The sequence below is a fragment of the Alosa pseudoharengus genome, unplaced genomic scaffold, assembly GCF_046254945.1.
Source record: "Alosa pseudoharengus isolate Yale_2024_CS ecotype anadromous, Long Island Sound unplaced genomic scaffold, YU_APseudo_1.1 YU_APseudo_1.1_scf_2, whole genome shotgun sequence".
Lineage (NCBI taxonomy): Eukaryota > Metazoa > Chordata > Actinopteri > Clupeiformes > Clupeidae > Alosa > Alosa pseudoharengus.
In genome coordinates, this window is record NW_027468663.1 from 12,172,362 (window position 1) to 12,244,450 (window position 72,089).

At 42.1% G+C, this 72,089-nt stretch overlaps 3 protein-coding genes across 7 annotated transcripts; 2 read left to right on the forward strand and 1 right to left on the reverse strand.

Moving 5' to 3' along the window:
* Window positions 1-11,156: 11,156 nt before the first annotated feature.
* Window positions 11,157-12,130, forward strand: LOC143133372 (RING finger protein 228-like). Its single transcript, XM_076293136.1, has one exon. The coding sequence runs from the start codon at window positions 11,157-11,159 to the stop codon at window positions 11,907-11,909; it is 753 nt and encodes a 250-aa protein (XP_076149251.1). The 3' UTR covers window positions 11,910-12,130.
* A 6,066-nt stretch (window positions 12,131-18,196) lies between these two features.
* On the forward strand, window positions 18,197-41,956 carry pax3a (paired box 3a). Of its 2 annotated transcripts, none has more exons than XM_076295782.1 (9): window positions 18,197-18,281; window positions 18,750-18,985; window positions 19,381-19,510; window positions 19,798-19,941; window positions 32,695-32,894; window positions 34,160-34,325; window positions 34,678-34,901; window positions 40,270-40,533; window positions 41,939-41,956. In XM_076295782.1, the coding sequence occupies exons 1-9, from the start codon at window positions 18,197-18,199 to the stop codon at window positions 41,954-41,956; spliced, it is 1,467 nt and encodes a 488-aa protein (XP_076151897.1). The 2 variants fall into 2 exon arrangements, with proteins under 2 accessions (XP_076151897.1, XP_076151898.1); XM_076295783.1 differs by having other exon boundaries at window positions 34,681-34,901.
* Window positions 41,957-55,558: 13,602 nt separating this feature from the next.
* Window positions 55,559-69,293, reverse strand: LOC143133856 (uncharacterized). 4 transcript variants are annotated; one of them, XR_012988561.1, is made up of 10 exons: window positions 69,103-69,280; window positions 61,630-61,684; window positions 58,774-58,824; window positions 58,441-58,619; window positions 58,287-58,351; window positions 58,022-58,196; window positions 57,431-57,613; window positions 56,606-56,743; window positions 56,262-56,332; window positions 55,559-56,012 (listed from the first exon to the last, which is right to left on the reverse strand). XR_012988561.1 is itself a non-coding variant. In XM_076293763.1 (10 exons), exons 2-10 carry the CDS (start codon window positions 61,667-61,669, stop codon window positions 55,923-55,925), a joined length of 987 nt encoding a protein of 328 aa, XP_076149878.1. In that variant the 5' UTR covers window positions 61,670-61,684; window positions 69,103-69,293; the 3' UTR covers window positions 55,559-55,922. The 4 variants fall into 4 exon arrangements, 3 of the variants coding, with proteins under 3 accessions (XP_076149878.1, XP_076149881.1, XP_076149880.1); XM_076293763.1 differs by having other exon boundaries at window positions 57,431-57,625; window positions 58,022-58,179; window positions 69,103-69,293; XM_076293766.1 differs by having other exon boundaries at window positions 58,022-58,179; window positions 69,103-69,273.
* Window positions 69,294-72,089: the final 2,796 nt, after the last annotated feature.

Sequence of the window (72,089 nt, forward strand, 5' to 3'; positions counted from 1 at the left end):
TGTAAACACACTTCACAACTGGTTTTATGAATGTATTTCTTGTTTTCATGTTCAGTTGTAATGGTTTTTAACTACTGTTGATGTTCTTGTTAAGCTCGCTCCACATACTTGTCCTATCCTTAGTCTCCCATACCAGGACTGAATAAGAATGCGATCAGTAATTAGTCTCAAATTTAGCTGAAAATAGATTTTGTTATAATGTAGAGATTTGTGATAAACTAGATGTACCACATAGCAGTATGTATCATATGACCACCACATGACCTTGCTTCCCAAACCTTCTCATCCCCTGCACTCCTTGTAAACCACATGTCTTACTATACACCCTCTATTCTGGGTTAGTCAATGATTGTTCAACAGTGCAATACAGCAATAACATGCACACACAGTCTGAACTACAGAACAAAAAAATGTAATTATGTGGTATTATAAATGTACCAAACTGTTATACCACAATGTGTCTGACTGTCTGTCTGCCTCTCTCTCTGTGTGTGTGTGTGTGTGTGTGTTCTGTGCATTAACTCAGAGGGGGAAAAAAGCAACGTATACTTCGGTGACACCAGAGATACCAGAGAGAGAGAGAGAGAGAGAGAGAGAAAGAAAGAGAGCAGTTAAGGACAGAACTGTAGGTCAATTGCAGTACACCCTATAAAAATAATTTCAAGAAATGAGTCATGCTGCTATAATATGTGGTAGGAATGAATCATGCTGCTATATTATGTAGTTGGAATGAGTCATGCTGCTATATTATGTGGTAGGAATGCGCATCAACTTTTGTTAACTTTTTTAACTATTACATCAAAATGGCTTTGGGTGTTGAATTTTTTATTGGCTATTGGTTATCATTTTGTTGAGTGAGCTGAAGAAATGTTTGGGAAAATGTGGCCAAGTGAAAGCATACCAAATTTCAAAATTGTTGCTAAAACGGTTCTTGAGATATAGAAATGCGTAAATTGCAGTGCACCATATGGATGGAATTTGACACAGTTTGGTGTGCATCCAGAGAGTGTCAAAAATAATAATTTTGTGCACTTTCCATCCAATCCAGAGCAATTTCAATTTGCTCAGCGAGTCACTCTGGCATTCAGTAATGATGCTCATTAACTATGCTTTTGAGCCGAGCTGCACCAATCACATCAGTGTATCTGATATAGACGGGCCTGAGGCGAGCTAAACAGATGACCACAGTGTTGCAATGTTGAAGTCTGGAATCAGTCAGTAAACATTGGTCATAGTGTTATCCAATTACGTCGAAGTCCAGAATCAGTCAGTAAACATTGGTCGTAGTGTTATCCAATTGCGTGCAGTGAGATTTTCAAATGTATGCTTGGTGCTGCCTCTCAATTTTCATTACTCAATGCCAGACAATCTTTTGGATTTGGGTCTGGATTTCCAGACTACCTTCTTGTCACAAGATATAGGCGACTGAAGTGCCACATTTTGCATTTACTTAATTCACTAGGTGGCGCTATATCACAAATGAGTTGTAATGGGCTAGGTTGACAACCATATCACAAAAATTTCGTAATCTTGGGCACAATGGTGGTTGAATTGTTCTGCAAAAACTGCTTTTGGTCTACCCAGTGGGTCTGCGTGCACGCCACATTTTATGTGCACTACAGCAGTGGTCATAATAATGTATCTATTTGAAGGACAGATGAAGTTGGAAAGGGGAAGAAGGGGAGTTAAAACTTTCCCTCCCTTCCTTCTCCCATCCCTGTGTTCTGTCCTGGTCATAAGCATCCCAATACCCCTATTGATTTCCATTAATATTTTAGAGGAAACTCTATCACAGTTTTGGGGCAAGCTCAACTTGAGCTTTTGAGCACCTCTAGCCAAGCTCATCTCTCTCTCTCTCTCTCTCCTTCTCCCTCTCTTTCTGTCTCGCTCTCTCTCTCTCCTTCTCCCTCTCTTTCTGTCTCGCTCTCTCTCTCTACTGCAGCTGAATATCCATCCAGGTTTCCTAAACACGTCCTTGTGGAAGCACAAGCTTCACACTCAAACAAAAGACAAGAGGCACAGAGGCCCAGTATCTACACTATCTGAATAACAAAGAGACAAGTGCTCATTAGTAAACAGCAACAATTACAACAACAAATAGGGAGATAAAAGTCTTCTCAATGAGGTTATGATAGTGCTAAAAACAACCAACATGCTTGAGTGAGTGCTTGCTGATGTGCACTACAAAGGGATGGAAACATTTCATGCAGCCAGTTAGCTCAACTGTAGTGATGATTAGAACACTGAAGCCTCGAGTTCCGCATCAGACAGCCTTACCTCCTTACTGATGATGACATATTCCTAATCCTTACCAGCACCGTAAGGCACCATGAATAAAAATATCTACTAAGTGAGCAGATGTAAAGCACATGGGAACACAGAGAGCCGATAGGCAGTGTGATGATTCGCACAAGTGTAAACCCATCGGTCTCCCTCTATGTTTCCTCAGGTTCAGAGCACATGAGGTAAATCGATGCAGTTCGCCATGCATCATCATCATCATCATACTCTCATGAGTCAGGATATTGACAGGAAGCTACTTAGAGTCATTAGCTCAGCACTCCAATTCTGACAGCTTCCACACATACCTGAGAAAGGAAGATGGAGCAGCAGAGCACTTTAGGCTCACTGCCACATGCAGGAAATGTTGCATTCATACACACAGATTTGTTAATGAATGAAATGTAGCAGCTTAATGCATGCACTTATCTTTCAATAACAAATCCTAATGCAATACACCATTACAACAGTTCCTGCTGTTGAATGTGGATGTAGAAAAGAAATGTTAAAGGTTGCCATTATCTTGGAAGGATTTGATTGCCAACTTGTTAACAAATCAGTTAAGGTACCAAGCCAATAATTTCCAGGTAAGCCCCCCCCCCCCCCCCCCCCCACACACACACACACACACACACCACCCACCCACCCACACACACAAACACACACACATATTCTGCCCACCTACTGTATGTCCCTATTTCATAGAGGGAACAAGTTTAATTAGATCTCATTGCTAGGACTCTCCTCCCCTATTGTGGTGCAAATAAAAGTGCCTCATCCCTTGAGTGGCTCTCCTGGAGAAGCTCTTTGGTCCACGGTGTGAGGGCCTTGCTCCAGGCAGACTGCAGTCTCCTGCTGCCCGGGGGCCTGGGGATCCGGGCCCTTGATGAGGGTGTATGTGAAGCTCTGCGGGGATGTTTAATGAATGCCCCCTGAGGAGAGTAAAGGTATCCCCTCATTGGCACCAGTCTGGCTGAGTCAGTCTCTGAGTATGCTGCACCCTCAGAGCCTGGTGGCAGGCTTAGCGGAGTGTGTGTGTGTGTGTGTGTGTGTAAAGAAGGGAGGGAGGGAGAGAGAGAGCCTCAGAGAAGGAGTTAAGGATTTTCACACAGCATGCACTAGATTAAGGGTTTTGCCATTTTGTAAAGGTTGCAAACTTTGTTTATAGTGAAATTTCAGGTTTCATTGCTTGATTTTGTGTAGAATCCTGAATAACTTGAAAGTTGAATAACCCCCAATGATGTTTGCATAGTATGGGAAAATACTTTATATGCAGGCATTAACACATGAATACACTTTTGCTCACGTACAACAAATGTTTTACAATATCAGTTAGTAAAACAATGTCGGCCCTACTTCATCTCATCTACATGGAACTTTAACCTCCAAAAATAAATCTGACATTCCAACTCAGGCCAATAATTCTGTCCTGAACACTGCAGCCATCTACATCCACATCACTGTGAGGTCGACAGACTGTGAGCCTGCATTCTCTCATTTACCCGATCACAGAGGCCTGCACTGAAGACTTGTTTGCCTTGCGGCCCAAGGCACGGCGCTCCATAGAGGCCTGTGATGGGCAGAGGTAGGTCCAGGACAAATTAGAGGGGTCAAACAGAGACCTCATCCCATTATCTGAGGAAGCTCTCACAAGTGGCCTGGCCTGCCAAAGTTGAAAGCTGTGAAGTAATCCTGCCCCCAGGCTACTACAGCCCTGGACACTGGGACACTCTCAGAGGCCTGTCCATTCACCCCTTTTCCCCAAGTGAGATCTGAAAGGGTTTATGGGTCAAGTTTTAGCCTATATACCTGTCATATGACTGAGCATATGACTGTCTCTCTGATAATTGACGAGATATGGTTTCTGTGACAGTAATGGCTATTAACTCACAAAGTGACTTGCCAAAATCATGTTACACAGATTTCAGATATCTTTGGCTGATATGCTGGGGTCTGTTCAGCTTACGTGTGAATGTAGATATGGAGATGTTGCATTGGAGGTCCATTCAAAGTGACCTCTCATGAAGATCACCTCTTCATGCAACATTGTAACTTTTGTAACACTGTAATTAGGTCTGGTCTAATTTCATAGGTCTAAAATGTTCATATGACAACATAGACAATATCAAATATACAACAAATGTAGGACACATAATAGACAAGTGCTATTTCAAGAAAAAGTCCTTGTATATGGGTCTAGAGGCATTTCTTAGTAAAAGTTGGGAACAGGACTTTTTATCATAATTAACATGTGCTGAATCCAACTACCCCTGTTCCCAAGCAGAATTTTCAGTTTTTGACCATCTAATTAGCATAAACAAAATGGCTGCCAAAATGGCGATTTTGGGCACTTTCTTCGGACAGGCATCATTATATCATGTAAATAAATTAATATTGTTCACATCTGTGCATCTCAGAAATCTCCCGTGGGCAATAAATAAAAAGTTAAGGCTATGAAAAATATAAAAATGCAAAAAAAACTATTATTATGCTAATTAACCTTATTATCACCTTATTATACTCTAGACTATGTTTACGGTCCTCTTTGGCAAAGAGTGTGGCCTGACTTCATTGGTAAACATCTTCTTCGTGGTGGGGAGACACATGTTTGGAGTTTAAAGTCATTGGAGTTCCTTTGAACTAATCACGAACAACCGTTAACTAACAAGCTAGCATCATATCCTTGATTCCAAATGGGAAAGATGGCCAGCAGTCACATGTTTCATTTGATTAGATTATCTTAGATTCAACTTCGTTGTCATTGTGCAGAGTACTGAAAATATATAAGTGTATGTGCAGTATGAACAGTATAAATATCAGTAGAATATCGCTATGTTTAAGTGTAATAAAGTGTGTAATAAAGTGCGTTGGGGCGTTGATGGAGGGGTGTGAGGAACCAGTTGGGGCATTGATGGAGGGGTGTGAGGAACCAGTTGGGGCATTGATGGAGGGGTGTGAGGAACCAGTGATGCGTTGAGCAGTTTTCACCATCCTCTGCCGTGCTTTCCAGTCGGAGGCAGAGCAGTTGCCACCATACTGTGACACAGTTGGTGAGGATGCTCTCAATGGTGCAGCGGTAGAGGTTTAGAAGTTCACCAGGATCTGAGAACAGAGGTTGTGTTCTTTAGTCTCTTCAGGAAGAAGAGATGCTGGTGAGCCTTCTTGATCAAGGTAGAGGTGTTGAGGGTCCAAGAGAGGTCCACAGAGATGTGGACACCCAGAAACATGAACTGGTGACATGCTCCACCTCAGTCCTGTTGATTAGGTTGGGGCTTTGTGTGCTAGCTTTTGACTTCCTGAAGTCCACAATGAGGTCTTTGGTCCTCTTGGTGTTGAGAGCCAGGTTGTTGTCTGTGCTCCGCGATGTTAGGTGCTGGACCTCCTCCCTGCAGGCTGTCTCATTATTGTTGCTGATGAGAGCAATCACCGTAGTGTTGTCTGCAAACTTGACAATGGTGTTAGAGCCATAGTATGCAGTTGTAGGTGAAGAGGGAGTAAAGGAGGGCTCAGCATACACCGGTGTTCAGGGTGAGGGTTGAGTGGGTGCGGTTATCTAATCTAACAGACTGCGGTCTGTTGGTTAGGAAGTCCAGAATCTAGTTTGAGGGAGGTATTGATGTCCAGTTCACTGAGTTTGGTGATCAGTTTGGAGGGGATAATGGTGTTGAATGCTGAACTGAAGTCAATGAACAGCATTCTCACATAGGTGTTGCTATTGTCAAGGAGGGACAGGGCAGAGTGAATTGCCGTAAAGATGGCATCCTCTGTGCTCCTGTTCTGGCAAATTCTCTTGAAGCACTCTATACTGCAAACAAAATCTACCTCTGGGTACAAATAAAGTAACTTGAACTTGAACTTGCACTAGTTATGAAGTTATTAATCTAGCTATTAATTCAATCATTTTACTAACACAAAGGTTATGAAGAAATATGGGTAACACTTTATGGTAAAGGTACATGAATTATCATGAATTCATGCATGAATTAATTCATGATTTATGCATTACTTCCTTTATCCTTTATATCCTATTAATCATCAGGAATTGACATGAATTCATATACTCTCATTCATGATGACCTCACATATGAACAACACATCAACTAAAGCATTAGGTGTGATGGGTATATCATTGTGATTTATGATTTCTTAAGCATGATCATCATGATTACATGAATTTTAGGATAATTGCTCATGCATTCATCATGTCTGTGGCCCCTCAATTAAAGTAGTGAATAATGACATGTGTTTAGAGAACTCCAAAGTTATGAGAATTTGAGCAGTGATGACCACATTTTTGGCAGAAAAATAAAGTCATGATCATGGTTAATACATCATAATCCATAATGATGTGCCCATCATACCTAATACTTTAGTAATGTGTTCATGTATGAGGTCACAAATGGCAAACTATGGACTCAGTAAATTCCTGATGATTAATTAGATATTAATGAATGAAGTAATACATAAATCATGAATTACTTCATGTACCCTTACCGTAAAGTACCGAAATGGGTAAAGGCCTGTGTAACTTAATCCGAGACTATGTATACATTACCAACCTAATTCGCTTCAATTATGTAAAATGTAATGTAAATCAGGTTTTATGGCCAAGTATACTTCGGTATACAAGGAATTTGTCTCTGCATGTATCCCATCCGTGAATTAGTGAACACACAGGTCACACATTGAAGCACACATTAACCTGGAGCAGTGAGCTGCCTTGCTACAGTGATGCCCGGGGAGCAGTGAGGGGTTAGGTGCCTTGCTCAAGGGCACTTCAGCCGTGGATGTGGGCATGGGATACTAGTGCTCAACCTTTCCACCACCCACATATGTCCTACTGGTCGGGGATCAAACCGGCAACCCTTTGGTTTCAAGCCCGAAGACCTAACCAGTAGGCCACAATTTTAAACTTTACATTTCATCACTACACATCTTTAGCCTAGAAATCTAGACGCGCCCCTAGCGGCAGCAAATTACATTTGCTGCCAGGGCTAGTCTAGCAACTCTCCGTTGACTTGTGAGCTCTACACTGCAAAAAATGAATTCTAACCAAGTGTTATTGACCTTATATTAAGATTAAAAAATCTAATTTTAAATCTAAAATCTAGTTTTTAGTATGAAAAGACTTACCTAGCGCCCTCTCAAAAGATCATTTTGACTTAATTAAAGAAGACTTTAACTTATTTTAAGGAGTCTTATCAAGACAAATTTGCTCAACGCACTGGCAGACAAATTTGCTTGTTTTCAAGATAAGGGGCTCTATTTTGCGTCCCAGCGCAATTGACTTTGTATACTCGCGCTTTTGTCTTTCCTATTTTGCAGTCAGCGCATATTGGAATTTTCCCTCCACAAGTACATGCCTGTAAATTAGGGAATTAGATTGCGCCCACGGAGGCGGTTCAGCGAAAAGACGGGGCGTGTTCCGGCGCAAACGTTCACTGTTGATATTTTGCAGTTTCAGAAAACAATTCCGCCACAGACCAGGAACTCCCTGGTCTAAAGTCTGTGGCGCAAATGCAGATGCTATTTTAAGGGCGCATGCATGACCACAGGCCTGCATGAATGAATGCGTTGCACACCAATCTACAGACACCCCTGTGCACAGACGGAAACATTCAAAGCCTTGATAATATTTGTCCATTTCCTGGTTTTAGCCTATTCGTGCATTGGTGACCTAAACATTTAGTAGCCTATATAGTACAACATCTACATGCAATATCTTTACAACAACAACGCCTAATTATGAACTATTAATTTGGACAACTTTATACAGCCCTATAAAGGCTAAAGTTACCTTCAGTTTTGTTCCAATTTACCGTTGTGTAGGCTATGGCTTTAAACATCGCGTGCGCTTTAACATCAGCCTAAGCATTATTCCAGCTGCGCTAAGGTTTTAAGCACCATAATTTTGCCTACCTTGTTGTAGCCCATCTGAAATAACTCCAAGCTTTGTTATGTTCCCTCCATCCTTTCGTTATTTTCAAAAAACGTTTTATATCCATGATGGCCTTGAAGTCTTGAGTTAGTGAATTAGCTTAAATCAGCTTTTATGTGCTGTTAACCAGCAACCATAGATAGTACAAGAAAGCAGCAAGTATGGCTACAACTTCTGTAGTTGCTGCATCCATTCATTGTTATTCTCTCCTGCTCAAACAAATGTTGTGCGTGCATTAAGTTGATGATAACGTGTTTACAAACTCTACTTAACAGAAAATATTGTAAATAGCCTACTGTCATGCAGTTAATAGGATACTGTGCAGAGTTGAAAGTTAGGTCAACTAACAAGGGGAAAGGAGCCCCTTGATTGCCCGCCTGTGCTGCGCAACGCACACTTCGCTCCTCTCATCTATACATCGTAGTTCCCATTTCTGTAAACCATACAATTTCAAAGAAAAATATTACCACTCAAGGGAAATCAGTGTGGTGTCCATTAAGATGTGAAAAAAAATAGGCATACATCTAGCGTACACATTTCACGAATCACGGATGTGTTGATGACATAAATTAGGAAATATTAGAGGACTTAAGGAGACGTGATGTTGAATTGCCCCAGCTGCAGCATGGGAGAGCATGTTAGATTACATTGTACATTGCAAAAATATCACCATGTATTCATAACCTCGTGATTCAGTGAGAGTGATCCCATCATCCCAAAACATCGGAAAGTATGTCTTTGTGACAATTCTGCATTACATTTTGTCAAGAGGAAAAATCAATAGCTAACTGTTCCCAACTGAACAGTGATTATAGCGCTGTGAACGCTCCTGGCTGCGCCTGGCAAATACGCCACCATAATAGCGATCAGCTATGGAACAAGCGTGCCTGTTGTTAAAGGGAATGTGAGATGACGCTCTGATTGGTTTATTGCACGTTACGCCCAAACCACACCCATGATTAATGTAGCTACTTCAGACCACCCCATTTTAGATTTGCGTCAGGCGCAACAGTCAATTATCCCGCCGGTAAAATAGCATCAGCGCCCAAGATCCGCCCACAAAGTCACTTGCGTTTTGCGCAAAGACACTTCCGTTTCAGACCATTAAAATAGGGCCCTACATGTCTTAAAATAAGTGAATTATTTTTTAAATTAAGTCAAATGATTTCACAAGAAAGCACTATAAGTCTCTTTATACTGAAAACAATACCAACTAGTTTTGGTTAGATTTTGTTAGATAAGCAGTTTTTGCAGTGTAGAAATCGAAACTAAATCTGGCATTGAAATCGTGTATAGAGTCGTTTGTTGGGCTTAACATAATGATTGATGGCAGAGTTGCAACGGTTTGGCTTGAATTCCCTGCTACTTGAAAACAAATATCCTATTGCGTCCTATTGCAGAGGGAATTTGAAAGACAACTGATTATCCCGACCCTCGGAATGAGCACTGCGAACGGTGAGTGCCCAGACCCTACATTATAATGTGGGTCTGGCTCGCCAGGCTAACACATCTTTCTTGACCCTCAAAAAACATAAGTCTCATTCGTCAAATACTGTGTGCCTGCTCAGTTATAACATTTTAACAATTACATTTTTCAAAGGTTTTTTCAGGTAATTAACATAGGCATAATACTAGATTTTTTTTCTTTTTTTTTTCACAGCCTGTATCCTTGATCTATTGGCCAAGGGAGATTTCTGTAAACAATATGAATTAATTTACATGGTATAATGACATCCGCCCAATGAAAGTGCCCAAAATCGCCATTTTGGCAACCATTTTGTTTATGCTAATTAGATGGTCATAAACTCAAAATTCAACTGGGGAACAGGGCTAGTTGGATTCAGCACACCTTAATTAGGTTAAAAAGTCCTGTTCCCAACTTTTACAAAAAAATGCCTCTAGGAAGCACATATCTCAAAAATATCACCTGTCTATAAGGAGTATCAACGTGATTTAAATGTAATATTAGCTTTTCTACCAAGTCACATTATTTATATTAAATGTATATCACTAATTAACATTCGTTTTTTGCATTGTTTTAACGTTGCCCATTCTAACCAACAACTCTCCGTTTTACAAAGTTATTGCTGCACAACAGGTTTCCACATGACACAAACAACAGGCTCTTTTCCGGTCAAATAGGCTATCAGGATGATGTGAAATGGGAGTATTATGCGCAGGGAGGGCGTGTTCCGCCAGTAGAGGTGTCAAGTCAGACTGTTGATTGGAATTGCAGGCGCTGTCCACCAGATGAGGTGCTGAAATTGTAGAGACTGACAGTTCTACATGTCAAATAAGCGTGTTTAGGTGAGCTAGTATAATATGACTATGGTTGAACTGATACATGGTAGTTAAGGTAGATAAGTTTCCATAACTTATTGTATTATTGGCGACATGTTTTATGAGTAAGTAGACGTTAACGTTTCGCTAAAAGTGGAGCAAGAATTCATACGTTTGACAAAATACCATGATGGACATGCTGCGGATGACATGATCACCCAGACATTTTCAGCTAATGTCACAAAATCGCACTGTGCTTCCAAATGAGCCACGCACCTCGTGATGCAGCAGTGTTTATTCTTCTTCTATCATTACAGCCTCGTCTACAACTCTGATACTACCAAGAGACCATAGAAACTCGACCGGTCTATTCTAGGTGTCTGTTTCCAGTTTTATTTGCCGGCTAATACATCGCTGCTGCTTAATCGGTGTGACATCATCAATTTTCCGTCACAACCATTACATATCTAACAAGGCTGAGTAACCGAGGAAGACAAGGACAAAGCTACGTAAGTGGGACAGCGCGACGAGGACTTAACAGCTCCGACACAGTATGGCGTCCAGGGAGCCGCCGCTTGCTCTAGCCAAACAGCAGGGTGATGGCAGGGAGTGTTTCACTAAGTTATTTTGAGTAGGCATGTGAACAACAGAGGATGACATGGCAGAAGCGGCAAGTCCACCGGGAAGCGCGTCCAGGGTGCAGTTTGACTCGGCTTTTCCATATGAGGAGTACGAGTGCAAAATATGCTACAACTACTATGATTTGGACCGCAGAACACCGAAAATTTTGGAATGCTTGCATACATTTTGCGAGGAATGTTTAAACACTTTGCATCTCCGCGAAGACCGACCTTGGCGCATAGGATGTCCGCTTTGTCGCCACAGAACGCCTGTGCCAGAATACAGGATACAAAACCTTCCGAACAATACTAAAGTGACCGACGCTTTCCCCCTCTACTTTGACTCTGATCCCCTTCCCCAGGATAGTTTGCCGCCTTATCCCCCGCCACTACACCCAGCACTCATTGCACTTCGTCGCGAAGAATCGGGCCGAGAAGCAACAGGAGCCCCGGCTGAGGACAGTGCGTCGGTCTCTGTGGCTGCTGCCGCCGCATACGAAGCTGCTGGTTATGAGTCCTGTCAGACTTGTAAGCGAGTTGCCTTCACCACGGGTTGTGTGTGCGCTATCTTTGCTTTTCTGTCCATGTTGGTGTTGTTATTTTTAGGTCTCTTATTCATTCACAACTACAACAATCCGCCGTCGCCAGTGGGGCCCATCTGTCTGTCTGTAGCCAGCATATTGGCGATGTTTTCAGTCGTTGTCACGTGGTTGATGTGTTGGCTGAAATACCGACCCGAACCAGACAGCGCGCGGTCCACCATTGGTGGCAATCGACGAAATACCCGATAGAACGTCTTGTGCAAACCTAATGTAGGCCTTTATGTAAACACGTGTATCAGAAACACTTCGCAAACAGACTTATAAACAAATGCAATTTATGTACAGAGAGAAAACCAATGAATAGTTGTGCCACGTAAGACTACTAGTCAGAGACTTTTCAGACAATCACTTACAAATGGTAACATGTAATCCTGCTGTGACTTGTGCTGACCTACATATGAAGAAGGTAATCTGTGCCCTGTGGATTAAATGCAAACGTAGAGGTTTAACTGAGAAGAACACTGTAAAGTTTAATATCATCGAGAGTTTGATGATAAATAAAATGTTTGTCAAATCAGACATACAAAACCTCGCTCACTATTAGCCAGTTTCACCGAATAAATGCGCATGCGTTTACGTGGGAGAGAGGAGTGCCATACGTTGAGTGTCTTCTGTGCCAACTTCAACCCCCATCTGCCCTCTAGCGGCAGCTGGAAGTGGTTTTCCCAGACATGTTTTAATAAAAAAAATACTTCAAGTAAACGGATGGCAAAATTCATGCCAAGTCAGACATGCCCTGATATTCCAGTTTTTGGTTGAGGTATAATAGACTTTTATATACCCAAATTGTCAAATTTACAATAATTGGTATTGCTGAATGGCTTGGATCTTTATGTAACTGCTGTTACTGAATTACAAGCCAGATGATATCTCCTGTTCTCTAATGGTTGCAAAATACCATATCCACTCCTGAAATAGTAAGTTTTCTTTTAGAAAAATATCTATAAATCGAGGAAAACATTAAGATATGTAATAGTTATGGTTATGGTATTTGCAGAACAATATAATATAATGCAGGTCAAGTCACCACTGCAATGTTTTCTTTTCAGTTCAGTTCAGTTCAGTGTTCAGTGCAGTGGGAAATGAAAGCTTGCCTCTATTTGGAGAGACAGTTTTGATGCTCACAGTTTGACTAAAACAGAATCTCTCACTGGTGGTATGGCTGTTGGTAAATAAGAGCTATGTCTCTTTCTGGTGGTATTGCTATTGGTAAATATAACAATATTCCAATATTATATAAAAATTCCAATAACTATATTTCCCTATACTATGTGAAGTGTCGTGTTTTCCTCCAGGCTTGGAGAATGCCTGGAGTTCTGCAAACCTCATGCATACCACTTCCTTCTACTTGATATTATGTAAATTATTAACCATTCGAAATGGTGACTTTCCAAATACAACATTTGCAGTCATATCTCCGTTGTACAATGGATTAGGCTACTTTTCTATGGCATGAGCATGGTGCAGTAACACAGTAGAAAAAAAGAGGCGCACTCAAGGGCTTGATACTAATACAATTTGTATTGAGAACCGAGGTTTTAACAATGAGTCTAAGGACAAAAACTGGGAAACAAACGTTTCGGGCTTAGCCCATTATCAATGTCTCCATTATGACGATACAAATTGTATTAGTATGAAGCCCTTGAGTGCGCCTCTGTTTTTTCTACTGTAATACTCAACTTTTGGAGTTCACGCACCAGGCAACACATCACAAACTTACGTAAGGCGCAGTAACAACAACAACAACAACAGTGGTTAAAGATTCTGAAAAGTAGGTTTGAAAATGTGTTGTGGTAGCCTTAGCTTTTTCACCAACTTACTTAGAATGATAATTCTATGTACAATTTTCAAGGCGGTTAATTCAAAATGAATCTGATCTGCCACCTGTTTAAGAATGCTCCAACATTGTATGTCATTGTTTATTAGCCAGATGAGATCAAGGCCCATGTTTATACTTGCCCTCAATGTTATTGTAAATAGTAGGCCTACAAAATTGCAAGCTGAAGAGTGTGGTAACATATGATTCATGATAAAAAATGTTACAGGCCAAGTTGTTGAAATCTTAGACCATGAAGGAAACTGTTCACTGTTACTTCTAGCGGTTCTGTGGGTCCATATTCTGTAGGCAGATTTGCAGATAAATATGCGAGAACCATGGTATTTAATATTTGGTAGGCTATTATATAATGCCTATTTAATTTATCTACTAATACTCTATGAAAAAACACATGATGAGCATCAGCAAGTGGAACGACCTTCTATTTAACAGGAGGTGGTTTTCAGATGCACCCGACCCAAAAAGAGGGCATCACGATCTTTCATCTGGTGTAGGTGGTTAAGAATGTAGCTGTAGAAAGTGTTAAAGAGTGAGATAGGACTTTGTAGATCTCAAAAACAGATGTGCAATGTCTGTGCATTGGTCGGTATGGGTTATCACTTTATCGCAGGGTATGGTGCGTGACTGTGAATATTTACCATTATCTGTCGTATTAAGGACATATTCCACCAATGTAAACATCAAACAGGTTAAATCGCCGCACAATCCCGTCCCCCTCCTTCTAAAGTTGCCCTCCCGCGGAGAAGACCGCTACCTGGGCCTGTGTTACAGGGGAGCGGAGCTGAGGACGAGAGGGGGCTTGGGGTTCACCATGGGGGCAATAAACTCACTGTTCCTGGTCATCATGTAAAGTCATCAGCATGCCCCGAAGGACCTGGAAAACAAATGCTTTTTCGCCTCTCAGCGTTATCCTTTCTTTCTCCTTCTCAACAAGTTACACTATCCCGTGTGATGCAAAGCACCTAATATTCTTAGGACTATGCAAGATGCCCCTACCTCGGAGTAAGCATTATAAAAACGTCCATAATTAGTCAATTATCAGCTGTCATACGTCATTAAAAAAATAATAAAATGAAGGGGAAAATGCATTTGTGTACATGCATAAAGACAACGTGAAGTTGTCATGGTCTATTTTTATTCATGAAACTCTTAGGTGAACTAGGCTACATCAATGAGCGCCTATTGAAATGTGGGAGTTAAGTTCCTCAGAAGATGAAAATGTCTTATATCGCCTGAAGCTACACCGCTCAACGTTCGTGCATAGGAAATGGCCGTTAACAAGTCTTTTATAATTATTCTAATGTACTGAGGTAGTATATAAGGCAATTAAAGGCGCCAGTGCCTTTTGTAGAGGGAGATCATTAACACCACTGTAAAGACCGATAATATGCCCATGTTATCCTTGTTGTAAATATTTACTTTTGTGACCTTAAGCGAAAATGAACATGTTCTAGCCTATTTGCATTATGTTTTGAAGTAGCTAGGCATCTTAATTCTGGAAACAAGCTCTTTCACCATTTATCACGTCACCATGAAAGCGTATAGCCATGAAAGCGCAAGTCGAAAGATAGGCCATTCTTTTTTATACCAAACTTTTGTATTATGATTATTGTGGTTCGGCCTTGTCATATCTTACTCAGAAAGTGGCACTGGAGTTTGACAATACACTTTAGTGATTGCACAGGTAAAACTGTGACAAATGTGCAAGAACGAAAAAATACTTGCATGTTTGCGCTTTGCGTAAAGTGTCCTATACTCATTCATTGTTTTAATAAAAGGTTCAAGGATTTAATAAATTCATTATTGTCCTATCCCTCGAATACATCCTTGGGTTATTTTGATTTTTTTCAACTGGGGCAAGTTTTTGACTGGGAGTTTTCACTCAGAAATTGATTTGACACGGAGATCCTATATCCCTTTAAAGATAATCAAACAGTTCTCCCCACTCCCAATCTTTCCCACTCATTTTTTTTATGACGGTTTAAAGTTACATCCAGTCCCTTACGTTCCAGTGACATATGTCCGAGTGAATATATCATTTACATCTTAACGGACAACAATAAAAAAACAAAGAACACTCCTGGTATTTAAAAAAAATAATAATAATTTATATTATCATTATATTGCCTTTTGAATGGTTTAATTTCACTTAACAACAGTTAGGCTACATTTACGCACATGGTGAAACATCTCGCTTGCCTCAGTTAAAAACTATCTGACTAAACAATTCCTCTGACACAATGAATATGGCTTCGAAATCAACACTATACTGCAGCCTGGGGTGTTTTTACAATGAATGTGCAGAAATTTTGTTAGGATTTACAGAAAACATTACACTCAGGTCTGACCATGCAAGAGGTCACGGACACCACCAGAGGTTTAAGCGCTACTCCCTCAGAAGACTCGCCTGTGAAGTGAAGTTTGAAGAACTCAGGGTAATTTCTCCCTTAGCACGTGAAAGGACTCCCGCGTCCCAACCATATTTCCCTCCTGCGCTCCATTGTCCCCGCGGTCCTGTAGAAAGACAACATTTGAAGTATCTTTTCACATCCACAAAAGGCTGAAATGTTAATGCGGGCCCCGGATGACTCAGGAAGCCCTTATTTCCATGTCTAAGTCGTGTGTTCGTCTCTGCTGCTAAGTTTCTTAATAAGTACACCAACGAGCATGTGTCATTGCGTTAAGTTTATTTACAGCCTTATTTCATTTTATTACTATTTAATTACACAATGCTATGATGGAGTACAGATTTGCAGTCTTATCAAATATACATCTTAATAATAATAATAATAATAATAATAATAATAATAATAATATGCTACACATTTACCACAACATTTTTTCAAAAGCCTAAAACAAGGCATTTACATATTATCCTATGGACATGCTCACATCCAAGCACGGTAGGCCTTAAGCACGAAGCATCACAGAGCACCTGAGGCAGTTACACTCATTAGGAAACGTGCACCTGAGATGAACATGCCAGCATTCCACAGTCCTTTTAAAGAAGTCATTATCTTTTTAGTGATTACACTACAATAACGAGAACTAACCGAGTGGCCTAATGTAACTTAATAACTCGTTATTACAGTAACGATAAAAGCAGTCATAAATTAGACACAATGTTCACTGTGTTTTGAACTGTTTACTGGACAATTTGCAAAGTTTTTCTGGACTTATATATAAATTGAAAATTGAATTTTGGCCAAACATTAAATTGGAGTGTTCATCAATCAAATTCACAAGATGATAAGTAATCTTTCTATTTATTTTAAGCATTATTGGTTGTAAACAGAATGGGATCACGGCAACTCTGATTGATTGTGTCGCTGAATGAAGAAGGCTATTTGACTGACGTACGGTCTTGAATAGAATCCTATAAAGAAAAGAAACTTTAAGCATTCATTGAGTGAGCAAGTTACTCACTCTCTCTCTCTCTCTCTCTCTCTCTCTCTCTCTCTCTCTCTCTCTGTGTGTGTGTGTGTGTGTGTGTGTGTGTGTGTGTGTGTGAGAGAGAGAGAGAGAGAGAGAGAGAGAGAGAGAGCGCGCGTCAAGGACCAAGAAGAGTTCGAGATAACTGACTATATAGAAAAAGAAAAAAAGGATGGGTATGGGTATTGCATGTCATGAAGTTATAAATAACGGTTCCTCACAATTGTATTCTTTGGTACAGACGGGTTTTACTGCACTCCCGGCGTCATACCCTGCTGTGTCGCCCCGCGCTGCACTCCTTTCATTCTATTGCTCCAATACAGCCTAAATACATCAATAAATTCCTCTAAACCCCAATAAGAGCTTGGCATTTTTGCACATTTTCATGTGTTGATGGGTATATGGGTTCTCCTTTAGGTAGTAGACCAACTATAATCCGACAAGAAGTATGACAGATGAAATGAGAAAACTTTGTTAGGCTCCACCATAATACACAAACAGGCCGTATAAACCAGCAGGCTACGTTAAACAATAGGTATAGGCAACATACTACGCCAGCCTAAGCATCAGCCTAGCCCAAAGAAATCAGTCCATTAAAACTATGATGAAACTGGTATATTCCCATTGCTTTCAACGTTGCTCCATTGCTTATCGTAATAGTTATAGTTACATTTGCGAATGTGTGAGGTACTCATAACATCACGCATCGTCTTGATCTGGGGGTCATTGCACAAGAAAGTTTCAGCTGTCGGGCCAATCACAGCCCTCTTAAGGGCCTCGGGACTTTCCCTTCTCGGACCAATCAGAGGCCTAGGAGTGCCTCGGGAGCCAACAGCGCAACAACTGATAAAATGTTTCACCACTGACCGCCGTTCAATCCACAACAAGTGTGTCAACAACAACAAGACTGGGGAACAAGTTCAGGGTTTGCAGGGTTAGCCCTAAAAACACCACCTTTGAAAAGACTCGACTGTTACACTTATCAGGATATCCCACAACACATGTCAAAGGATTTGTTGAAGAACTTTCCTGTTCTGAAGCTTGCCTATCCAAGAGGTTGTTGTTGCATCGTACCCAAGAGGAGCGATACTCCTTGCTATTCTAGCGAGTTCTAAATATCACAAGACAACCAAGGACGTCTCAGTAATATCTTTTCGCCTGGTAGAAGCATCCACTTTAAATCTTCCGAATCGGAGTGTAAGGGAAAATGACAGCCTTAGCGGGGGGCATACCGAGAATGATGCGCCCCACGCCGCCACAAAATTATCCCAGAGGAGGATACTCTCTTGAAGGTAGGAATTTGTCATCAACACTTCAGACAGTTGCACCTTAATGTTATTATAAGACTAAACAGGCACTAACTGGACGAGTTTAACTTGTCATAAATGCAACGAACTCACCAAGACTTGCATCCCGTGTAAAACTATGATAGCTACTTGTTTCCATGCTACATTTGCGCAACTTGCGAGGCCTGTTTCATCCCTCTTGTCATTTTAGGACACATAGACCTAAAAACAGTAACTGGAGCAATACTTTTTAATTTGCAACCAAATGCCCCGGACGTGAAATGTACAGTTTTATTCCTATTATTTTAGCTTCTGCAACAGGTCATCTACTAAATTAAAATAAATGTCAAATAAACCGATATATAATAATAATAATAATAATAATAATAATAATAATACATATTATTAGTATGCGGTTATGATTGTGTTTTTCTCAGGCATTTGCATATCTCTGAGAAATGTGTTTATTTTCAGTTTCCACGCCATTAGGTCAGGGTCGAGTAAACCAACTCGGTGGAGTTTTCATAAATGGACGGCCTTTGCCTAATCATATCCGACACAAGATTGTGGAGATGGCCCACCATGGTATCCGGCCATGCGTTATCTCCCGTCAGCTTCGAGTGTCACACGGCTGTGTGTCCAAAATCCTGTGCAGGTACCAGGAGACTGGATCTATCCGGCCCGGTGCCATAGGAGGAAGTAAGCCCAAGGTAATAACAGAAAATATTTTTATGGCGAGGATTCTAGATAACAACTGTTTGCGTTAATGCGTTTACAAATAGATTGCAAAAAGGCTAATTAATTGTCGAATTAGTGGTGTGGACTGAATTGGTGAGGTGATAGTCAACACTTGTTTCATTGAATCAGTTCCTAGCCATTTTATGAATCAATTCCTACACTTTTAGCCATTTGATGTACTCACCATTGGTTTAGCAGCCATTAACATTAACTAAGCAGAGTAATATAGCAATAATGTGCATGTAATGTTCACTTTTCTATCTTTTAATTGAGTTTAATGCCCTTTATAACACAGTAATGCACAAGGTGGCTAAATATGCAACTATACATTTTGTGTAGCCTAACTCTGTTACTCTTCCATTTAAAGCAAACAACAACTCCCGATGTAGACAAGAAAATCGAAGAGTACAAGAGAGAGAATCCTGGAATATTTAGCTGGGAGATCAGAGATAAGTTACTCAAAGATGGGATATGCGACCGCAACAATGTTCCTTCAGGTAGGCCTATAATGTTTTATTCACCAGCTAAGCAAACAAGGTTAAAGTAGTCTTGTTCATCAGATACAGTGAACATTAACACTATTTTGTATTGGGATCTCATCATCCTTGGTTGTATGATATCTAAGCTAATTTATTAGGCTCTGTATTCAGTGTGTTTTGTATGCACATTCAACACGAGCATTCAACAGGTGTTGAATGTGTGTTTAGGCCACAGTGAACTTCAGCTGATTATATGGCATGCCTTTTTCGTTTTTTTTAACTCGATACATTTTGATATTTTAAAGTGAGTTCAATCAGTCGCACTTTGCGATGCAAATTCGGGGGAAGCGCCGAAGACGACGATGAAGAAGACGAAATGGAAAGGAGAGTACTAGACGAAAACGAGAGAAGAGGCAAACACAGTATTGATGGCATTCTTGGTGATAGATGTAAGTAGTCCTTTTGTCCTTTTTTGTTCTTGTTGTTAAGTCGTTTTTTCCAAGAAATCAAAGCTGGTTGATATAGTCACAGATGTCCACAAACATTGTGGCTCTCATCTTATATGAAGCTATATTATTATTATTATTATTATTATTATTATTATTATTATTATTATCATTATTGTTATTGTAGGCTGGTTGTTGTTATTGTTATTTATTAATTAAAAAATAGCACCAAGTAGCACAAACAGCACTAAAACTAATAGCATAGATACTAGCCGGTGGTTAAATGGATTCAAGCTTTTAGTTAACTCACACAGTATTTCTGTTTGCCCCTACTTTAGGCTATAAATAGTCAATAATGCGCCTATGATTGTAGCCTACAGTTTATCACAAATCAGTTATAGGCCTACGTTAACTGTTCATTTGGTCGTGAAATCATTATTTTAATCTCCTGGTTTATACACTAGGCCTACTTCTGATAATGCTGCAATGCCGAATCGATGATAATAAAAAAAAAAGGTAATTGCATAATTTTAAGAATTCTAAGAATTCAGTAGGCTATATACGTGTCAGTTCATAAGTGTCAAGAAGTTCAAGAGACAAAAGTCTGAATCAGTTGATCAAACATTTGTCCAAGGGTTCCGTTGCGTAAAAAGACGGTCCCGCGGTGCACAATCGAACACTTGAGGATGAACTTGGGAGACAAAAGCACTTGAGTCCATTGAGGCTCACGCTTCAGTTTCAGTTGGACAAAACCCTGCCTAGCAGCAGCTTGGTGCGTACAAAAGACGCCAACCTTTTCAAAATTTGAAGAGAAAGGAAGAAAAAACGATGCAACAAAAGACGGAGAGAAGACATTATGGGCTGGCAATGAGGGATGAATTATTCAGCGATCACCAATAGTAGCGACTGCGAGCACTTTTATAGACTTCACGCCTGAGAAAAATGCCCATTTTTATCTGCAAAATGTCTCCTTGGAGTCCTTACCGTTATTCAAACATGCCTTTCTCGCACAGAACAATGTCCACTAGGACGAAGAGAGCAGAAATGTGTCAGAGTAATCAGTGCAGGCGAACTCCATTTTAACACTTGTTGCATTAAGACCCGCTGAAAATGCACTCTACATGCACCAGCAGCGGTTGGGCCTACTTAGGCCTGTTATTTTTAACTTCTTAACATCAAACAATATATATATATATATATATATATATATATATATATATATATATATATATAAATTATTTGTTTTATTATTATTATTATTATTATATTATTATTTTTAAACGTTTTAGAATGTGGAAGAAGGTTGCCTATAATGATTTAATACAGGCAGTCCATTACGTGTTATTTTGTCTTTTCTCAGTTTTACAGATCCGTTTTTCCACGTTGTGGAATTAAACTGAGTGTAAGTGTCGTAGCCTATGCCACAGCATACACTGCAGTCTGATTTATCCATGGGCTATATAGCACTTTCCCCCCATGGAAAGAGAGGTTTGTTGAACAAGAATAGCTGTTGAAACAAGGAAACTGATATTGACCCGACGTTTTTCTAACCTCCAACCGAATGCATACTTCAGTAATCGAGTTTGCTTTCGATGCCAAGTCGTCAGCAATGCCTCGCCGGTTTCTGTGGAGGTGACAGGGTCACGGTGAGATCGCTCGCGTCATGCGCACTGTTACAATCCTCGCACATTATGTCCACTCATTGCAATGAAAACCTTTTCTAGTAGATTAAATCGACTCCTTTATTTGTTCCCACTTTCATCTCGACACAAAACCCGCCCCCTTCCTCTACGCCTGGGGCGCGCATTCATTCAATATCTTTAGCCACTTTCCTCTCCCTTTTTCAGGAAAGACGTCTCGAATACAAATCAGTTGGTAATTAGTTTAACCAGCGACTTTCGATACGAGCTTGGGTGAATGCTGGACGATAAGGGGAGTACAGCGAGAGTCGTAGTCGGTTCACTGTGTGTTGATTCTTCAGCGCAACAGATCAAGTTACATCTTGAGCAGGTTTACTTTCAGAAGAAGCGCGTGCGGTCAGATTGTCAGATCATCCTTGAGATTGCCATGAGATGAAGTGTGTTCTATTTCAAAGTGATGCAAAATGGCTGAAATCAGGAACACACTGGAAGTTGTTTTAGGCAGATATTCCACATGCAAGATTCGGAAGTATTGTTTCAAAAGGCTGTATCTCATCGCCACATGATCTTTACACTTGTGCCTGTTCACCAGAAAACCTATCCAGCTTTGACTAAGTCTGTGTGTTTTCTTAAGTTAATCAAACAGTTTATTTTGTGGTTCATTCAGATGTTAATGATTTAGCATGATAAAAGTGCAGGAGGATTCCCAGTTGGTGGAACCTTCATTGACCGACTGTAACGTTTTATTTCTCCTCAAAGATAAACCCTTTAATGGGAACATGTATTCACGTCCATTCTTTTACAGTGGGAGTTGTAATTTTTGTTGACTTTACAACTCTCAATTAAAACCTGAAAGTTTTTTTTTCTCAGTATGAAAAGGGAGTTTTCTGGCCAAATATTGATTAAGTAGGTGTTTACTGAGTCTTTGGTTTTCCATAAGAGAGGCTGGCCGCCCCCTGCCCCTTGCTCCTCCAAACCTATTGTTGTCTTCCCTTAAGTGTTGAGATCAAAGGCGGACCCTTTAGATTTATTTGTCTGGGAAAAGCCAGTATGGATGGCAGGGGGATGCTGACTGCCCCCTCTCCACCCCACACTCCTCTGAAAGAGAATTCATTTAGCCATGTGGACCTGTGTGCTTCCAAAGGGAATTCATTCATGTGTTACTTATTCACTTCATTATTTGATCAGGTAAAGTTTTTTACTAGAATTGAGCTGCAGAGTCTGCAGAGTAGGCGATGAAATTCTTTTAGAATAATTTATCATCAGAATAAATGCATGAATGCTCTCATTACTTTGTATGTGTTTAATTCAAGTTTTCAATTATGAGAGTATAATTGTTGACCTTTTGAGTAGTTATAGAAAATAATAGTAGTTTACCTCTAAGGTAGTGGCAGCCTATATTTCAATAATATAGTTTGTCATTAACACCAAAATCATATTTTGTAAATTTTTGTTTTGATGGACAAAACTTAGATTTGAGGTTGTGACATGTCTTCAAAAGCCTAACATGCTTAGACTTGGCACACAGTCCTACAAAAGGTTAGGTAGAAATCATCCATAAATATGTACACATAAATGGATGCTCGTTAATTGCATCCCATCCTTTATATTCCACCATTAACTTCCCCAAACCAACAATTCTGCAGTCTCATTTGGCTAATTAAAAGCAACTTGAGTCATCAAAGCCAGAGAGCAGACTTGCAGATTTTCATCAACTGGTCGGGGAAAAAAAGAGGATTCAGAAATACAAACAGTCAAAGGGATAACTTTTTTTTGAAAGGAAGCCCTGCGGAGGGCCAATTGAATAAGCCTAGTGCTTTGAGTTCTGCCATGGTGAACGCAGTCAACATGTAATAATTACTTTCATTGAGGCGCATTCCGACAATCTGCTGCCATTCTCCGCCAGCCATTGTCCCCAAGCAGGCAGAGAGCCAGGGGGACAGAGGGAATCAAGGGCTGACAAAACATGAAAGATTTAGCTGCTTTTGTCAAAGAAACGGAGTAAGACTTTGTTTGTGTAAATAAAGTGGGGAACTCTCTCCTCTGCTTTGCAGTGAATTGCTCTCAATGGGAGGAGGAAAAATTAGAGGAAGAGAAAAAAAGAGAGAGAGGCAGTTTAGAAAGATCAAGTGTGTGTGTGTGTATGTGTGTGTGTGTGTGTGTGTGTGTGTGTGTGTGTGTGTGTGTGTGTGTGTGACAGAGAGACAGAGAGAGAGAATATGGTTATGTCTGTGTGTGAGAATGAAAGAGGGAAATGTCAAGTAATGATATCATTTGGGTATTATTTTTATAAATAGGCACACAAGCTAATAATTAAGAAATTGATTCAGTAATTACTGTGACATATTTACACAGACATAAAATACCTTTGCTAATATTTTACTTTCAGCCTTACTTGCCAGTTTCTTTAACTGAATTTATTTTTATTTTTTTCTTAAGTTTTCCCAGCAAAGGTTTTATTAGATCTGAGGACAAATTTAACACAACAGCACACAGTCAGAAAAAAAATGATATGTTCATCTCTTTTCCCCTTTTATAAGTATGTTATTGCCTTTTTCTGCTTTTGGTTGGCCTATTTTTAAAACCGCTTTTGTGATTCAGTCAGGGAGTTACAGAGAGAGAACACTGTTCCCCCCCCTAACAATAAACAAGGGGGCCTAGTGCAACTTGTGGAATGCTTGCTACAGTCGTGATTCTCTCTGGACGCCCCGAAGGCATCAGGATATAGAAATATCTCTGTCTTATTCTCCAGGCGTCCTTATGGCTGCCTTGGCTCCTCATGCCACTCAACGGAGCCAAGCGCTCTATCAAAATAGTCCCCTTCTCATCATCTCGCAGGATCGCTGAAATACGCAAACACACACACACTTCCATTTTGTGTTGGCAACCCGAGAGCCTACACAGTTCATGCAGAGATACACACTGTGGTGTGTGTTAATTTTCCATTATGAGGAGATGATAACGGTTTATCATTTTTGTTCTGCTCCCCCATTTTTGTTCCTTCGCTCGTTCCTTTCTCAAGAGAGTGCACTGCTTCTGCGCAGTCATTCTCCTGGCGTGATAAACAAGAAAAAGAAAAAGAAATAGGACAAAAAAGAGAAGAGAAAAGAAAACTCGCTTATCTGCAAATGAATGCTGCCTCTATGCTTCATTAAAGTCTCTTTCTGTGTTGGCGCTGGCATTGTGATCCTCTGATATTAATTCAAAGGACAATTAATGAATGCAACCCATCTTTGAAGTCGGGGGCTGGGGGCATAGCCTGGGTCGGCCCCCGCGAGCTGATGGACTCGCCACATTCAGCCTGCCCTGTCCCTGAAAGACAGTTTGAAGAGGCTGAAAGAGACCTGTCCAATAGAAGGTCAAGGAGAATAGCCCTGGCTGAAAAAGAGCTCTCTATTGCTTGGAAGTATTAGCTAAGCAAAACTTTTTTTTTTTTGCTAGCCAGGGCTGAGGATGAAAAGGAGGAGCTGGAAGAGGTCGAGGGTGGAGGAGGTAGCCCCCGCAACAAAGCACCACAATGAGATGGTTAATTGAGAAAAGCCAGACAGCTATGTCAATCACTTAACTTGTAGAACCTCACTCTTAAACTGCCATATGATTGAAATCCCCCCACCCCCGGGAATCAGCTCCACTGAGAAAGGGATATGTGAGTTTAGACCCCTAAATCCAGTCTACCCGAGAACTCATTTTTGATGTAAACAAACAAACATGTAAATCAGTAGTTTCAGTGCCCAAGGTATTATGGTTGCTTTGGCAAATTAATTTTGTCAGCATGTTTTGCAATGTGTGTCCTAAGATGAGTTTGGCATGACCCAGCCAACTTCCACAGTGAGGCATTGTTAGTTCAGTCACTGCTTTATATAACTTGCATGGCTGGAAGCTTTTGCCATGCCTCAAACCAAATTTCCAATAATAATATGTAATTTCAGATTTGTGTCAGACATTCTCACGAGAAAATAAATACTCTTTTGTTAAAAATGCTTCATGAATTTAAGTTTGACTTTCTGAGGCAATATGCCCTCTATAATTTATGTAACTTGGTCCAACCCAGACAAGCCAGTCCTTTTTAAAGAAAGTTGCCATTTTAATAGGTTTTGTTGTCATTCACATGGATCAGAATACTTGATAGTTTGAGTAATAAGATGACAATTTTACATTATATTTGCAGATTCTGATAAAGCAGCCTTAACACAACTGTTGAAGTTGTCTTTAAAATATGATTATGCATTTTTTATGACAACAACATGAGGAAGTGAATGGCCATAATGGAATTGTTTTTGTTGTTGTTTACAAAAAAACTCACCATGACGATAAGCTGATTTAAAGGAGATTCAGGGATTTTTTTTTGTTTCTTCTCCTTAGTTTCCTGAATTGAGTGCCTATAGCGTTCCTATAGCTCAAGTTCATTTAAAAAATGCATCCAATGCCAAGGAATCGCTGCTAGTAATGAAAATGTATATGTGTGTACTGTTAGTCACATTGGATAAACGTGTCTGCTGAATGAACAAATATGAAGGGGATGCCAGTTGCTAGCTTGTCTGCTCTGATGAGTGCGAAGGGGAGTTAGCTGAGTTGGGGAGCAGAGAGGTAGGCCATATCTCCCCCTGCCTGCCTGCCTGTCTGTGTGCCTCCCCAGAGGAGCGGGGCAGGAGAGAGGTCTGCCTGGATAGGGTCAGAGGGGAGCGCCGGGTCACAGGCAGCTCCAGCTTCCACTGGGCAGGAAGTGAGGGTTAAAATAATGTTTTTGTTCATGGTGACAGGTAGCGGCTCCCCACGTGTGGCTCGAGGAGGCCCAGAGGATTAGAATGGACAGAGAAAAAGGGATGGAATTGTGGGTGTGTGTGTTTGTGTGTGTGTGTGTGTGTGGGGGGGGGGGCGATACTGTATTTGCTCAAAATGTCTTATTACAAACTCTTAAAGTGGTGCATTGGCTGGCTGACAGGCTGGCTGTGATTGAATGTGGGGGCGAACTCACACCTAGAGAGAGGGGGGGGAGAGAATGATGAGGGAGGGAGAGAGAGAGAGAGAGAGAGAGAGAGAGAATGATGGGGCACAGTAGGGAATTTGCTCAGGGAAAGGTATGGTTGGTGGTGTGTGTGTGTGCATGTGTGTATGTGTGTGTGTGTGTGCATGTGTGTATGTGTGTGTGTGTGTGCATGTGTGTATGTGTGTGTGTGTGTGTGCATGTGTGTATGTGTGTGTGTGTGGCGTGAACGGGCCGTCTCAGAGCTGCCCGGTGTGGCGCCTGTGCTTTGTTCCAGCGCCCGAGGGCACTGCCACCGTGAAAACCGCCACCTCTGTCACGGCACGTCGCGGTAATAGCCGCTCCACGCTGTGCCTTTAGGAACGCCCCCGTGTTTCCCTTTCACGCCACATGTCCTGCAACAATGAGCCGCCACATTATATGATAATACATCTCTTTATTCCATCACTCCGTTTTTATAGTCCAAGCCTGGTTCGGAACCCCGTTGCATGCCATGCAAATGTTTCTCTTTCGCCACCTTTCTTTTTTCCCCCAGCCTCCCCTCGAACCCCACCTTTCTCTCCATCTCGCCCCACTCTCTTCACTCCCACCCTGGGCAGCTGGGGAGGCTGGCCCTCTTTAGCAAGTCAAGTGAGTCCCAGTCCTCTCTCTTAACAAAATGTCCAACCCAGATGGGCCCATAAGCTGTCAGTTAACCATTCTCCCGCCCGCATCTGCCGACTCTCGATGTACTGTTTTATTCACTCGCGCAGTCACTTACTGGGACGCGGGCTCAAAAGAGCAGTGCCACTTCGCTGCGCAAATAAATACTTCATTTGTCTCTTCTGCCTTTTGTTTTGTTTGGGGAACACATGTCACCAGCTCAATTGCCCTCCTATTTAACTGCCCCCCGGAGGACCCACCGCCTCCCCCTTCAGGGACTATAAACTGCCCATATGGCCGGCCTCTCTTCTGCCTCTCGCTCCTCGGTGCACAATCCCCCTCCTCTCCTGGCTCCCTGTCTCTCTGTGTTACTGGGCCTTTCTCTCCCCACCTTACTTCTCGTCTGTTTGTCAAACGACTACATCTTTGAAAACTACGACTATATCTGTAGATTATCTGTGTATCTCCTTGTTGTTCATGTGTGTGTGTGTGTGTGTGTGTTGTGTGTATGTGTGTTCTTGAGCTGATTTGGCATATGTGCTCCCAACAACCTGTTGCCCTTTCCAAGGCCAACATTGCCATGTGAGTCCAGTCTTCTTTGGTTAGCATCTTGTTGGCCTGACCCGTTGCTGAGCTGTAATTTACGGCAGTTCAGTTCGCTGTTTTTTTTTAATCCACACAGGGCCAGTCTCTTTGCTCAAATAAGCCGGGGATTCATACAAACCCCTGCTTTACATGTTCCTGCCGCAGGTGGAAGTGATTGGGAGTGGAGGGGATAGTCTGCGTTTTTGTGTGTGTCTGTGTGTGAGTGTGTGTGAGTGTATGTGTGTGTGTGTGTGTGTGTGTGTGTGTGTGTGTGTTTGTTGAGCTGAGGTCTCCTTTCTTGCCCTGTCAGAGCCCTCGCTCGCCAACTTGATAAATGGTTCCACTCGGTTCAGGTTGGGGCGCTTTTGACAGTGCACCTCCTTTGTTGCGCCGGGGAGGGGGCAGCTGCAGGACGCATACAAATGGTCAGCTTGGTAAAAGAGTTGAGCACCTTGCGCTGGGCTTTTTATTTTTTCAAGTAAAAGACACCCCCTAGAAACGTAACCAAAAGCAAAAAGCTGATATAGCCCCAACTTTATTTGTGCTTACACCATATTGCCTGCAGTCTTGCTTTCAACACCCCCCCCCCCCCCCCCCCCCCTGTCATTCACACATTCGCTTAGCTGTCTTTGTGCTGCTTTATTTAAATCTCAGACCATTTCTGCTACTGGAAACTTGTTGCACAGCGTTCACAAGTTCTGTAACCATCCATTCTATGTGCAATTAGAGAAGTTCACTTTTTCACTCTCACTTTTTCCCTGAGCATCGCCACGATCTCTTCTTTCTTTTCTGTGTTTGCGCCATTTTCCGAGCTCCACGCTGTCTGGTCTGGTCTGGGTTGTCTCTTTGATTCTTTCTCTGTGTGGGAGACAAAGATGGTGTGGGGCGACAGGGAGGGGAGAGCAACACGTGAAAAGGGCTTTCAGGAGCGTCTGACTGAGAGGAAGGCAGCTGAAAGGGGGACTGCATGCGCTCGCACTCTGGCCAGTTCAAGGTATGCCTTTGTGAGGTGCTACCGAGCTCCGTCGGAGAACCAGTAGGGAACTTCCTGTCACGCTGCACGGCAGCCACTGTTGCCGCCGTCTGTCCATCTCCTCTCCTCTCTTGTGTCCGTCACTCCCTCCCACAACCCATCTATCTGTCCTTGAGTCTTTAAAAATCCATCCGTCACTTGTTCTGTCGACTACTGTATTGTTTAGAGACTGAGGCTGTGTTTGTGCATTTGTTTTGCATGGGACACTTGGAAAGAAACTTCCGGAAGTTCTGCAGGCAGAGTGTTGAAGTGGTATGATGCTTCAGCGCTGTGTGAACGGTGATTTTCCCTGGCCTTGAGTGTGGATCCTCTTGTTGTGTGATGTTGTTTTCTTGTGGGAATGGCGGCCCTCTGTGTAAGGGGGATGTGAGCTCTGTGTGACGAGGTTGTGTTTGAGCGCTGGATGACGAAGAAAGATGGCTGCAGCTGAGGGCAAGCGCAGGAGAGGTAACGTAGAACGGACCTGACGGGAGGCAGCGTGCCACAATTAGGTTAAGGAGCAGTGCGCGCTCCTCCCCCCCCCCCCCCCCCTCGCCCCATTAAAACCCATCCCTCCCTCTATCTGCCTCCCCCACCCCTGCCCTAAAAATGTCCAGGTGCCTTTGGGCTCCCACAACCCATCCACCATCCCACCCCCCCTTTCGCCATAACCCTCCACCCCTCCACCCTACGGCCCCTGTAACCCCCTGGCTGAGGAGGAGGAAGGATTGGGGGCTCCCCCCTGCTGTGCCCCTCCCGAGCCCCAGTGGCCCCACTCCGGCCCTCTTTGTGCCCCCCTCCCCGCCCCCACCCCGCTCCCCTGCCGGGCAGGTGACAAGGCCCTCAATGCGGACCAAGGCAGCCGTGATGGATCGATCCCGCAGATGGAGCGTGGAAATTGCTAGAAAAGGCTCCATCCACAGGCCGCTCCTTACAGCCCAACAAAAGGCAGCCAAATAACTCAAAGAGAGGGAGAGAGGGAGGGAGAGGGAGAGAGGGAGAGAGAGAAAGAGAGACTGCGAGAGGGGGTAAGAGAAAGAGAGAGAGAGAGTGTGACAGAAAGAAAGAGAAAGGGGTCCATAAGATGACAAAAGTAACACTGTCACATGCTATTAACTCACGGCCTGTGATGGAGTGCTTTTCGCGGCAGTTACTGATAATAAAAAAATGAAAAAGAGAGGGAGAGAAAGAAAAGAAGACAGAAATTAAATAAAAGAGGGAAGGAGAAGGAGAAGTCCTCCACCCCCACCCTGCTGCCGGGAGCCTCTCCGTCAGTGTGCAGGCGCTTCTTCTGGAGCCTCTTGTATTCGCCTCCGCTCTGCTTTTAAAGCCTGCTTTGTGTGTGCTGTTATTTGTTTATCAGTGTCTGTGGTTGTCTCATATAAAAGGAGTGTTTATTTAATAAGATTTTGTTACTGGTAAAACAAAAAGCAGCCTCCTCTTAGTTGATCATTTGCCCACATTTGGTTTGAAGGTAGGATTTGTTCTTTGAAAACAAAATGTATTGGATATCATTTCTAGGATCCTGTGTTTTCTCAAACAGTGTGTTGCATCATGTCTGGCTGTTTCTTCCATGAGCTGTCAGTTTCCTGCATCAGTGCCACGGAGTGTAATGAAAACCTCTTGGGCACGCAGAGAGAGCTTTGTTGTGTAACATTCGGAGAATTCTCTACACTAACGCTGTCCAGTGCATGTCATAGCAGTGGCGTTCCTGACGGAAAGCTGCAGATATGAGAGGTCTTGACTGACCTGTGGGCTGTGGATGGCTGCGGTCTGTGCCCTGGCGCCTGTAGTCCAAATGTAATGAAGAGCTCTCTCTCTCTCTTCCGCTCCTCCTTTCTCTCTTCTCTTCTCTCTCTCTCTCTCTCTCTCTTCCCTTTCCTTTCCACCCTCTGTCTGTCTCTCTCTCTCCTTTCTCATTTACCCTCTCCCTCTCTCCCTCCATCCTGCCCCCTCCCCTGCCCCGGTGTCTGGAGAGTGAGGCAGGAGAGACGCTCCGTGGGCTGAATCCCAGCGTTGGTGCCCGGACAGGCTCTCTCTCTCTCTCTCTCTCTCTCGCGCTGGCAGCCAGGAGCAGCATTTCCTGCGCGGTTCCAGGGAGTTCCCCACAGAGACGCAGACACAGATGGAGACACAGACGGAGACAGAGGCCCCTGCTTGTGCAGGTCTCCCTCTCTCTCTCTCTCTCTCTCTCTCTCTCTCTCTCGTTCTCCTTTTCTGTGCTTTTTAATTAAAGTTCTCAAATCGGGAGCCATCTCTACCACCAGGCACCAGTCAGGCACCAGTCTACCGAAGTCCTGTCTCTTCATACCTTCCTCCTCCTTTTCTTCCTTCATGCCCGCTGTGTGTGTGTGTGTGTGTGTGTGTGTGTGTGTGTTTCCTCAGCCTTTCGCTTCTATGCCCGCAGCTTGAGCTGGACTTTCTGCTGTGGTGGCCAGGCCTACGGAGGTGATATGAGAAAAGAAACACGCTGGTCAGGGCATTCAGGGGCTCGTCTGTTGGTCTGGTGTGTGTGTGTGTTTGCGTCTGTGTGTGTGTGTGTGTGTGTGTGTCTGTGTGTGTGTGTGTGTGTTTGTTTTGTTTTAAGGCCAAAGAAAGTTGGGTTTTGTCTTTCCATTCTCAGCCATCTGTGGGTAAAATATCGAGAGAGAGAGAGAGAGAGAAAGAGAAAGAGAGGGGGAGAACGAGAGAGAAAGAAAGAGAAAGAGAGAGAATGAGCACGAAAGAAGAGAGCTGAAGTCTCAGAAGCAGCAGATGCGTCCGCATGTTTAGACCATGGGTTTTGCTTTTTTTCACACAGAGACGTGGCCGACGGACAATGGCCGACTGTCACGGTAGTTTGAGGTGCCTAATCATTATTTAATAGACTGGCAACCCATTCGACACCCCCACCCCCCCCCCAACCCCCACCCTCACCACCCCTCCCCTTCCCTTCTCCCCAGTCAGTGGTGCCTGGTCCCCCCTGGGCTTAAAGACCGGCTCACACACTCACATACTCTTCTGCTGAATTAGGCCTGAAAGGAGCTCGCTTTCTCCCCCAACTTAGACTGAGCAAACAGATAAGGGAACACCTGCGTGGAGCGCCAGTCCCTGGCGGCCCTCGGCCCTGGACGCTGAAAGCCCCCTCGACTGAGCCGCCGCCACTGGCCTCAATGGACCCTGTGTCAGGGGGGTAGACGCCGCACACCCCAGGGGCCTCCGCCCCCTAGAATAGAGTCAAGCGGCTCTGGTGACAAAAGAAGCTGAAATTGAGTAAACATGTCATAAAAGAGTCATATTTAGGATTTGAAGGGGAGGGATAGGGATTGCAGGGAGGATAGCAGGGGATGTGTGTGTGTGTGTGTGTGTGTGTGTGTGTGTGTGTGTGTGTGTGTGTGTGTGAGTGTGAGTGTGTGTGTGTGTGTGTGTGTGTGTGTGTGTGTGTGTGTGTGTGTGTGTGTGTGGATTGGGACACATGGAATTGGCTGGAACTAGATTCACAATTCAAGCTCTAAATCCTACATCCCAGGATCTGACCACCTGTTGGTTAGGTGTATTGAAAAGCTTTTACATGCTTTATTTTCAGATCGTTTATGACATTATATATATGTTTATGACATTATATATTTATCATGAAAATGTAATGATTGTGGTCATGGTTGAAGAACTACAACTTATTGGTGATGTTTTGGTGAAGTGTTCTTTTGGTGAAGGGAGCACAGCTTGGTAGTAAGTAAAAACAAATTCAGTTTGGTAGTTCTATACCCACAAACTACAGCTGATCTGTTTTGGTGAAAGGTTCAGTGCAAAATAAAGCCATTTGGTCAATAAATATTTTAATAAAGACTATCATATCTGTGTGCATTATTGTATAATCATGTGTTTGTGTGTTGTGTGTTTTTGTTTCCCCCCAGCGAGTCACTCTGACGAGGGTTCTGACGTGGACTCGGAACCGGGCCTGCCCCTGAAGAGGAAGCAGCGACGGAGTAGAACCACCTTCACAGCAGAGCAGCTGGAGGAGCTGGAGCGGGCCTTCGAGCGCACACACTACCCGGACATCTACACCAGAGAGGAGCTGGCCCAGAGAGCCAAGCTCACGGAGGCACGTGTGCAGGTGAGACACACACACATACACACACACACACACACACGCACATGTTCACACACACACACACACGCACGCATGCACACACACACACGCACGCATACACACACATACACGCACGCACGTGCGCACAGTCCACACACACACACACACACACACACACGCACACATACACACACACACACACACACACACATACACACACACACACATACACACGCACACACACAGCCCAGCACGCCAACATATTTTAATCCAAATCCAATCCATCCATAAGATGATCCACATCCACGAGAGTCTCCAGCTGGTTTCACCTTTGATGCACTGAGCCGACCCCCCACCCCACACCACCCCCCCCCCCCCACCCTCACTCTTCCACCTCTGAGTGAGGCCCCCACACCACCCCCCCCCCCAACCTCACTCTTCCACCTCTGAGTGAGGCCCCCACACCCCCCCCCCCCCCAACCTCACTCTTCCACCTCTGAGTGAGGCCCCCACACCCCCCCCCCCCCCCAACCTCACTCTTCCACCTCTGAGTGAGCCCCCCCCCCCCCCCCGTGCCCTGCTCTGCCCATGCTCTGGAGGGTACCCGCTCCAGGCCCAGTCGGATGTGTAGCATACGGATGCTAAATGGGGCTTGGCACACTGCCCCTCTCTCTCCTCCCCTCCAGCCGTCAGTCACATGACCCCCCCCCCCCCCCCCAAACACACACACACACACACACACACATTCTATTAGTGTTAGCCACTTCCTGTTTGTGCTAACCTTAAGGGGGACCGACCCCCTAAATAGTTTCTTGTTGGTTCCTGCTTTTAAAAAAAGAGCTGTTTTTATTAAGGATCACTATTGAAGAGACATGTAATGCAGTTAGGGTCTGAATTAGACCCTCTGACCCAAACCCGTGACTGTGCTCCATAAAGCCATGATGTCACCAGCCTTAACCAGCACAGATGTCTAGATTAGTATCTAATTAGCTCCCAGCTATGGAGTGTTGAACCCACAAAGGCGCACGACACATACACACATACACACACACACACACACACACACACACTTGAGGACTCACAAAGCCACCCCACACAGTTTTAAACAAAAGGACCTATTCAAACACCACGTGATCCTCTACATGCAAAACAGCTTTTGCTAACTCACATATACTTGGAAATGACAACGTTGTCTGTATGTCTCCTTTCTTGTCTTCAACCTAACACATTTAAATTGTTTTTCCATTTTCCTGCTTTTCCCTCCCTCTGCTACTCCTGCCATCCGACAGGTCTGGTTCAGCAACCGGAGAGCTCGCTGGAGAAAGCAAGCAGGGGCCAATCAGCTTATGGCCTTCAACCACCTAATCCCCGGAGGGTTCCCCCCCTCAGCCATGTCCAGCCTACAGCCCTACCAGCTCTCCGACAGCCCCTACCCTCCCTCGTCCATATCGCAAGGTAGCCCAGGCTCCTCAGGGCTCAGACACTGAGTCAATGATGACCATGAAGATAAAGATAACGATACAGAAAGTAGATCGGCTTAAGTGCAGTTGTTTTGTGATCACTGTGTCCTACTTAGTTTGATTGAATATCAAATGCAATGCATCATAGGTTGTGTAAAGGGATACTTATCCTTTTAATTTACCTATTTGTCAAAGCTTCGCTAGAAGTAGGTATGGTCATTTTTTTTTTCTGTCCTGATTCTATTGCCATAACACCTTTCTCTCTCTCTCTCTCTCTCTCACTCCTTTTTTCCCTCTCGCTCCCCCCTTCTCTCCCTCTCTATTTCTCTATATCTCTATCTCTCCAGCAGTGTCTGAGCAGGCCAGCACAGTGCACAGGCCCCAACCTCTGCCCCCGACTTCCGTGCACCAGTCGGGCTTGACCTCCTCGGGAGGCCAGGACGGCAGCTCGGCCTACTGCCTGGCCTCTGGACGTCACGGCTTCTCCGGCTACTCCGAGAGCTTCGTGCCCCCGCCGCCCGGCCACTCCAACCCTGTCAACCCCGCCATCGGCAACGGCCTCTCCTCTCAGGTAGGTCTGTCATGCTCGCGTTCAGAAGAAGCACACCTGCTTTGAGTTAAAGTGAGCCTGCGTGGAGTTGAGCTGTTTTCCCCTTGCCACCACTGCCCTGTGCTTGACCTTGGGAGTTTAAGCCTCGGGCTTTATCAAAGCGCTTTGAGAGAATGTGTATTGCTCATGGCGCTATGCTGATCAATAGAAGTGATGATAACTAAATTGTGTGCGTTGCCATAGTAAGATTGTGGACTTGTGTGGACAAGGAGGCTGTTGATTCAGCGATGTGTGGTGTTTGTGTCTGAGGCAGTCAGTAGCTGCTGTGTGTCTGTAAGGTGCAGGGTGTCATTGGGATGTGTCTCATTACAGGAAAGCAGATGCACAGCTTGATGAAGTGTGAAGGATATAGAGAGTGAGAGAGAGAGACAGAGAGAAAGAGAGCTAGAGAGTGAGAGAAGAGAGAGAGAGATGGAAAAAGAGAGAGTGGCAGGCGGGCTGTGACACAAATGAGAAGTGAAAAGACAATTATGGGAGATTACACACTCATCAGCAGCTATCAGACACTCCCTGAGCCACGCAAGCCCCTCTAACAGGCAGAAAATGAGCTTTGAACAGTCACAAAGGGTGCCCAGGCCAGCTCGCCGCAGTGCATGCTGGGAGCTCTCCGTGGGCAAGCTGAAGATTCTCAGGCCTGGCTCTGGCTCGTCACATTGGAAAAAAAGAAAGAATTTTGCCTCAAGCGTTTTCTCTCTTTCTTTCTGTCCTCTTTCTCTCTCTCTCTCTTTCCTAAAGAGGACAAGAGGACTGTATAGCCTGAGGGGACACATGTGAGAGCTGTATCCTGTTTTCAACCACCCCCCCCCCCCCCCCATCCAAAAAAAAAGATCAAGCTGAAAAAAAAAACTTACACTTACAAGAAAACAAAAACAACCATTTACTAAAACATTTAAACACAGAGCTAAATGAAATTGTGTCTCTGCAGCCGCACATTCAGATGTGTAAGCTTTTACATCACATGAACACGCACCATCACAAAGCCCATCCAAGCCCTCTTGGCCTGCTGCTGCTGCTGCTGCTGATGGTGTTTTTGTAGTGTGGGTCTGTTTGAGTTTATCTTGTGGTAAAAAAAAAGAAAAACTCCAGAAAAAGGGGGGTGCACAAACTTAACATCGTTAGGTGACCCTTCCCTAGCCAGAGGCCATAAGGGCCACTTACCTCACCCCCTCAGAATGTGGCTGTTTTCGGCATTAGTGGTCTCAACTGCCGTGCGAGGTCGAGTGCCAGGCCGTGGTGTGTTATGCGAGTAGATTCGGGAGCCTACCCTGTGGAGTGTCACCCCGGTGATGGAGGACTGACCGCTGTCCTTCATCATCTGCAACGGCAATTACTGAAGGCGGCAGTGTCTTAATTGCTTCCGATGAGAGTTGATCTTCAGTAATCTTGTGTGTAATTTATGCAAACGAGTCTCTTTTTGTTTTAATTTGACTAATTTGTGTAAATGCATTGGAGCTGTTGAACGTATGGGGGTGATGATCTGTTCCAGCGTGACAGAGTGGAGGGTAGAGACAAACAGTACTTATGGAAACCAGCACGCGCATCCTACAGATGATTATACAATAATTATGGTTCATAACAGACTCAGGCATCTGAGATTCAGGACATAAAGAAATATGTGGTTTCAACAAGATTATATATGGAGCCTAATTCCAATTCCAACTGACTGATACAAGAATACATTGTAATATCCTGGAAGGTAGAGACTCAAGTTATAATTTTGTAACCTGATTGCTATTAGTCACCAGTGGGTTATATGAAATTTGGTTTTGGAAGTGGCACCCGTTTTGACATGGTTACAGTATGAATGGGTTGGAGTGTTTGGCAGTGGGGGTTGACAGTGGGGTGGCGGTGGGGAGTGTGTGCGGGCGTCATGTGGTGTCTGCTGGCGCACTCCTCCCTCCCTCTTGCTCTCTCTCCATCCCTCCCTCTCTCCCTCCCTCTCTCTCTCTCTCTATTCTCTCCCTCCATCCTTCCCTTCCTCCCTCTCACTCCATCCGTCCCTCCCTCCCCCCCAGTGGCCCGGGCTGTGGCGCGTCAGGCGCTCTGATCCGCTGCATACCACAGGGATGGGTTCTCAGCAGCGCTGCGAGTGCGCTGGCTTTTCACCCCCGCGGGACCTAATCCCCGGAACAACCTCGAAACAGAGACACCCACCCTCAGGACCCCACACTGCTGCTGCTCGTGTCAAACACACACACACACACACACACACACACACATGCATACACATATGCATACACACGCATACATTCACTCTGGCACACACACGCACACACACACACACACCCACATACCCACACACACACACGTACACACAGGTGTGTGCGCATGTGTAGACAAACACACTCTTATATACATGGACCTGGACAACTGTGTATGTATACACACACATGCTGTACAAATACATCTGTGTGCATGCACAATAAATGCCCATACATACACACACATACACACACACACACACACACACATACACACTGATAAATGTGGACACAGATACACACACATACTGGTACTGTATATAAAATGCATTCAAAACACTTAAATACACACACACACACACACACACACACACACACACAAACAAACAATTACAACAATAAACATGACAGCATTTAGCTTTATTGTTACAGGATAAAAGACAAAGTCACAGCCACAGTCACTAATCTGTCAGCTGTCTGATTCACCAGCCCGCCATTCTCCACTGCTCTTTGCGTCTGTCTTTTATGGTGTGATGTTTTGACCATTCCCACTTCCACTTTACATGGTGCTCTGGCCCACCACCCCACCCTCCGGCCCTCCACCCCAGCCCACCCCAGCCCAGACTTCTGCCACGCTGAGAGATGAATGGGGTCTCTTGACCTCCATGTGTTTCCGATTTGTCAGGAGTCACACATCATGGCGCTCTTCACAGGCGTTAGCTCAGATTCCTCTGACAGCGCTCCTGTAAATTATGCTCCCGCATATATCTATGTATGTGTGTGTGTGTGTGTGTGTGTGTGTGTGTGTATGTGTGACAGACAGACAGACCGAGAGAGAGAGTATGTGTGTGAATGAATGTTTGACTGTGTGTGTGTGTCTATGAATGAGAGAGAGAGAGAGAGAGAGAGAGAGAGAGAGAGAGCAGGAGAGAGAGAATATGAATGAATGTCTGAATATGTGTGTGTGTGTGTGGGTGGGTGGGGGTGCTGCAAGGTGGGAATCTCCTATACATATTTCCGCTCTCGTTTCCCTCTGCCTTTAGTGTTCGGTGAGGCCAGTACCGTGCAGCTGTTGAGGATGAATCACCTTTGGGATTTCTTGACCTCCGACGGTGCTAGAAGGAGCTCGAGCCACACACATTGATATAGTCGAACGCACATGTTCTCATGCTCTCTCCCCCCACACCATCACACAGATGCTGATTCTATCAGCACATATGAATATGAGCACACAGGAACACACATACATGTACACACACACACACACACACACACACACACACACACACGCACACACGCACACACACACACACACACACACACACACACACACGCATATACACACACACACACACGCACACACACACACACACACACACACACACACACACACACACACACACACACACACACACACACACACACATACACATACACACACACACACACTTACACACACACATGAGCACACACACAAACGCACATATACATGCAGAAAGCACATACACACACACACACACTCACACACACACACACATGATCATATGATCACACAGAAAATATACACATAGATGCACGCACATTCTCTCTCTCTCTCTGTCTCTGTCTGTTTTTCTGTCTCTCTCGCACGCACACACACACACACACAAACACACATACACACATGGACACACACACACGCACAGGTCCTGTGTAAAAGCATTTAGAGTGTGGCCATGCTCCCTGGTTCCCACGTACTGCGGGGCCCCTCTCTCTGCTCAGCGGCCTCTCTCCTCTCGGACACGCTGGATTTAGGAATCTAAGGATGCCTGACCCTCTCAGGCACGGTACAGCACCAGCCAGGCGCGAGGGAAGCCCACAAATCCTCTTTTTTTCTCTTCCACTTTCCCCCTCTCTTTCTCATTTCTCTCTCTCTCTCTCTCTTTCTCTCTCTCTCTCTTCTCTGTGGTGTTGCCTCCTCGTCTGAACATGCGCGAGATCATTTTAGGAAAATGTTACTGGGGTAAAGAAACACAACGCTGGCGCACTCCGAAAATGACCACTCAGTTGGTCGGTTTGTGAGCTGGGAAATGATTTAAAGGGAAACATGTGTCGAGCGGAATGGGGGAATAATGTATCTCTTATGTTTTTTTTTTTGAAGGGTGGGGAGGGGTTCGGTAGGCAACCTGCTTTAAATTAATCATTAACAGAGCGCGGAGTATGGATCAGTGGGAATCGATTAATTCAAAGTAGCATTTGGGCCTTGTCATCATTTTTCAAAGAATAAATGGATGTTGAAGGTTTAGCCTGTGCTATAGGTCTCTGTGGTAGTTTTTTTAAGCCCCTCTCTGTCATTACTTGGACCTATTAGACACGGGGATTCTGAATCATCTCGCTAAAAAGTCAGCAAACGAGGAGGCTCTTTTACGGACCATCACCGTTGTTTGTCATCTTGAATAAAACTGTTGTGATCTGGGCGCTGATGTTGGGCCTTTACAAACATTAGCAGTATTTAACATCTACTATTTTAAGAGAAAAGAGCATTAGCAGTATTTAACATCTACTATTTAAGAGAAAAGAGCATTAGCAGTATTTAACATCTACTATTTAAGAGAAAAGAGCATTTATGTGAGCTGCTCACTGAGACACATTTAGTTTACTGGTGTCTTAGGTTTGTCAGGTTGTCATCTTGAAAATGCACAATATACTCTTGGCTTGTCACAGGACATTTTAGAATAAAATTAGTCTCTTTACTCAATATATTTCATATGATCTGATCCACATCTACCCTCATTTCCACCCTGTTAACGATTCCAACCTGCACCACTGCTTCTTTACCACACTGCATTGCTCTGCCTATGTCATGCAGGAACTCTGCTTTTCCATACATAGGCTACATTGCGAATACCACCAGTGATAATTTTACAAATGTACTAATGACATGTATAAATAAATTTATCGATTTTTAGGTTTTATATTTTCTCTGCACGTTATGCATATTTTCTCTCCTTTTTGTCTGGTTTATAATCATATCTCTCCTTTTTTGATTTGTTTATAATCGTATCTGTGAACACGTTTGATTCCATGAAGCTGATTATGACCGTGCTGGTCTGACAGTCCCTCTCCTCTCTCTCTCTCCCTGTGTGCAGGTGATGGGTCTACTCAACCCCGGAGGAGTGCCCCACCAGCCCCAGGGTGACTTCGCCCTCTCGCCCCTGACAGGCGGCCTGGAGCCCAATGCGGGCATGCCCACCAGCTGCCACGGCTCCCAGCGTCTGGAGGGGCTGCCCGGCTTGCCCAGCATGCCCACCCTGCCCAGCTCCCAGTCCTACTGTCCCCCCACCTACAGCTCCCCCGCCTACAGTGTGGACCACGTCACCTCCTACCAGTACGGCCAGTATGGGCAAAGTAAGGTGAATACCACACAGTTACTAATTCTGTTGTTTACATTAAATAAAAGAAAGTGTAATCGTTTTCATCTATTTTCTGGGGAAGGTATTTGACACCAAAATATATGTACCGGTAAAATGTATATTTTTTTCATATACTTTGGATCAGAGAGTGTGTGGGTTCCTTATGTACACTCGACACGAGTGGAGTATGTTGGCATAGACATGGTCAGTTACCCCTTTTTCTGTCTGTATGACATCAAAAGCTCTGTGCAATGATGGAGTCCATTTTAGTGAGTCGTCTTAATTTATACCACGTTGATTGTATTTATATTTCGACACAGGTCACATATAATACAGTTCAAATTTGATACAACTGGGGGACATGAGGCCGCTTTCCTATTCAATCATTTATTACTTTCAAGAACATTCCAGACTTTTTTCCCCCTTCCACTCTTTCATCATCGAACCTTAGGTGTTCTTTTTCAAAATATGACCACCCTCATTTTTTCAAACGAAACATGATAAGTGGACCTCCAGAATCAAGAGTCGAGAGACCGAGCAAGTAGATTGCGCTCACCTCAAAAGGCGAACAGTTCAGGCACCTGAGTTTACATAAGCCAACGCGTCTCTGAACCTGTGCGGTGGCCATCGGTAGGTTGCGTGTCGTCAGCGATCCTCGCCGCTCCGTGCACGCTGACCTCGCGTGACCCCTGTGTGATGAGCTCGCCCATCAAGCTCGGGGGTCGCTCACCTAGCCATGTAATGACCCCGGGGTAACGTTGATCTGTCCCATCATCCGCGCGTAGACCCCGGCGAGCGGCTCTCGGCCAAAGTGTGTTTGACAGAAGCGGGGAGAGACAGAAGGGAGGTTGTAGTGGGGGTGGTGAGGGGAGTGGAGCGGGCTAGATGCATGGGACCACATGTAGAATGCCCCATCAGCGACGACATCTTGATGTTATTAATTTGCTGAGCCCCCAGACCCACGTGCAGCTCGCGGGGAGCGGGAGACGTGGAGGTGGGAGTGAGGGGGTGGGGGTCTTTTTTTGCGAGGAGCAAAATGGCCCCTGGCAGCCGGCGATTGGAACCATGTGTATCTGGCAGAGGTCAGCCCCAGAGTTGTTATTGATCACTGGCCCTGATCCACCGAGTGCTAGCCAACTCGCCCCCCCCCCCCCCCAACCGCCACCCCTCTCCAAAAAAAGTCAGGAACGCCCCGAAAATCTGTTCCTTTTCCCTCTCTCCCTCCCTTGTACTCTCTCCCTCTCTCCCTACCTCCATGAGAGCGTGTATTGCATGCCAGAGAGTACCCCACTCTGACAAGATCCCCCTGCATGAAGAGATGCTGTCATAACCCTCCTCACTAAAGACCTCTCTCTCTCTCTCTCTCTCTCTCTCTCTCTCTCTCTCTTCTCTGCTTCTCTTTCAGGTGCCTTTCATTATTTGAAGCCCAACATCGTCTGAGTGGAGGAGTTCACTGGATGCTCTGATGCTGGACTCTTACACCCGACTAATCCAGCCTCCCGACCACCACTGGCCCCCACCCCTCACCTCCCAGCCCCCACCAATACACACACGTATCCCAACAGGGGGACAACACAGAGGAGAGAGGGGGGGGGGGGTTGTTTTTGGAAATGGAGGGGGCTTAGGGAGGTGAGGGAGGGGGCGGGCGGGGGGCGGAGGGGTGAAGTGGCCCTGATCGGGTGAAAGAGGAGAGCATTCAGATAATCAGGACCAAAAGGCCAGCCTCTCCAGTTACCTGGCACTCGCCGCGCTCTCTCCACGTCATGCTTTCTGAGCGAGAGGGAGAGAGGGAGGAAGGGAGGGAGAGAGGGAGAGGCATGCCTCGTTCTCCATGCTTGAAGAAAGGACAAAAAAGACAAAAAGGACTGTTCACAAAAAGACAGAGCAAGAGAGAAGAAAAAAAAAGAAACTTCTGTGTTTAATTTCTAATGAATGGCAGGGAAACAAGTGGGACCAGATTTTGTAAACTGTGCTTTTTTTCCTTCAATGAGCTTATGGGGCCAACCACGATAACAGAACACAATGGCACAGAACCTCATCCAGGGGGCCAGCTGTTCCCATGGTGATGACGGACTCTTAACATGGACTGGCAGAGATGCTCTAGGAGTGTTCAACACCACGTCACAGACATTTCTCTCTTTCGTTTTCTTATTCCTCCACAACTATGGGCTGAAATCTTTTTTTTTTTTTTTTGAATCCCCACCAGCATAAATGTACTTCATATTTTAATTGTAATCCGCTGAGAATGCGAAAACATGCATGTGTTCCAATACTGTTTATTCACATTAATCTGAAATCTTCTCAAGGGACCCAAACAAAATGAAAGGAGTATGAGTGAGTGAATGAATGAATGAGTGAATGAGTAAGTGGACACAGTAGAGCGGATAGATGGCCTTGTGAGCACTGCTACACGCATCTACTGAGCACCAGGGAAGGCACTCACCAGTCTAATGGCATTTCATATAACTCCACTTACAGCTTTGTGCAGCATGCATGTTGGGAAACTCAGTGTGTTCAAATGATTGTTTGTGTGTCTGTGTGTGTGTGTGTCTGTGTTTGCGTGTTTGTATCTGTATGTGTGTATGTGTGAGTCTGTGTGTGTGTGTGTGTGTGTGTGTGTGTATCTGTATGTGTGTGTGTGTGTGTGTGTGTCTGTATGTGTGTGTGTGTGTATGTGTTTCTCAGCTGCACAGACCATTACAATGGCTATGTGACTCAAGAACAGATAGACTAAGACAGGAGATAATAGCAAACTACAATAAGGTGACTTCAAGGTGTGGCCACCCACTAGCTGTAGAGAGAGAGAGAGAGAGAGAGAGAGAGAGAGAGAGAGAGAGAGAGAGAGAGAGAGAGAGAGAGACAGGAAAAAGAATGCAAAATATTTTTTCACATTCTCAAGAGAGAGAGAGAGAGACAGACTGAGAGAGAGCGAGAGAGAGAAACTTTGATTGACATAGTGTACTGAAACCCAAAGAAAGTGCAATACATATATACCTCAGATGAGCAGTATTCAAAGTAAAATCATGTCTTAAAATGTACTTGCATACATGCCTTTTATTTTGATATTCTTTTGAAAACAAATGACAACAACATCCATGTTAGGTTTACAATAGAAAAGTCCATAAACAAAACAGTAAGAAAAACAAAAATAAATGAATGTTTGTTCCAATCCAGTGATAATGCATTTGCATTTGCAGGTTTTTTTTTCTGTCTGTGCCAATCTGTCGTTATGTGTTGAGTCCTGTTTAAGTGTGTATTTATTCTTTACATTCTGTTAGGGCAACGCCTCTCTCTTCAGTGTGCTCCAGCTGAACAGCACTCAGTGTCTCGCTGTGTGCAAGTCTTAAAGCATTACACAAAAATACACATTTATTTTTTACCTTGTGTTTTTTTATATACAGTGCATATACAACCCTTCCTTCCATCAATGACTGCGTACAATTGTTGGTGTAAAATGTCTTGTTTAAATGCAGCAGTATTTACTATTTATAATGAAAATGAAAAATAAAAAAAAAACACACAAAAGCTTGTACAAGTATTTGTTCCCAGTTATTTTATGTGTCTTTACTTATAAAAGGGTGGGTCACAGTTTACACACACACACACACACACACACACACACACACACACACACACACACACACACACACACACACACACACACACACACACACACACACACACACACACACACAGGAAAAAGAATTCAAAATATTTTTTCACATTCTATTCTTTTGAGTCTTGTATTGTGTCCTTTCCTTCTTCTTTTCCTTTCATTCTATTCTTTTGATTAATTTTTGTTTCCTTCCCTACTCCTTCTCTTTTTCTTTCTCTACATATTTCTAGCCTTGTGTTTGTGAGTGAGTGGCAGAATCCCAACAGACTGAACTGGTTTAGCTGTAGGAGGATCCCTTTCCAAGGAGACATCCAGCAATCTGTGTTATCCTAATGTCGATCCAAAACAAATTGTGTATGAAATAGGCCTTTCATTGTGATCTCATTAAGATTTGGTTGGCAACTGGCATGACCGAGGACAATGCCTATCAAGTTCAACCCTCCACTTCTCAGAGCCCCTCTGCACTTTAAAGGCTCTTTTTTTATAGCCCTTCATAAATATATCCTATTTCATAAACACTCTTTCTTGACAAATTCCTGCTCTCCAGGGAACCCTTAAAATGCTTAATGACTAAAGCAGCCGTGTGTAAACGATACGAACGCAGAGCTTGTGGAGAGATCGCCGGCATTCCTCACAGCGGTACACTTGCTGCAGTTCACGGGGATCCACTTTAAAAAACGACGAGGTCCTTCACAGAAAGAAAAACACCCCAAACAGTTGCTTGGCGTTTCACCCCCCCCTCCTCTCCCTCTTCTGGATGACATTATTGATGTATGTTTTCCCTGATCTCCCACTCCTGTGCTTTGTCTCTTGGAATCAGGTATCTGGTGCATCTGGTCGCGTCACTCTTCTCTCACTCTGTCTCTCCCTCCTTATTTCATCCATCCATCTCTTCTCACTTTCTCTTTATAAGCTTTTGCATGCAAACTGAATCTAATACTCTACTTTTTACAGGTGATATATAAACTGACTTTGAAACATTATATACAATAAAACAGGAAGCAGACATATACAGTATGTGATCGTTCTTGTTCTAAGGTTTAGTGCTGTAAGTTCCTTCAAACACTGACCTCAGAACAGTGAGTGACGGAATGGGGAGGATCTCTCTTCCCAGGTCGGAGCCGAATGTCACTCAGGCTACCACACATTGGAGACAACTTAACTTTTGACCCCGACGCTCTTTGAAATCTCCAGACTACTTGACCAGAGCTGACAGTCCGAGAGTTACTAGGGAGCTTCCTACTCCAGTGTCCAGTGCAGTGAGGGACAGACGGGCATGCAGGAGAAAGGTCGGGCTTCTGAAAGGGAACATTATACAAGGGAGGGAGAGAGAAAGACAAAAGGATGAGAGAAGTGAATGAGTGAGTGGATGTATGTTTGGGGTAGTAGTCAGGGTGGGGGTAGACTAGAGGCAGGGATGATGTGTGTTTGTGTGTGCTCACTTACATGAAAGTTGAAGGGGATCTCATTAGCTGGGTTTTGTTTTTATTACTTTTACAAATCTGACAAAACTTAACAAATAAAGAAAAGGATTTTTTACATTTTAATTTTCAGAAAAAAAAAACCTTCCCAGCATATGTCACTCATGTTAAACTACACTGAATTTACAAAACAACAACACATGACATATTCAGGGCAGGCTGCGAGTGGCTTTATCTGGGAAATGTTTCTTTATCTTGGGTGTTGTTGAGTGGCAGCACCGGAGAGCACATTCCATTCCCAAAGTGGCACACAGACATTAACTTCTCCCTGCCTGCTGCTCCCACACATCACCAAGACCTGTGTGGTGCCCATGTCTCCCTACTTTGCATGGGCAACAACAACAACTGCACATCACATTGGTGCTTTCTGTACTTAGTGGAGAGTTTTGTGTTGAGCAGCGTCGAGTGGGACATTTTCAGAGCTCTCGCCATGAACCAGACAATCCTGCTGGCCTTGCTCTCTCGATGCAGACAGGTCATCCTGGAGAGGGGCAGCGAGGATCCACAGTCCAACGGCACGGCGACGACACCCGTCTCAGCCCAGGCCACCATCTTGACCCTGGCAAGGGATTCCTACGACAACGCCTACTTCTACATCCTCTTTGTCATGTTCTTCTACTCCTTCCTGGCACTTGCCCTGTTCAGGAGCTTCCTGCACAAGGACAAGGCGAAGAAGGAGCCCTATGAGGAGTTCATGGGAGCGGCCCCGGCGGCCCCAGAATTTAACCCAGGTTCCTCGGAGGAGAAGTTTTACTTTGAAGAGGAGAACAGCCTCTGAGCACAAGAGATGTTTTGACAGTCAAGGAGCCAGGGGTAGAAAAAAAATAAGTTTGAGTTCTGCAAGTGATTTCTGTTTTTTTTTTTTTTTTTAAAGACAAACATACAAATGTATGCTCCCCCCCCCCCCATCATTTTTTTTTTTTTAAACTCAAAGACAAATACAGTATGAGAGCAAATGAAACCTGTTTGTGGACAGATTAATGGAGTGGAACAACAGAAGGTTGATATCATCAGAGACACATGCAGGAGAGTGAGCAAATTAACTCCATTGCAAACACCTCCCAGAGCCAAATGCTGCACTGGATTAAGATTCAGAGACATGAAGGATGTTTAATTTGATCTTTTATCAGGATTCTGCAGTAATTTAATGTTGCTTGTTCCTTAGCGTGATAGGCCTATTTTATGCATTTAGCTGATTAAAGGCATATTTAACGTGCCATTCTGTACAGATATCACATTATTTTAAGGAGGGGCATTTTTTAAATGTACATAATTATTAAGCTACTAATGATCATAGGCCCATTATAAATCCTGTTAAGCAAAACCGAGGAGAAATAACATGAAGGGAGAGAGGGGGAAACTAACACGTGCCTACATCCCTGTTTGGTCTCTCATTGGTAGTCCTAGTGGTTGTAATCGCCATTTTAAAGGGAGTTGAAAATTTTCACTGTTGTAGAATCCAGAAATAATCAATGGGCCAAGTCTACAGTCGGATAGCAATAGCTCGTCTGAATTCAACCTCTAGTTGACCCCATATGATCTTTGTTTCAAACCAGAACGAGATGAGGGAAAAGTGAGCCTTCGACTTTATCGGTCTCCAGAATTAACGTAAATTGCATCTAGCAGGACCAGGGGAGACCTTTAATGAGGACATACTTTTTTGATTATCACGACATAGCCTACAGCTTGCGGTGTCGTAGGGAAACGTGGAGAGCAGAAACCTAACTGCATAATGTGAAGTAACGGGCGAACAACCCGGAGCTTTTCAGATCTACTACCTTTACTAGCGCCTCTAGCCTACTGTCTTAACATGAGGTAGGCCTAGTGAGTGGGCTATCCCGTTTCATCAAAGCTTTGCAGTAAATCAGTTGTGGGCAAATCCATCAGCTGACGGTTGCCCGGGAAAAGGGGCCATCCTGGAGCCAGTGCGTCCCTGCGATTTGAACGAGAGCCAAAACACATTGAGTCATTTTTTAACAAATCAAAAATATGTTACAAGATCTCATCGGTACAACATGTGTCCATTCCCGATTTGAAGGCCAAAAAAGAGTTTAAGGTCTCATTCAGACCAAAATCGCTTTCAGAAAGTGAGTAGCCTAGGCCCGAGACTAAAGAAGGCACAGAGTCGTCATTCTAGTTTTAAATCCTCATGTCAAATTTGGGAATGTTACGATCAGCTTCTTCAAGTGACTGCTAGGTTTCCAGCCAGACACGAGGACACCAAATTTCCTGGGTCAAAAGGAGCATCCTGAGTTCATGAGCCCGACCTATCCTAATTTGATCTATCCTTCCGCGTGTCTTTGAAGTGATGGCGAGCCCCATGGCGATATCGAGTGCTATCTCAGACCACAATGGAAATGAATCCATAGCCTCTTTTGACCATGGTAGCCTATATCTAGGAACTTTTGTTCGCCTGCCGAATATTAGGCTAAAGATCAAGGGATCCGCCTAACGAGCTTAGGTGAGTGAGATGTTCAGCTCCTGTTTCTAATTTATTTTGTTTTACTTTAGGCTATCAAAAATGTGAAATCAAATGGTTGGACATGCAAAAGTAATTCCTGTAGTAGTAGCCTAGCCTACAATAAATTCACTTTGACTAGAAAATGTTAGGATTTTTTTTTTTCGGTTTATGTATGCTAGCCTTGGTTTGGGCCTATCAATTATTTATTTTTTATTTGTTAAGAAAATTGGCCAATCTATAGGCTGTTCATTTAACATCCCCTCTCTTATTTACTGTAACGGCGGCTTGTCTTCAATGTTCCAGTCCAATTCTTATTATGATGTTTTCTTTCTAACTAAACATTTAAAAGTCTAGGCCTGCCTTTATTCTAGAAAGTCAAGTCACGCAGAAGCTCGTTGCTACCACCTAGTGAGAAATGTATAGGCCTAGTGTTGCTAGTCCAGCAATTGAATAGCCACAATTCCTTTGGATATATGACTTTTTATTCACTCAATAAATAGACCTTGTAGAACTAAGTAAGTCGTTAGTCGACATCAATTTAATACTGTTTATTGAATTAGTATTATAAGAAAAAACAGCTTACTGCACTGATATGATATATAAAGATATTTATGTTCGTTCAAAAAGGTTGTGCTTTTCAGTCTTTTCAGACCCTGCTGAATGTTTATAACAGGCATCCCTTAAGAATCATTAGTGATCGCCTTGTGGCTCAGAATCTGTAGCCCTACGGTGCAGTCCCCACAGTGCTCTTTAAACGTGTTCTCCAGAGAAACGCCCTGCTGTGGAGAGAAAAAATGCCATGATGTAAATTTATCCAACAATCAATATTACCCTAATATACTTTAAATAGCTGTAATTACTCTAATATGACCTATGGATGGATAATAATTCTGTCATACACTGATAGTGATTACAAGAGTCTAAGAGGCTAATCTCCATTTCATATTCTTTATTATCACTCATTTTGTTTTATTATTTGATGAGGAAGAAGGCAACATCAGAGCCTGCAATACACCCATGCATTGTATATTTGTATAATCATGTTTAATCTTTGTGTACTTGGAGATAGAGACTTTGGCATGAGCCTCTTTTTCAATTGATATCTAATATTCAATTTACTACAGTATTTAATGTTAAAATGTGTTGCACTCATTTTTATAATGAAGCATATTTTAGGGATGCACTGATAAGCATGGCCTGTAACTCACTCTCTGCAAGGCCTACGGTCTCCTCTCCCCTGTGTGTGTTCAGGTTGCCCCTCACTTTCATGATGACTCTGGAGGGATCTAATGGAGGCATTTCAGTGGAAATGGATGTGTGAGTCAGGTTCTGTGATTTTCTTGTGATATCAGTAACACTTGAACATTACTGAAGCAATTCCAAGACCACATCACTCAAATTAATCAAAGTGTAAGCCACTGTACTTCTTCCAGTTACCTTTTTGCTTCTGTTCTTCAGTCGTTACACTGTTTGAGCAGCATGTTGGTGACTTGCTGGTAAGTGGGGAAGTTGTTGAGGTGCAGTCTTCAGTTGTGATTGCAGAAGTGATTAGCTGAAACAATTTTCCATATATTAGCTCTATAGCCTAAGTTGTCATAAACTAACAGACGATTACTAAAAATTAGTAGAATTTGAGTGCCTTCAGATGACTTTTTTAAAGGGTTTTATAAAATAGTAATGATGACTAGTGACAATTAAATATAGCCTAATATAATTAAAGATTCCTAATGAAACTCTCCCAGGACCCAGACATTCTCACAATATATTGAAGTGCATATTGCATTCTTACGAGAGGAATTGCAGGTCTGATTGTCGTCAGAACAGCAGTCTCTGCCAATGAGGCATTGCTCATAGCAGGAGGTAGGGTTGCTCAATTATGGCAAAAATCATTATCACAATTTTATTCAATATTGAGATCATGATTATTAAACTCAGTGATTTTGGAACTCATCCACTTTCAAAACTTTTTACATTTTTTAATTGAATGTTAAATATAATCCAACAGAAAAACATACATGCAAAAAGATAATGCACAGGACAGCTCAAGACAAAAGGAGAGCATTGTTATGAAACTGAATGTAGCAAAATAATCATTATATTTCAACTATGTTGTTTTCATAATTGTTGGAAGTCATAATCACAAATAATATTCATTGTAAATATAAAACTACAGTTCTTTAACCAACCATCACTGCATTCCAAATAAGAAAAACTGAGAAAAGACCTCACTGTCATGGAAATGCCCATACACACACCACACCACATTGCTCAGTGTTAAGGAAACATGGATGGATTATTTTGTAGTAGTTTTAGCCTCCATTACTGATCATATTAAACAATTCTAGCAGACGGGTTTCACAGTGAAATAATATTAAATTAAATCCTTTAAGGTACAGTACATATAAAGCACAGCTATTTTGAAGGCACCCTGTCACGAAATGTAAGTAGTCCGCAACGAGTCCCAGGCAATGACTCGTCTGCTTGGATGAATATCAGAGACACCGCCACTAAGATTGTACAGGGGACTTTGCTAATTCCAGTTACCTTTCTGCTTTTGCGTAGTAATCAAGGGCTCCTGAGTCATTTCACTCTTTGTGCTGGATGTTGGTGACTGGCTAATTGGGGAAGTTGTTGAGGTGATGTCTTCAGTTGTGAGTGCAGTGGTTGGCTGTTCCGTGATTGATGTTATCTCTATATGAATAATTATTGTGAAATAAACATAAAAAACACAGGCAGATTTCAGAGACAATATCACTAAGATTGTACTGGGGACTTTGTCGATTCCAGTTACCTTTCTGCTTCTGCATAGCAGCCGAGGGCTTCTAAGTCGTTACACTGTTTGAGCTGAATGTTGGTAGCCTCGTGAGACCATCCTGATCTCGCAAGCTTCAGATTTTCACTCGCAGATCAGTCTGGCATCTCTCCGATAGAGAGAATTTGGAGCAGTTCGCCAAACGAATGTCCAATCAGCGATGGTTTTGAGGTGGGTTTAGGTGTGACGCAACGAGAAGCTACTGTTCAATCTAAACAACACGGCGACTTCCATGGATGAGATGAGCATAGCTATCGCTGAAGTTTTATCTGAATATTCGAGTATTCATTTGGAAGCTAGGAGTCTCTGCAATGTAGCTGGGAGGAATGAAGGACACAGACATCCTTCACGGCCAATTCCAGTTAGTGTTTGGTAGCCCTGAATCTTAGTTACTTAACGAGAAGGAATAGGCTTTCTTCAGAAGTGTAGCCTACCATGAAAACTTGGTGGGGATTGTCGTTAATTGTAGTCAGAAATTGAGCACAGTGTTAGTTCTGGCAGGCCACGGAGTCAAGCCAAGCTGTCAGCTGGCAGCTCAGCTGGCAGATCAGCTGGTTGATCAGCTGGCCTGTCAGCTGAGAGTACCCTTAGCTCGTCATTGGCTGAGAGGCATTTAGGCCCTACTTTTAAGCTGCTCTAACATGGCTGGGATTGCGTTCCCTTTGCAAGCCACTCTGCTACCCACCTCCACCCCCAACTCCACCTGATTGGTTATTGTCTTATACTCTGTTCTGTATTCCTTATGGGGGGATCTACTTTGCTGCTCTCCCTGCCTTAGGCTTTCTGTGTTGGCACACGGAAGGGTAGGGAGGTCCCAGAACAGAGCCATACCGCCAAATGTAACTTATTACATATCAATAAACTATTTTGACTAAAGTGGTCCTGACTGAACAGCAGTTTCTGGGAATGAGGCAGTACTCGTCACAAAAGCAGCCATTACGGTTGCTGAGTTGTTACAGCCCGGACAGCAGAGCGATGTTGGGAAGGAGCTGCTTGCTAAAAAAAGGGGCAGGAAAGAAAACAAAACAGTTGAAAAATTGCAGTATTTTTTTTATTTGCCTATATATTTTTTAAAAACTACAGTTCTTTAACCTACCATCACTGCATTCCTAAAAACAAAAACTGAGAAAAGACCTCACTGTCATGGTAATACCCATACACACACCACATTGCTCAGTAAGGAAACATAGATGGATTCAGGCTTGGAATTTCACCATTTTGGGGGCAAGGCCACTTGGCCTTCAGTTGGGCATATTTGGTGGGGGGCACAAAGGCCACATGTCAGGGCACCAAGGCCAAAGTTAACCATACAGTAGGCTATAAAAATGATTGAAATTGTATTTAGCCTATTCAATAGACCTGCATCACTGTATGAAACATTACAAAAACATGACATATTACATAGAACTGTAAATCATCTGATCATCTAATATTTACAGATATCTAGGCTATATTTAACATTTATTTTATATTTGGCCTGTTATTAAATCATGTATTGAACAATTTAAGCACAGCTCAGCTTTAAGAAACTCAAATAGCCTAGATGCATGCTTAGCATTTTGTCATCATTAAGGCTACTTTAACAAACTCTTAGTCAGCTGTATATCCTCTGATTTTAATATTTACCGACATCTAGGCGATATTTGTAACATTTATTTTGTATTTGGCATGTTATGAAATCACGTAGGAAAAAAATTAAACACGTTGTGAAACTTACTTACAAATTCAAAACCGGATTACTCTGGAATGGCTAACTGTACAGGGGACTGCTTTAAACCTCCGTGTTCGGTAAGGTCTGCTGTTTATTTTGATATATGGTTTGCCATGTTTTGAACGAAGGGTTCGTTAAGTATTCCAAGATGAATGAGGGAGATGGGCGCAGATCCTAGAATTTATGATTCAATTTAATCATAGTATTTATTTGTCTCGCGAACCGTTCACCAAATGGCTAACATCGTTTAAAAGCCGAGAAAAAGCTCTTTCATGTGATGCGATACTTGTGATGCCTGTATGATGAGTAGGCTACTTCGCGAGTAGTTTAACTGAGAAGAATGGGAATCTGGACGCACTTACTTTCTTGCCGTGCGCTGTCACTTTTCCACTGTGTAAAATGCTACAATAATTTGCGCTGTGAAAGATTATTTTGTCAGGCCATAGGCTAATAAAATACGCTATTAGTCCGACGCAAACCAGAATATTGAGAGAAGGGGGCACCAAGGCCACAGTGGCCTGTAAACCTCTGATTTTCAAAGGGGCATCTCGGCCAACGCAAGGGGCTACGACGGCCATGGCCGTCGTGGCCGCTGTGAAATTCCTACCCTGGATGGATTATTTTGTAGTGGTTTTCAGCCTCCATTACTGATCACATGAAACAATTCTAACAGACTGGTTTCACAGTGAAATAACTTTAACTGAAATCCTTTAAGGCTCATGTAAAGCATAACTATTTTGAAGGTGCCCTGTCACGAAATGTAAGCAGCCCTTAGCAACAAGTCCCAGGCAATAATAAATAATATACATATATAATATAATATAATATAATATACATTTGAAGAATGTGGAGTCTTAGGGCCATATCTTACACCTCGCCCATAGTGGTGCCAAGTGCGACGCAAGTCTTGCTCCTATAGTTGCTTGAAAGGCACATGTGAAGCACAGCTATTTTGAAACACAATGACTAATCAAGAAAAATAAGAACAACCTTTTTGACCAATATGTGTGTCGTCTGGCGAACTTATTAAGCCGCCAAAATAGAAAATTTTGACTGGACACGTCTTAAATGCGCTTAAACCATACGCTTCAGACCATGTATTTCAGACCGTCAAAATAGGGCTCTTAATGATTAGCTTCTTTTCAGAGACAACCACAATTAGATTAGCATATATATTTGCACTTATACTGAAAAAAGTATTTGAACATATACAAAGTGTGCTATACTTTCTAGACATAAAGCATGTTATGGTTCAGAACAATGAAGTGGAAAAGTACTGCAAAATGGTTGACAGCATGTAGCTTTACTGCAAAACGCCAGAATGATAAGTAACATTTAGACAAGATTTCAGAAAATATTTTCCCAACCATGTTTCTCCATGCAGCTATAAACTGACTGTGTTTGAGGTCTTTTCTCAGTCAACGTAAGGTGATTTTTCCCCCTCTCGCTAAAGTAGTAACTAGTAATAGAACATGCTCAGTAGCAGCAGCTGTTGTCTAGTGTTTACCTGGGCTCTCTGATGCTGTTTGCAGAATGACCAGCAGTAGAAGAGCAGCGTACGTAGAGCAGACCATCATTCCTTAAGAGTGGAGAGATGCTATGCAGAGGGAATAGATGAGGAAGTTGTCCGGTCATACTAACCAGAATGTTTTTTTGGATAATAGTTTCTAACTTCTCATAGGATTTGTTGACACTACAGGGTGTTTTCAGGAAATAATGATTTTTTTTTCAAGTCTCCTACTGGGTAATGTGGTTTTAATAGCTTTAATAAACATCATGTTGACAGTTAAATATAATAAGACATATATGATATCATGTTTCTGGACCATGATCAATACACATAGGCCAAGTCAACAGATAGTAAAGTGATATTAGTTTTGAAATACAGAGCAAACACTGCTAAAAGGCACATTTCTTTGGTTTTAATCATGTTGACACTTGACAGTTTAATATAATAACTAGGACTTATGTGATATCATGTGTCGGGATACATCAGCCAAGTCAACAGACAAAGTCACTAGTAAAGTGATATTAGTTTTGAAATAAAGAGCACAAACTGGTGTTAAAAGCTAAATTTCTCAACAAGCATTTCTTTGTTTAAGTCCATGGTGATGACGGCTATTCTATAATGGAGTACGAATGATTCACCACACGTTTACTCAGCGATTACATTACATTACATTTGGCTGACGCTTTTTAACCCAAAGTGACACCCAACAAGGGAAACAAATCAAGGTAGAATAGCCAACTACTCAACATAATATTCTAATACCTGATGGAATGTTGGATTTCACCCAATCAAATGTGTGTTGGTTATTCTGCTCTGTTTACCATAGATCAAGAATGCAAATTCTGGAACATACTGGTAGATTCTGTAGAAAAGTTCAGTGTTTACCTGCTCTTTCCTGTGCCTTTTCTAAAACAAACAGTTCAACAGAACAAACAATGATCAACACGTCAGAGAACTCATGGAAAGTGAGATGCTATGTGAAGGTGAGTGATAAGATACTATGACTGATGTCATGCACTCCTCATTTCAGCTATTTGTTAAAAGGCCGGTTTGGTGATAATTTATGGTCTTGGAGAACATCAATGTGATTTTAACACAACAAACAGTGCAGAACATAATATTACAAACAGAAGTGCTCAAGGACAACACACACATACAGACACACAGGTTGAGTGAGTTAGACTTCCTTATCTGTTCCCTCTGCATAGCATCTCACCTCTCATACTGTAAGGAATGATGATCTGCTCTGCACGCTATACATATGGCCTCACACATGAGTCTGACCAGAAGTGCAGAGTAGGCTATATACTCATCATCAAACAGGTTAGTTATAGGTTACTTTGCAAGGTGGTTTAGGGTTCTTGTTCAGCTTTTTCACCCTCAACAGGGTTGTAACTTTGCACCAGTAACTTCCCCTCAAGTGTGTGCTGCTCTCTAGTGGTGAAACAGTAGTAATGCAATTTGTGTGTTGTATTGAGAAATGGTGTAAATTCAAATCTCAATATAGACAGATAATTAATCAGTTATTTAGTGTTCCTTTTGGGGGTGAAATGAAATTCTGTTTTGTTCTGTTTTGTTGATTACTTTTCCATAATGATAAACAAGTTGTTGCCAAATGACTCCACTGCTCCCCACCCAAAACTGTCAGTTCACTAATTAATTGTGATAACTAAATACAAGGAAATGACTGAATAAATGGAAGTAGTAGAAGTATTAGAAAGCATAAGTGACTGAAATGGAAAGGCCAAGCAGGAGTGTAAAGGCTGTATCGCTCGGTCTTCTGTTGAACGTCCATCACTCAAGGAACCTTCATGATTGTTTTGTTCAGAATCAGTACTTCACAGTTACTGCAGAGCTCCTTCAGTTTGTTCGCTAGAAGAAAGTCCAGCTGTGGAGAGAGAATATATCACAATGAAAACCCTCAGTGCATTAACAATTAACAACACACATATTATTGACATTTTGAAGAACATTTTTGTATTTGGAGATACCGACTCTGGCCCTATTTTTAATGGATGTACTGTAACGTAATATGTCATTTAACATTCCGTATCTAAAAGCAATACAGTCTGCAGTACTTTATTATAATGACCTTTAAGCATTTTTGAGTGAATAAGCATGGCATGATGTAACTCACTTCCTGGAAGGCCGCCTCTCCCCTGTGTGTGTTCAGGTTGCCTCTCACTTTCATGATGACTCTGGAGGGATCTAAGGGGGGTATTTCAGTGGAAATGGATGTGTGACTCAGGTTCTGTGACTTCCTGACACTGATCAAATTGAAACTTATGGTACATTGTACTAGACCTACTCTCAGTCAATCATACACTAAAATAACTTGTAATAGTTGGTAAGAGTTTGAGTGACTGGTAAAGACCCAGTGCATGCCATGGTGAAAAAGGGGTCAAGTGTTCCTAATGTGATTAAATATTTCTGAGGGATGCCAATTCCCATAATGGATTGAAGTGGGTATTGTATTCTTACAAAGTGAACTACAAGTCTGATTGTAGTCAGAACAGCAGTCTGTGAGACGGATGCAGGCCTCATCACAATAGCAGCCGTTACGGAAGCATGTGTTGTTTTGGCCCAGACAGCAGAGTGATGTTGGGGAGGAGCAGCTCCCTAATGATGCAGAGGAGAGGAAAAAAAAAGCTTTGACTGCAGAAGTATTAAACTGCAGGAGTATAAGAAAACATTTGTCAGACAGCATTTTAAACAACCATGACTGCATCCTAGAAAAAGAATCCTGTGAAATAGTGATCACAATGTCCATGCACACACCAGATTGCTCACTGTTAAGAAAACATTAATGGATGATCTTTTAAGTGCATTGATTATATAAAGCAGTTCTAGTAGGACTGCTTACAAAGAGAAAATCTTTACTAAAATCATTTAAAGGCATCCTATGTAACTTTTACCTATAAATATAAGAGCTGCAAAGTCATTTTGATGGAAAAACAAACATGGTGACGCCGAGACATCTTGCAAGAATCGTAAAACATTTTCTTAGATATAGCTCTTTGGAGATTGTCTTTGCCTGTTGCTACTCCTTTGACTCCAAAACAAATGTAAGGTTTCCAGGGGGAAGGGGTCAATATTATATATATATATATTATATTCTGTGACTCTATAGGGGGAGTGCAGAGTCACCAAAATACCTGAAACTGCATTCTCTTTTTATTACAAGACAAATTGTTTTGATGTTGTTGTTGTTGTTAGTGTTGTTCTAATTAGGAGTACTACAAGAGGAGAAGTCACCATTTATAGACAACAAAAAAGCAAATATGTTTTCCACATGGTTGGACTAACCAGGTAGAGTTGTGACTGCTGGTGTAGAGGAGAGTAAGACTGCTGATGAAGCCTCTGTTGTTCTCATTGCTGTGGATGCGGATGGATAGAACACTGTAGAATGTGATGTTGAAGGGGAAGTCTGAGGTGGTGCTGTGACTGGTGCTGCTGACTTTGATGGCTGTGCTGGTGTTGTGGTGGAGCCTAAGGTAGAGACTGTTAGTTATAACTGATGTTGGGGTTGTTTGTAATATTGAGGTTGATGCTGAAGATAATGCACTTGAGAAGCTTGTACATATACAGAAATAGAAAAAAACTGAGCCTCATTCATCAACTGTTCTTACAAAGAATTTTGATCTAAATTTGAACCACAAAGATTCTGACATTCACCAATGTTTTCTTATCTGGGATTTGTTCTTAGAATAGAATCTACGCACACTCAAGAGTACTCTTACGAACATTTGAGTACTGACTTCCTTGTGCAACATACTCATGTTCATCTGATTTAAATTCAAATGGCTTTAAGAATTGACTGTAGGGGACAACACAGCATAGCAAATTGTTAGCAATGAAGAAAATAATAAGTTTGATATGGTCAAACAAAATCCTTACGTTCAACTTTTATACTGCTCACATTGAGGTGAAGAGGAGCAAAGTGTGAACTGTTGGAGGAAGCAGCTAGTACCAAGGTGTCAGTCACATTTCCAGTTTCAGGAACAGAGTTTACATCATTGAAAATCAGTACTGAATCCACAATGACTGACCCCTGTCTGAGAAGATGAAATATCTATTTTAGTAGAAATGAAAGAAATGAAAGTCTGAAAACAAATATGATTAGGCCTATGTATTGTATGATAATTGATCTGTTACACTCTACCTGAAGCTTTTGATTTCTGCACGGTTGAAACTGGATCCAAATATTGCTGAATATATGCTATCAAGCTGAAATCAAAGTGTGCCATTTTGTATAGGTTATGCAGGTTACTTTTAATTGAAGAAGTAAAAAAAAAATGTCATAGTGATGGTTGTACCGCTAAGGCCACTTGAGAAGCCAACTGTACAAATTTTGGTGAAGAGGTGTTTTGAAGCTCTGGTGTGAATGTCATCTCCAGTTTGAATTCCAGTTTGACCTCAGGCAGTGGGACTGCTTCTGTGACTGGAGCATTCTGTGGAACTGGCGTAGTTTGAGGGCCTGTGTTTGTTGAGAAGGCTGTACATCAAAGAGAAACACTTTAACTTTTTAATGGTAAGGAGCCAGCCTTTTGGCAATAGCTTTGGCTTTTTGGTATTTATGGAATTGCATGTCTTACATTTCTTATTCTGTGACAGACTGTGATTTTTCATCTACCAGCCAGATCACTCACCTGAGGAACTGCTTGATTGTGTTATTTGTGTGTGAACTTCTTTGAAAAGCCCTACAGATTATAAAAAAACAACAACAATGTGTTTGTCATGTCATGTATCAGAACAAAAATAACTCATTGGATTTCAATGTGCACATCGGTTGCACATAAATGAAATGTCTAAAATTAATGCAGAACGTCTCTTTTGGATTACAAAATTGATTCATGCTATGATTACTCAATTTGTGCAAGTGATTCCAAGGAAATTGTTAAAATTTAGTTTACAGGAATATTCATATAATTTCAACATCATCATGTTATATAGGTGGATGCATGCAATGAGAGTAGGCATTCAAATGTTGTACTTAAAAATGCAGGCTGCAGTATTACTTCTAATGTAACATTTTGTTGAGATGACACCTTCAAGGTGCAGTCTTGACCTGAAATATTCAAGCATTCATTGTGGTGTGAAACCTGTGCTATGAAACCACTGATGTCTTGTGCATGTTCCACATACTCATGGTGGAACAAAGCATTGTTCATCTATCTAAGATATGTGAAAACTTTTGGCAACACTGATAGTTGTGTGATTATCTCCGTGTTCTTGCAAAAGCTTATGGGAACACAATGGAATATGATAATTTGTCTTCCTGGTTCAGTACCTAGGTGCTTCACATTGTCTTACATAATTCTGTCTGATAAATTAATTGCTGTGGCAAAGTATGATAGTTCAACATTGTGTTTTAAAGAGAAATTGGAGTTTGTGTATTCATGTTTTGTGGTTTAGTAACTTTGACAAACCCTTTCGTACTTTTTTCACAGTATGCTTACCTTATGTGATTCAATAAGATTCTGGAATGCTCAATTGGAATGACTATTTGAATATAAGGTTGTGTTTCATTTAAAACTAAGCTTTATGTAAGGGATAATGCATTGTCCGCTGGTAATTATCAGAAAATAAGTCCCGACAGGGAGAACAGAACAGAATCTCTAGCATGCTTAGATTTATTGAAGGGCTTTTGTGAGGGTGATGTGCTTTCATCAGGGTGAGAAAGTGAAAGAGAGAGAGAGAGAGAGAGAGAGAGAGAGAGAGAGAGATAAGCCCACAGGCCATAGTCTATAATTGTCCAAACACCGCCGACACGGCACAACAAAAAAGGAGGAAACCCTCTGTATCTTCAATCAGTCTCAAAATGAAAATAATCCATGGCAATAATAATCCATAAGTCCGAGGGTATGGCAAGACACTTTTAAAGGAGAAGTTCGGTGTGATATTGACCTAAAGTGTGTTGAAACATGATACCGAGTGTGAACTTTTGTCTCATAGCTCATCTCGGCTTGTCCCCTGCACTCCGAAACCTGGTGCTAGTTAGCCGATGCTACCAACAGGTTGTTGGGGGTGCCTCGGGCATCAGACTAGCCATGCAAATAAATCACTGTTTTACACCATTTACGAGGCTCAAAGTAGCTCCACACTTCATTGGTAGACTTCTGAGGGCCCTGACATTTAAAACGAGACATAGCACTGGTAGTTTATTTACAAGACGATTTATACAGACATTCAGGAAGTTTACCGTTCGCCGCCATCTTGAATTTAGTCACGATAAGTCGAGTACAAATGAACAGGTATGATAAGGGATCAGATTCCAAAAATAATTCAGTGGAATGGATTCCAGTTGCTGCTACTTTAGGTCAATATCACACTGAACTTTTCCTTTAAACTCCGCAAGCAAAAAAAGGAAAAAGGATAGATCTCACCTCCTCGAAATCATCTGATGGATACACGGAAAAATATTCCCTTATGTCGGCGTAAAGAAGAGGATAAATCCAGTGTGTGACGTGATAAGGAGGTTATCAGAAGCGCAGATGGCATTCTATCCATGTTCATTCATTCATTCTTCCTCCTTTCTTCCCGCTTCCCGTTTAAAAAGCAAACATGTGATTCTCAGAGAGCCAGCCATAGGGCCAGAACAGGAAAAGTGGGTGCGAGTGAGTGCGAAAAGGTGAGTGACAGTTCTGGACCTATTGTCTGTTTCAGCTAATACTTGCCCTGGATCACTGACTTACGCCCATAGTCATCAAGATAGCTAGCGAACTATAAAGATGGTTAGAGAAATAGAGCTAAAAGAGCTCAATACCTGGCCAGGTTTTTAAACAGTATATTATAAAGAGAAGTCAACTTTTATAAGGAGAGAGTTAGGCCTATTCCATTTGAAGTAACAGTGGACAAATCTGGTATGCAAAAATAAATAAGATTTGTCTAATTACATAATATGGCCCTTTGTGTGGTGGATACAACATAACACATTGTAAATATGGTTTCCTGGCTTCCTGGTTCAGTACTTTGGTGCTTCACATTCATCTTACATAATTCTGTTGGATAAATTAATTGCTGTGGCAAAATATGAGTTCAACATTGTGTTTTAGAGACATTGAAGTTTGTGTAATTTCATGTTTTGTGGTTTAGTAACTTTGATAAACCCTTTCTTCCTTTTTTCACAGTATACCTACGTAATTCAATCAGATAAATGGAATGCTCAATTGGAATGACTATTGAATATAATAAGGTTGTGTTTTATTCAAAACTTGAGTTGACATTATCTATCTATAGGGTTATCATCATGGAAATGAACAGATTTGTGCTAGGAAGTGTAAGACAAATACATAAGTGCACCCTCTTGTGGATAATATCCACTGTCATCCCATACATCTGAGGGGAGAATCACCACATGTCTACTTGTTGGATGATTCTTATTTGGACCCTGAATAATAAAAAACGTAAAGCTAGTAACAAAGGTAAAGCACTTCCACAGATTATGCAGGTGCAGGTCAGAATATTTAATTGCTGTGAAGACTTCATGGGCTTCTCCGACTTACCTATCAGTGGGAGGAGTCCCAGGAGAAAGACCACCTTCATTTTGGCCCTTGTTTCCTTTGAAAGAAACGTCACAGTTACAATAAGGGTTGTAGGGTTAAAGCGTCTCCAGTTGATTTAATATCAGTGTATCCAGTGGTTAAAGTGGAATCTGGCAGGTGGGCGAACCCTAAAATCCAGTGTAAACAGGGAAAAATGACTCACCGTTGGACAACATATTGAGTATATTGTGGTGTAGCAATACTGAACAAGAATACTGAACAAGAATGGCTAGCTTCTTGGTCACCCCTGTACACGCGAAAAATGAACTCACCATTTATTTTAACAATATCATTGCAGTATATCATTGCTATGAAAGAATATATTTATTATTAATTTATCTGAGGTGCCGGAACCCCCCCCACCCCACACACTTTAACCTCTGAGTGTATCTCTGTCAGTCTTTCACGTTGCTATTAGACTTCATTAGGCTTTGTTTGATGATGCTATTAGACTTCATTAGGCTTTGTTTGATGACCCCTGGGGCCTATTGCACAAAAGCAGAATTAAGACATCCGGGATAAGTTACTGAGCTGCGCTCAATGAATCCAAAACACGAGCGTACAGGCTTAATTGGTTGCACAACGAGCAAGCCAGGATGAGCAGACATGGATTCATCAAGCCAGGTGAAACCTATCCTGGATAAGTGCGCGTTCACGGCTCCCTCAAATAGACCCCGCCACCGATCACAGATTCACTGATTCACCATGGCAACTAGCGGCTTCATTGCTTCTTCTACGGTGTGAAGTAGGTAGCGATAGCCTTTTCACAACAGCAACAAACAGCAACACCTCTGTTTAGGAGAATATTGCAACTACTTCCGCGACCACCACGTACGAAATGGTTAGGCACTCCCGTGATGTCACATTGTCGCATGACAGGTCGGGAATGGCGAGTATGTAAAAGTTAATTAATGATCACAAACGTTTAAATAATGACAATGGGTCTAGGTATATGTGATAACAATGTGTAGTGGGCAGTAGAATAATTATTGGTTTCCGTTTGTGGTGACTGCTGACTGAGATAAGGGATGAGATTAAATAGATCCTGGAACTTAACCTGGTCTGGAGCAGGCTAGCTCCAAAGAATAAATCGCCATGGTAACTTATACCATAACATATCCTGCTGCCCCCTATCCCGCTTTTGTGCAACTGGATCATGGATAAATTGAGCCAGGATAACCAAGATATCCCGGCTTAATCCCTTATCCTAGTTTTGTGCAATAGGCCGCTGGTCTTTATCCCATTTCATTAGGCAAATAAACATCAAACCAGTGGTTTGTGATTGGTTGATTTGTTAAAATTATTTGTTTGAATGCTTGCACCTGCTGCCTGATGAACATGTGATATACTGTATATATACCCTGACTCATCACATGGCCTATAGGACACTAACTAGATCTGCTCCTTTTAATTCAATAATCAAGCCTTACATCCCCAACCGCCCACTGCAGTCTTCTGGTGAGCGCATGTTGTGTCGACCAGTCATGAAAACTGGGTCTAATTCCAGACTCTTTTCTTCAGTGGTTCCATGTTGGTGAAATGAATTGCCCAGTGCTCTCCGTTCCTGTGGTAGTTTTGGGTCGTTTAAGAGGGGTCTAAAGACATTCCTATTCAACATATACTTAGTTGTTTAAGCGCTTATATGTTATGGTTTGTATAATGTTGTTTTATTTTAATTGGGCTGTTAATTAATTTGACATTATTGTTTATTATTGATATTCTCCTTAATGTAGTCTTAGCATGTCATTGTTTTTATATTATTGATTGAATGGACATTATTGTTTATTATTGCCTTTCCCCTTTTTTTCCATTGCTTTTTTATTAGGCTATTGATTAAATTGATATTATTGTGTACTATAACTATTCTCCTTACTATATTTGACCTACATTCTAATCTGTTCCCTGTTCAATTTTAAATATTATTATGTTGTTTTGTATTTATGTGTCGCTTTGGACAAAGGCGTCTGCTAAATCCATAACCATAACGTTATGTTAGGTTATGGTTATGGATAGGTTACGGGGACGCTGGCGAGACTGACGCTGCTCCGTCTGGCTTGTTTTTGTTTGAGTTTTTCAATTTTTCGCAATTTAATTCTATTTATTTTTTCTGACAAAGTTTGTCACACGCTTAAACTACGTTTCGGCTATCTAATGTTATAATTTTCTTGAATTTTACCCCATCGTGGGTTTTGTTTTTTGGAGCACTAACACCTGACCTGGACTGACTGGGCAATCGTTGCGCTGGTTGCGCTGTGTTCCACTGTCTGCTGTTGAGCTTGAGGCTGTTTTTGGGACTTTGGCTACACGGTGTCTCTCTCCCTCTCCATCCCATCCTGTCGGCGGATTTGACGCTGAGTTGGTTGACCAGCTGCTAGGTTAGTCGGTTGACTAGACCTTCCAGGGAGATCGAGGATTTGTGCTGTGTTGCCTTAGAAGCTAGCTGCTGCGCCTCCATATCCAAGACCTACAGTGTGTGTACAGCCTACACAGTCTAGCCTACATGGGATTTCTCTACACCGCCGAGCAGCTCCAACAACTTGCCTCCTCAAATGCCAGCACTTCTATCGATGAAGCGGTGCTCCACCTTTGCCAGGCTACGGGGATCCTTCGGAGGAAGCGCTACATGCACAGAGGGTCGCGTCGCTCCTTTACCATCTATCATCAAGCAACGGAGGATGCTATCCCGACTCTGCAGTCCCGGTGTGTCTCTCCTGTGTGGTCCACTCCTGTAGACAACTCTGCTCCCCGCAAGAAAGTCTTCCATCAACACCTCATCACCATACGGACTATGCCTGTTACCGCTACTACTGCTGCTGCTGTTGCTACTGCTCCCGTCACTGCTGCTGCCACTGATTCCACCTGTGCGGGCTCTGGTGGAGAGGCAAATCTCTGCCGGGTAAATCTCTCTAACTGCGGCCCCTTCCAAGAACGTCATGAACAGGACTCTTCTTTGGTTAAGTTTGCTGTCTTAAATGCTCGCTCTGTTTCCAACAAAGCATTTATTCTGAATGACCGTTTTACGTCCCACCATCTAGACTTTCTGTTTATCACCGAGTCTTGGCTCTCTGGTGATGACATCATTGCACTTGGTGACCTTTGCCCTGCTCACTGTAGTTTTTTAAACTCACCTAGGGCCTCTGGTCGTGGTGGTGGTCTAATTACAGTGTTTAAGAACAGTTTTAAATGTAGAATTGTACCAACTGATCTGTTTTCTACTTTTGAACTACAGCTGTTTAAGATCAATGCATCTGTACTTTGTGCCTTAGTCTACCGTCCACCAAAAATTAATTGTTATTTAATTCAAGAATTTGCTGAACTTCTATCTTTTATGGCCTCTCGTGCTGATAAGTTATTAATCTTGGGGGACTTTAACATCCACATATGCTGCCCATCTAAACCTTTGGTCAATGAGTTTTTAGGCCTTGTGGACTCTTTTAACCTTGTGCAGTCAGTTATGGCCCCAACACATCAGAAGGGTCACACACTAGACCTAGTGTTGTCCTCTGGTTTCTCAGTTTCCAATGTTAAAATAGTTGATATTGGTGTGTCTGACCATTTTATGATTTTATTTGAATCTTCACTGTTTTGTCCCCCCCCCTCCACCCCCCTCATCCTACTCCCTTGTCAGAGCTATTAATTCCACCACAGCCTCACAGTTCACTAATACTTTTATGCTCTCTCTTTCACCTGCTGTCTTAGATTCTCTTTCCACCTGCACCGACACTGAGAATCTACTTACTCTTTTTAATACATCTTGCCTTGCCACTCTTGATTCTGTAGCTCCTTTAAAACAAAAGCGATGTAAATCCAATAGGTCAACTACTCCTTGGCTAAATTCCACTACCTGTTCGCTCAGAAAGGCTTGTAGGAAAGCAGAGCGAAAATGGAAAAAAGATAAACTACAGGTCTCCTATGATATATTTAGAGATTCTCTTAAGGCTTATCAAATCACCGTCAAAGCAGCAAAGGCAGCTTTCTATGCTGAGCTTAATCACAAAAATGCTCACAGACCAAAAGTGTTGTTTAACACAATTAATAAAATCATAAATCCTCCTACTACAATGTCCTCTCTTCCTGCTACAACAGAAACCTGTGAGATGTTTCTCAATTTCTTTATTGACAAAATTGACAACATAAAGTCTCATATCACACCCTCAATTTCTGATCCTGCTTTGTATCAGTCTGTAATTTGCCGCCTCCAACAATTCCAACCAGTCTCTTCCTCACAGTTGTCAGACGTGGTCTCTCATATGAAGCCCTCTTCTTGCCACTCTGATATTCTTCCATCTCACCTTTTCAAAGAAGCTTTTGCGGCTATTTGCCCTTTTATCTTGAGCATCATTAATAGCTCCCTGGCTAATGGAGTAGTACCCTCTGGCTTTAAACACGCTATTGTGCAACCTCTCCTGAAAAAACCTTCCCTTGATCCCATTGATTTGAAAAATTATAGGCCCATTTCTAAACTGCCCTTTCTCTCTAAGATCTTAGAAAAAGTTGTTCTGTCACAAGTCTCTTCCTATTTAAACACCTCTAATATCCTTGACAAGTTTCAATCTGGTTTTAGACCACTTCATAGTACAGAGTCTGCCTTACTTAAGGTCCATAATGATCTATTGCTCTCTGTTGACTCTGGCTCTTGTGACCTATTGGTCCTGTTAGATCTTAGTGCTGCTTTTGACACCATTGACCACAAGATCCTTTTAAAACGCCTGGGTGTTGAAGTTGGTCTGCAAGGCACTGTATTAAATTGGTTCAGATCTTACTTAACTGATAGATCTTTTTCAGTGCATTTAGGCAATGCTTCTTCGTCATCTTCTCCCATTAAGTGTGGTGTCCCCCAGGGTTCTATTTTAGGGCCTCTATTATTTTCTTTATACATGCTTCCCCTGGGCTCCATTTTCAATCAATTCAATATTCGTTACCACTGCTACGCAGATGATACCCAATTTTATATACCGGTGGCCCCTGAAAATTCCTGCTCATTGACAAACCTTTTTCTTTGTCTTAATGACATTAAGAATTGGATGGCTAACAACTTTTTACAGCTAAATGACAGCAAAACTGAAGTAATCATTTTTGGACCACCAAATTCTGTCAACAATGTGAACAAGTATCTTGGCCCTCTGTCTGTTAACCATCACAGTGTGGTCAAGAACCTAGGTGTTTTCCTAGACTCTTCTCTGACTTTTAATAAGCAAGTCAACAGCGTTGTCAAGGGAAGTTTTTACCAACTTAGGACAATAGCAAAGCTCAAGTCTTCTCTCTGCTACAGTGATTTAGAAATCCTTATACATGCCTTTATTTCCTCTAGGCTTGATTATTGCAACTCACTGTATGTAGGTGTAACTAAATCTACTCTAAACAGACTCCAGCTGGTCCAAAATGCTCCAGCCAGATTACTGACTGGATCTAAGAAACGTGACCACATTTCACCTGTGTTGGCTAAACTGCACTGGCTTCCTGTGGAACAAAGAATTAATTTTAAAATTCTTTTGTTTGTTTTCAAAGCTTTACATGGTTTAGCACCTCAGTATTTATGTGATCTTTTAATTCCTTACTGTCCTCCTAGACCTCTTCGATCATCTTCCCAGTGTCTTCTTTGTGTTCCTTCTGCCTCTCTTAAATCCAAAGGTGACAGAGCTTTCTCTGTCTATGCTCCCCAGCTTTGGAATAGCCTTCCTGATGTTGTGAAATCCTGCCCCACTATTAGTAGTTTTAAATCCAACCTAAAGACCTACCTCTTCTCCCTAGCTTTTAACACTCCCTGACTCCCTCACCTCTCCCTTTTTTTTTTTTTTGTTTGTATGTATATGTATCATTGTTATTATTATTATTGTATTATTATTATTTTTATTATTATTATTATTTTATGTAAAGCACTTTGGTGCAATGCTATTGCTTTGAAATGTGCTATATAAATAAATTTGACTTGACTTGACTATAACCATAACCATAAAAACTATTAAAATTTTCCCCATAGACTTAACATTGGTGATTATGGCATCACAATAGGGCACTTAGAAATCCTATGCCAAGTGTTCCGGCCAGAGCCATATGGTTTCGGCCACCTCCAGCAACTGTCTGTCTCAGACTTTAAGCATACAATCTGGCTCTCTTAAGACTACAGATCCTGTTCAACTGTTTCCTCTGCCCACAACTGTATTAAAATAAAAGTCTCCACTACAATAATTCCCTATTAAATAATTTAACCATTTAAACTATCCAACTATTTAACTGTTCAACTATTCCAACTGTCAGTTATCATCAACTATGCCTCTAGCCTACTATATTAAAACACCACCTACCTAGCAACCAATTTAGCAACCATTGAAATTAAGCATCTATGTCAGTTTCCATAGCAACCAAGATGATTATACTAGCAAACCACTGTAGTAACTCCTTTATTTCAGATAGTAGCCACCATGGACACCCTAGCAACAACCTAGCAACAACTTCAAGTACCCTAGCAACAGCCTAGCAACCACATTCACAGTTAAAACCTAGCAACCAACATCATTAACCTAGCAACGAGCATAGCAACCACTCTAGCAACAGTTGTCATCAGTTGTCATCAACTTTGACTCCCGTCAACTGTTTCCTCTCCCCACAACTGTTTCAAAATAAAAGTCTTCACTACTATAATCCCCTATTAAATTATTTAACCATTTAAACTATCCAACTTTTTAACTGTTCAACTATTCCAACTGTCAGTTGTCATCAACTATGACTCCCGTCAACTGTTTCCTCTGCCAAAAGCTGTTTCAAAATAAAAGTCCTCACTACAATAATTCCCTGTGAAATATTTGAACCATTTAAACTATCCAACTATTTAACTGTTCAGCCAATCCAACTGTCAGTTGTCATCAGCTATGACTCCCGCCAATTGTGTCCTCTGCCCACAACTGTTTGGCAGCCTGGGGTTTTCAGTCAACTTCCAATCTACATTCTTCCAACTTACATTCTACACAACTTTTAAACTGTCTACTTTTAAACTATCAACTTTTATTAAGCTGTGCAACCACCATGTCTGTCCTAGCATCATTTTCATGCACTTGTAATTCCCTGGAATTACACTCTCTAGTTTAGGCTATTGTTGTACACATGTACACGATATTAGTAAAGCAGTCAATGTTTTCAATGCAAACATTGTTCAGTGACAACATGCATGTGAGGGCTGTTTCACTTATGCAAAATTGCTCACACAATTACAATGCTTTCATTGCATTACTCAGCATGGTTGCATGTTTTTGTCATGCAAGTATCATAGGCAAATAGAGAAAATATTTACATGCTTTTTTAAAAACATTCATTTGAATGTTTGAATATCACAAAACCTTTACTTGGAAACATACATAATACATGAAAGTAAATCTCTTACAAAAGTGTAGTGAGAGTGGATATCTTTTTAAACAGGCTGTAGAAAAGACATCTTACCTGTTAGTTATCCTTGTCCTTATGTGTGTGTGTGTATGTATGAGTGTCTTGGGTGTTGGGTGTGCGGGCGTGGTCGAGGAGTGATAACATCATCGACACAACTGAGAAATGGTCGACCCTGGTTTGATTCCTGCTCTTGCGAGTTTATCATGGATAAAAGTGTCAGCTAAATATCAGTAAACTTTAACATCCAGATGTTAGTGCTTTTAAAAACATGTATTTTATTGAAGAGCTGAGATTGAGACTGCAACACCATCCTCAATGTTCCTTCATGAAGAGTAATCACATGAATCAACTTGGGCTGTTTTAAAACTTGAGTGACTTGTTCTGCCATTCAAGTTTCACTGAGGAATATAATGAATGCATTGATGCACTGACATGAACAACATGGGCAGGGGAATTTAAACCTGCTTAGACCTGTTTTAAGAATGCTGAAATCACAGTCATTGGAACTGAACCTGTATCTTGTGTAATTGTTTTTTGCCTGAACAGCAAAGAGTTATGTTCAATGGCAGTGTGTTCTGAAGCCACAAATTAAACAATATAAAAAGCAAAAATATGAATTTCAGAGCCACAATGATTTTTTACTTAGATTAAGCAATTATGCTGTATAGTACATTATATGTATACAATTATTTTTTGTTCAAATAGTACAGTGAAGAGAGACAGGAGGGAGAGAGTGAATGTGATCAGTAAATGGCTCAGAATTTGACTGAGGAGGCCATGTATGCCTTGCTGCACAGCTACACCCTAAACCTACAATATTACACCACAATACTATTCATTTCTGATATAGACTATTCTTCTTTAAGAATACAGATAATATCACATTATAGATCACACAATTATATCATGTGAGTTCATACTCTGTGTATTAAGGGCTTACTTGGCATTGCATCCTGTGACTATGCTGAAGGTTTATTACAGTGCATGAAAATGCACTGTACTGTTCTTCCTAGGCTTCTTCTTATTATTATTCCTCTTACCACTTTTTCCATACGCAATTTCTCTTGAACAGTTTAACTTAGAAACTTCATTCAAACTTTGTAACGTAGGTCTTCAAACAGATCGGGTTGCTATGTCTTTTCAACTTTGAAACTTTTATACTTTTTAAACTATTAAAGAAAAACTTTTTAAAAATCCCCATAGACTTAACATTGCCGATTGTGACATCATAATACGGCCATTAAGCAATTAGAATCCATTGGCAGGTGTTCAGGCCACCTGGACCTCAACTCCCAGTCTCAGGCTTTAAGCATACAAACTGGCCCTATTAAGACTACACATCCTGTTCAACTGCTTCCTCTGCCAAAAACTGTTTCAAAATAAAAGTCCTCACTACAATATTTCACTGTTAAACAATTTAATCCTTTAAACTACTGAACTTTTTAACTGTTTAGCCATTGTAACTGTTACTTGTCATCAACTATGACTCCTACCCACTGTAGCTAGTTAGCATGGTTAGCATAGTTAGCATGCTAGCAAGTTAGCATGCTAGTTAGCATTTTTAGCAAAATTACTAAAAATGATTAGCTAAGTTAGCTAAGTCACATGGTTAGCATAGTTAGCATGCTAGCATGTTAACATGTTAGTTGGCATTTTTAGCAAAACTGCTAAAAATGATTAGCTAGGTTAGCTAAGTAACATGGTTAGCGTAGTTAGCATGTTAGTTAGCATTTTTAGCAAAACTGCTAAAATGATTAGCTAGGTTAGCTAAGCAACATGGTTAGCATAGTTAGCATGTTAGTTAGCATAACTGCTAAAATTATTAGCTAAGTTAGCTAAGTAACATGGTTAACATAGTTAGCATGCTAACATTGTTAGCATAGTTAGCATGTTTAGCAAAACTGCTAGAAAATGTTAGTTAAGTTAGCTAAGTAGCATGGTTAGCATGCTAACATTGCTAGCACTGCTATAAAACATTAGCTAAGTAGCATGGTTAGCATAGTTAAAAATCTTAGCATAACTGCTAGCAAACATTAGAGCCATTTCAACTTTCAGTTATCGTCAAATATCTACCTATACACAGCCATTAAACTATTTGAATATCAACATTCATTCAACTTCCAGTCTGTCAACAACTTTTAAACTATTTACCTTCAACTTTTAAACGGTCTACTTTTAAACTATCATTAAACTATCTATTAAACTAGCTGTCTATCAACAACTTTTAAACTATCTACTGTCTATCAACAACTTTTAAACTATCTACATTCAACTTTTAAACAGTCTACTTTTAAACTATCAACTTTTATTAACCTATGCAACCACCATGTCTATCCTAGCATCACCGTAGTAACCATCTCTTTATTATCTGTTTTAACTATACATGATATTTTACATCACAACTTTAGCATTTTCATGCACTGGTAATTCCTTGGAATTGCATTTCTAGTTGATATTTGATCTCTTCAGTCAATCAAATTATACCCCTACCTTTTTTGATCCTGAGTCAATGCTTTGATTGGCTAGAATTGACCTGTCGCTAAGCGCCACCCTTAGAACGCTGATGAGCCAATGACAGTCCAGCCTCAACGGGACTCGGACATCAGCTCGGACAACTCCATAGGAAACAATAGAGCATCACAGTCCCGCCCCTCCTCCGAGAGAGCTTAGTTTCCGGAAGTAAATTTCCCATTCATTTCTCCCATTGACGTTTTGGAAAAATCCGTATCTAAAGAGTTTTAGAGCATGTCTTAGGCTAATCAGCTACGGCGTAACTCATAAGCATACAACATATCATTTCAAGTGAAAAAACGAATAGAAAGTCCAAAAAAAGTCAAAGGTACAAGACTGTGTACATATTTTCATTTCCGAGCGAAGGAACTACTCATCCCATAAACCACCGGGCCTCACTGAAAAATATATAAGCAGCACGAACCAGCGCAAAATCATTCATTTCCAACCGGTCAGACAGCAGCGAACCCTCTCCTCCAAACAATGATTTTTATATAGTTAATAACAGTTATTTCAGGAGTAATCGTGTA

Coding starts and splice junctions, on each gene's coding strand:
- pax3a (XM_076295782.1), top strand. CDS start 18,197: ATGACAGCCTTAGCGGGGGGCATACCGAGAATGATGCGCCCCACGCCG. Junction 19,511..19,797: donor CCGCAACAATGTTCCTTCAG/GTAGGCCTATAA, acceptor GATATTTTAAAG/TGAGTTCAATCAGTCGCACT. Junction 32,895..34,159: donor TCACGGAGGCACGTGTGCAG/GTGAGACACACA, acceptor GCCATCCGACAG/GTCTGGTTCAGCAACCGGAG.
- LOC143133856 (XM_076293763.1), bottom strand. CDS start 61,669: ATGAAGGTGGTCTTTCTCCTGGGACTCCTCCCACTGATAG. Junction 57,626..58,021: donor GAGCAGTATAAAAGTTGAAC/GTAAGGATTTTG, acceptor TATAACTAACAG/TCTCTACCTTAGGCTCCACC. Junction 56,013..56,261: donor GAGAGGCGGCCTTCCAGGAA/GTGAGTTACATC, acceptor CTCTCTCCACAG/CTGGACTTTCTTCTAGCGAA.
- LOC143133372 (XM_076293136.1), top strand. CDS start 11,157: ATGGCAGAAGCGGCAAGTCCACCGGGAAGCGCGTCCAGGGTGCAGTTT.